Source organism: Dromiciops gliroides, chromosome 1 (genome assembly GCF_019393635.1).
Source record: "Dromiciops gliroides isolate mDroGli1 chromosome 1, mDroGli1.pri, whole genome shotgun sequence".
NCBI lineage: Eukaryota > Metazoa > Chordata > Mammalia > Microbiotheria > Microbiotheriidae > Dromiciops > Dromiciops gliroides.
This window is the reverse complement of record NC_057861.1, coordinates 63301032-63360326: the sequence shown is the minus strand read 5'-3', so window position 1 is coordinate 63360326 and position 59295 is coordinate 63301032. Positions and strand designations below refer to the sequence as shown.

Below are 59295 nucleotides of genomic sequence, written 5' to 3'. Positions count from 1 at the left end.
AAGGTTCTGTTCTGGACCATCTTTTTTTTCCCTCTTCTTTCTCTGGTCTCTTCCATTCTGTTTTGTTTTATTCTATTCTCTTTTTCTCTTTCTCAATCATTCAAATCTGAACATTTCAGTCCCCTACTTAATCAACTTCAAATGCTCTTTATTACCACTAGGATAGACAGCCTCCTTTGTTTTGCTTTTTGTTGTTGTTGTTGTTTTTAGTGAGTGTTAAGTGACTTGCCCAGGGTCACACAGCTAGTAAGTGTTAAGTGTCTGAGGTCGCATTTGAACTCAGGACCTCCTGAATCCAGGGCCGGTGCTCTATCCACTGTGCCATCTAGCTGCCCCTTTGTTTTGCTTTTAAAGGCCTTCATAATCTGGTCCCAATCTGTTTTTCTAATCTCATTACATAATTACTTTCTTACCCATTGGATATTGCTTTGATGTCCTCCCATGCCTAGAATGCAATCATCTATGCCTCACTTGCTTCAAAATTCAGCTCAAGCATCATATTCATGAGGAAACTTTTCCTGATCTCTCCAACTTTTAGTATCCTTCTCTCTCTCTCTTTTTTTTTTTTTTTTGGTGAGGCAATTGGGGTTAAGTGACTTGCCTAGGGTCACACAGCTAGTAAGTGTTAAATGTCTGAGACCAGATTTGAACTCAGGTTCTCCTGAATCCAGGGCTGGTGCTCTATCCACTGTACCACCTAGCTGCCCCAATATCCTTTGCTCTTACTGTTTTGTATTTTTTTAGGGGGGTTTTGTTTTTTGTTTTTTGGTTTTTTTTGGGGGGGGGTTGGTGAGGCAATTGGGGTTAAGTGACTTGCCCAGGGTCACACAGCTAGTAATTGTTAAGTGTCTGAGGCTGGATTTGAACTCAGGTCCTCCTGAATCCAGGGCCAGTGCTCTAACCACTGCGCCACCTAGCTGCCCCCTTTTGTAATTATTTTAAATATTTTCTTGACTATACTTAGTAGAAGCAGACAAAGCTCTCCATCTTTTCCCCTTTAGAAATTAAGAAAGCATTATTAAATTAAACTGAAATTAGTCTGAAGCCTCCTGACTAATCTGAAAAAGAAACTTGTCTTTCTTCCTCATGCCCTTTTTTTTTAAGTGAGGCAATTGGAGTTAAGTGACTTGCCCAGGGTCACACAGCTAGTAAGTGTTAAGCGTTAAGTGTCTGAGGCTGGATTTGAACTCAGGTACTCCTGACTCCAGGGCCGGTGCTCTATTCACTTCACCATCTAGCTGCCCCCCTATGTGTCAGTTCTAAAACAGTGGCCCACTTCTAAAGGGTAATTATGGTAGAGACCTCATTAGGTAAAGGGCCTTTTATTGATCCACCTTGATTAGGGTCATGATCTCATCAACTCCTTCCATTTCAATTATCATCTCTTTTTAGATGATTTTCAGATCCACCTGTCCTGATTTAATCTCTCCCAACTTCCAATCTCAATTTTCTTCTGCTTTTTAGACATCTCAAACATGATGTCCTGTAGACAACTATTGGAAAATTCCTTTAGAAGTAAATGCCTTTTGAGCAGACTGTCTCCTTTTATCTTTGTATGCCTAGCAACTAAAACAGTGAATAGCAAATAGTGCTTAATAAAGGCTTTTTGATTGATTGATTAATTGATTGCAAATAACTATAGTAGTGATGTAGGAGGCAAAAAGGAGTCAGATCCCAGTTAATGGATAACTTATGTTAGGTTCTTGTACCCATAGTGATCAACATCCATAACAGACCAGAGCAGATCAGGTCAAAATAACAATAAAGGAAAAAGATAACCGATAGAAATTCTAATGAAAAATGATTATATTTTGAAACTAGCCAAAGGAATCAGAAAGAGACACGAAGAAAAGGCCAAATTTGTCCCCAGATTCACCTTATGATGTGTAAACCCCCAAAACACACCTCCACTGAAAAAGGTACCTGCCTCAGGGGTTGGCTTAGGACCCCAGGAACTCCAAATTAGAACAAACCCTCCCCTGTAACACCCCTAGGTGGAGAATAGTATAATGAGAAGGATAGGCTCTTCCCTGTACCTCCCCAAGGAGGTGATTATTATAATGAGACTGATAATCAAGTTATAAATATAACTGTCTTTTCTTTCACTATTTGAGAGATACCTTTCCACTATTCTGGTTCTGTGGTCATCCACAGTATTGCAATAAAACTTGGGAAACTGAGTCACTGGGTCTTGTAATTCTTTTGGGATGACTCACAATCATTTTGACCCCAAATTCCATCTCAAATCATTAGCAGAGGTGGAGAAGTGAGATATCAAACAGTAAAGTGGGTTGTTGTTGCTGGAAGTGTTCACCAGTGGGGGCACTGGGTTTGATAATTTCCCAGGTCATTTCCAAATCTGCAAGTGAATGCAGATTCATGATGAGAGAGAGAGAGAGAGAGAGAGAGAGAGAGAGAGAGAGAGAGAGAGAGAGAGAGAGAGAGAGAGAGAGAGAGAGAGATTGTGATTGGTTGCTGAGGCAGAGGAGCTGGACTAGAGTGAGAAGCAGTACTGGTCTGACAGCAGTTGGTCCTATTCCCTTACCCTGCCATGTGGTTGTGAGGCTTTGTATGATCAAAACCCATTGAGTTAAGATAAGAAGAAAACTTTTGTTAGATTGAATGATCACTTCTCAAGCCTCATTCTTGTCCTTTGCACTATCTTTACACTATTGACCACCCTCTCCTTGATATAGTTTCCTCTTTGGGTTTTCTGAATCTGAGCAAGGAAAACCACTTCATTCTGCCTGTTTTGACCTTCATGCCACAAATTCCAATAGAAGGAGGCAAGGACATTAGGAGCTACTTTGGAAACTGGTCTAGGTCAAGCTGGCTTTGTTTACAGGATAAGATCCCAGGGTGGGACTTAGGGTGTGGTTCAATTAAACCTAATCAAAAATAAATATCTTAAAGTAGGAATGTAAGGACATTACTCAAATACTGACTTTACTAGAATCATTTAAGGGACTTGGGTAATAATGCATTTGGCATTAACAATTTTTGTTCTTTATATTAACAATTTTTCTGTCAATACTCAGTTCCTCACTCTTAGCCCACACTTCCAAGTAGTTTTCAAATTTTCTCATTTCTTCACTACATCTCTGGGATATGTCCCATTCTCCTCACACAACCCTAGTTGAAGCAATTACCACCTCTGCCCTGAACTGTTGTAATAGCTTTATAATTGGTCTTTTTCCTTTAAAACTTTTCCCACTCCAATCCATTCTCCACATAGCTACTATTGAGAGAATTTTCAGGATCTTTACTAGTTACTGCCCAAAATAAAGCATCACAGGATAAAAAGAGACAGGTAATTCACTCACGAGTGTGACACACCCCATCAGTAGGTGATGGACATGTATGTCTGATAACTCAACAGATGACATATATAATATAAACATACATATATATGTATACACATATACATATATGCACACAGACACATGCATGTGTTAAAGTAGCAACAACAAAAATAGACTTCTTATAAAGCAATTGGGTTCTAGTTCAGTCTGAATAGGTAAAGCAGGTTAGAGGTGGTAAAGCAGTTTATATTAGACCAAAGGAAATTATGTAGGAGGCAAAAAAGGGGTTAACAGAAAAACCTAAGATCCAAGCTCTAATTCTGATATTAGCTCTAAAAGGATTCAGACCACACTTAATGGATAACTTAAGACTTGAGTCTTCATTAATATGTCAAGGCTTAGGTTTTCCTGTACCCACATTAATCAGTACCCATAACAAGAACATTAAGAGAGACCAGAGAGACTGTAACAATAACAATGATAACAGGTTATAGAAATTCAGACTAGAAATAAATGAAAAATGAAGATATTTTGAAATTAGTCATGGAAATCAGAAAGAGACATGCACAGAAAAGGCCAAATTTGTCCCCAGATTCACCTTATGATGTGTAACCCCCCAAAACAAACCTCCATGGAAAAAGGTGCCCCCCTCAGGGGTTGGTTTAAGCCCCCAGGAAATCCAAATTAGGATAAGCCCTCCCCTGTATCTCCCTAAGGTGGAGATTATTATAATGAGACTGATAATCAATTTATCCATACTATAAATATAACTTTCTATCTTTCCTTATTTGAGAGATACCTTTGTATATTTCCTTTGATTCTCTCCCTGTGGTCAACAGTCTTATCTTTCAATAAGACTGAGTCTTGTAATTCTTTTGGGATGCCTCATGATCAATTTGATGACTCTAAATCCAGGCCACATCAGAAATAGTACCTTCTTTTGAGAGATACCTTTGTATATTTCCTTTGATTCTCTCCCTGTGGTCAACAGTCTTTCAATAAGACTGAGTCTTGTAATTCTTTTGGGATGCCTCATGATCAATTTGATGACTCTAAATCCAGGCCACATCAGAAATAGTACCTTCTTTAACAGTCAGTCAATAAGCATTTTTTTTCGGGGCAATGGGGGTTAAGTGACTTGGCCCGGGTCACAAAACTATAAAGTGTCAAGTATCTGAGGCCGGATTTGAACTCAGGAACTCCTGAATCCAGGGCCAGTGCTTTATCCACTGTACCACTTAGCCACCCCCCTTCAATAAGCATTTTTAAGGGCCTTCTACTGTGCGCTTTATTAGCCAAGATAAAGGGAAGGGGACAAATGGAGTCAGTTCTGTCCCATCTGATTTTCTATCACCCCAGTTTGGAGATTTTCTTGGCAAAGTTACTGGAGTGGTTTGCCATTTCCTTCTGAGGAAAACAGGGTTAAGTGACTTACCCAGGATCCATCTGAGTCTGGATTTGAATTAATGACGATATATGTTCCTTATTCCAAGTCCAATTGAGCCACCTAGCTACTCACATCTACTCTTACATGGCTTTTTTGGGGGGGAGGGGGCCAGGGCAATGAAGGTTAAGTGACTTGCCCAGGGTCATACAGCTAGTAAGTGTCAAGTGTCTGAGGTCGGATTTGAACTCAGGTCCTCCTGAATCCATGGCCAGCCCATTATTTATTGCACCACCTAACTGCCCCACATCTACTCTTTAAAAAAAAAAAAGTTATGTCTACTCTTAAAAGACCATTTTTAGCTCTTTAAAAAATCTTCTTTCAATACTACCAAAGTGATTTTCCTAAAATGTTGCTCTGACCGCATCCCTTGTCTACTCAATAGATTTCAGTGGTGTCAACTGAACCAAACTGGCTTCTAACCTGTGGATGGCCAGAGCCAAATAGAGCAAGCTAGAGACAGGAAAGTCAGGAATCAAACTGTGAGAAATAATTCACTGGGACCCTACTCTTGTCCAATCAGTATTAATCAATTTGATATGGTTCCATAGGGGTAGTGATTTAGGCCCCAGAGCTATGAACTGCAGATTGTAAGCTCACTTGCTTAATCATAGGAAGGTAATTAGACACCCCCACACCCCCACACCTCTTGTTTTTCTTTGTCATGGTGGCCAAACCTACTGTGTTGGAGGTGATTAGATTACATGAAAAATCCTCCAACTTATTTTTGTATCTCTTTTGTGACCATTTTAGGATGACTTAGTGGAGATGCCCCAACACAACAGCAATAATGAGGCAAGGTTTTCTAGTGACAAAAAGTCCAATCATAGCAGGGCTTCATGTCTGGGCCTATTGGTATTTGCCCAAGTTCAGGGACCATCAGTTCTGTGTTTTAGTTGCAGCAATGTTCATCCAGAGGGTGAGCACAAAGGATTGTTGTAATGCCAAGCTCAGGGCACAGCCTGCTTGCTGGGCCTTAGCTCTGGAAAACAAAACAGGATGTCTCCTAATAATATCTTTTTTTTTTTGGCAAAGGGTTAAATTTTATTTTTGTGCTTCAGCATTAGTATTGGATAATCCTAATAATATCTTGACAGTGGCTACCTATTACTTCTCGTATCAAATAAAACTCCCCTGCTGGGCAATTAAAACTTTTTACAGCCTGATCCTATTCTATAGTTAGAGCCTTTTAATACATTTCTGCACATTTCACAATTCAGACAAACTAGCTTCATTGCTGCTCCTCACCGCTGATTTTCTATCTCCCTTCTCCATAACTTTGCAGTGCCTGGAATGCCTGCCTCTTCCACCTCTGCCTCTTGAAATCCCTGGTCTCCTTCAAGACACGGTTTGAGTGCTTGCTTCCTTCTGCATCAGATTCTCCCAGGAGCTACTACCATGTCCCTAATCCCAAAGCTACCTACCTTGTGTCTGTGTGTGTGTGTGGTGTTTATGTGTTTAAAATGTAACATCTTTGAGAGTAGAGGCTGTTTTGATTTTGTCTTTGTATCTTCCATTCCTAGCAGTGTCTGACACATAGTAGACATTCGTTTATTGCTGATTGATCTGGGTGGCTAATCTGTGTTGACATGCAATCTAGGATTATCTCAGCAAGTTAGAACCATTGGAGAAATCCTATTTCAATGGATTTGTATGATTTTATGTATCCCCCCCCACCACAATCATTGAACTTTGACCTAGAATATGACAATTAGGCCTATATGTCAAGGAAATCAAAGGAAAAGAAAAAGAAAAAACCACGGGCACAAAAATAGTCATTCTTTTTGTTGAAGCAAAAACTAGGGAAAAAATCATTTGCGGAATGACTGACAAACTATGGTATGTTAGTGTAATGATTATTATTTCACAGTAAAATATATTGTATAGTAAAATATAATGAGAGTTTCAGAGAAGCCTGGGAAGACTTGTATGAAATGCTACAGAGTGAAGTGAAAAGAATCAGGAGAACAATTTATACAGTAAAGAACATTATTAAGAAGAATTGAGAACTCCGTTCAATGCAATGCAATGACTAACCATGACTCCAGAGGACTAATGATGAAGTGTGCTTCAACCTCCTGGTAGGAAGGTTATATCATGCACTCAAGGTGCAGAATGAAAATACACTGCTGGACATAACAAATGTGTGGACTTGTCTTTGCTTTACTATACACATATTTATTTATCTATTCATTTAATCTAACCAAAATCTTTTATCCCTACCACCTCTCACCCTTCCATTAAAATAAAAAAAGAAAACTCTTGTAACCAATATGCATTTGATTATGTTTATTGGTTACATGGACTGTGCTTTCCATTTGCTTTTTTATTGGAGGAAGGGTGGGAAGGAAAGGGGGAGCTAGCAATAGTGTTGGCAACAAAGAATAAATGAAAAGAGTGTCACTGAAACATTTTTTTTAATCCACAGAACAGAAAAGAAGGAAGCTTAAAAAGTAACTCAGGTTAGCAGGACTGTTTCAAAGTAACCTGCTAAATTTATTATATACACTTTATTTTTTAAAATGTATACAATAGGGGGCAGCTAGGTGGCTCAGTGGATAAAATGCTGGTCCTGGATTCAGGAGGACCTGAGTTCAAATCTGACCTCAGACACTTAACATTTACTAGCTGTGTGACCCTGGGCAAGTCACTTAACACCAACTGCCTCACCAAAAAAAATGTATGTAATAGAGATTCATAATTTCGTGTGTAATGTTTTTCTATTATACTTTGGATATGTAGATTTTGGGATACTTATTAAATGGGGGGAGACCCTTATTTTGGTGTTTCTGACTTTGTATTCCCAGAACTTAGCATAGTGACAGCATGTAATAAATATATATCGATTGATTAATTTCCTGAAGGAGGAGAAATGCTATCCGATGGCCTCCAAGTTTCCTTGTGTCTCTTTTTCTATGACCTAAGGCATTGTGAGGCTGGAGTAATTTGCCCAGAGTCACACACCAGTATCTTTACCCCTGAGATGGGGACCCAGGTCTTGCTGGTCTGCTCACTATTCAAAACTGTTCTCCTGAATAAAGAGTTATGAATTTTTTAAAAGTTGTAGGAGAGTTAAAAAAAAAAACCCACCACCACAACTCACCCCAAACAATCAGTAGCCCTATGGCAAAAGTTCTTATCTTTTTTTGGGGTGGGGGGGCGGGGTGTCCTGGTTCCTTTGGTAGTGTGGTGATCCCTTCTGGGAATCACGTGTGTAAATGCACAAAAACAAACAAGCAAACAACAACAACAAAACACCATAGAACTGCAAAGGAAATCAATTATATTGAAATAGTTATCAAAATACTTAAAAAAAAAGTTTACAGACCTCAGGTTTAAGTTAAGAACCTCGTGTTTCTAGGGTCTCTGATCCGGAACAACATTCCGAAATGTATGTGTGGATGTGTATATATGTAATATATAGTAGTTTTTAATAAAACTCAGTTTTGAAATTACAAAAAAAAAGCTTGTGAATCGAGGCTCAAAGGCAGCTGGACTGTGGCCATACTGTTAGAGAAAGGAAAAAGCCTCGGAAACAGGGTTTTCTCATCTACTCCAGGATCCTAAAATTGAACGAGTATGCTTCTCTTTTAGTGATTTACCGTACTCTCTAAAGAACTAGGTGCCTAAGTGCCCCCGCCCCGCCCGGCCCGATATTATGCAACATGTAATGCGTCACGAGTTCCTTATTAATTATGCAAATGAAATCGTGAGGCTTGCTGGGAGAATACTGTTTGGGGGGTATGAGCGAAGTGAAATTAGTCGTTTCATTTCCTTAAGGGGAAGAAACGGACAAAACATACTTTTTTAGGGATAGTTGGACTAAAGTAATGGAAGAGAAAGCAAAAGGCAATTCGTCATAAGCTTAATAAGAATTGAAATTTCTTGGGCTTGGCTATCAGAAAGCATTTGTTATCGTCAGTACGGTACATCCTTACCTGTTACTCCTTTTTTGGAGAACAGTAAATGATGATTGGAGCTTGCATGACACGTGATTAGTGTCTCTGCAGCGACTTGGAGATGGCGACAAACTCCTCGTTGCTCCTTTCTGATTCGTACTGACGATATTTGTTCATCATTTTTGTGATTGTGGTAAACAAAAGTAGATTTGTCTTCTTTTAAAAGAAGCAAGTGCATTTGTAAAGAACGAGAAATGAAAAAACAAAAAAGAAGCAGGCGATGAGTCTGCGTTTGGGTAATCCGAGTTTTTTTCTCTTTAAATTAATCACAGAGGAAGATGTAGGAAATGGAGTTTCGAGACAACAGGGGAGTGTTGTTTTGTTTTTACCGTATTATGTTCAATAGACTGTTACCTAAGGGTTTCAGAGGAGATTCTGGAAGGAATGCTCGGTCCACTTCCTCCTGGGTTTGGGTTTATTTCTTTCTTTTCTTCTCTTTCCTTTCTTATTTTTCCTGCCCCATCTTTTTCTCCAATTCATATAACGCGAGAAAAGTGTACACATTGTTAAATTCTTGCATTAAAAAAGATTAAAGAGAAAATAAGCCAAACCAATAGGAAAAAAAGCAGACCCGAAGGCAAATCGAAAGTGAGAGGTATTATGGTACCAGTCAAGCTCTGAGCTATAGTAGCAGAGTGGCGCAGCGGAAGCGTGCTGGGCCCATAACCCAGAGGTCGATGGATCGAAACCATCCTCTGCTAGGAATATGTGTTTTTTTGTTTTTTTATCTTTAACCGCAGGGAAGAGGATGCGAATAAACGCTAACCCCGAAACACAAAGGAGGGTTTTCGGGTATTGTAGCTTTTGGTCTGCGTCCCGATTTTGCTAATATCCTGAAGTTTTTCCTTTTTTGCACAGTGTAGGTTACTGTTTACAAAAGTAAAGCTGAGCTTCGAGGGAGGAAAAACCCCCAAACCAGTATTTTTTTAAACCCAGAAGGGTTAAATAAAGTCTGTAACTTTCAAATTTTTTCAAGTTTCTTTCTTTAAAAAAAACCAAAACAACTTTATTTATTCTTTATTCTAGCCTTTCCTTCCTACAACCGTTAAAAATAACAAGGTGTAGGTATATGTAACAAGCATCAGAATAGAAGATGAAAAACGTAAAAAATAGATCAAAATTCAAAGAGGCAATTGAAAAGATAGCTTGAAAAAGAGAGTAAGATATATTAGAAGGACATCTTACTTTGTTACACTGCGTAGCAGAGTGGCGCAGCGGAAGCGTGCTGGGCCCATAACCCAGAGGTCGATGGATCGAAACCATCCTCTGCTAGTAAGTTGTGTTTTATAACTTAGCAACATTAATGAAGAAGATATCGTGTTGAATAAGGTATTGTATGTTGTTGTAAAACGGAGAAAGGGCGGAGGGAAAAAAAAGGAGGGCGCGGAGAGTAACGAAGGTAGACAGGTTGTGCTCTGTTCTGTGACTTGGGATTCTAGCTGGGAGAGAAAGCCATAGATCAGGACGAAAAGAGAAGCATATGACATTTTCTTTGTAAGCCAAGAGGTAGGGGGGAAGCAGGAGGACTGCGGGCCCTCATTTCGCTTTGAGAAACGTTTTTTGAGCTCCTCCTACTATTTGCAAGGCACAGGAGCTAGGCAGTGGGTTCCCACCTCCCATCCTGAGAAGAGGGAAGAGACAGAACATTTTTTAAAGGATAAAAATAATTCTGTTCCTCATACCCACCCAGTCTTTACCTCTCTAAGGTCGAATGCTTAATTAAACAAGCTGCACGTCCATTCCATTGTCAGTAGGGGAATCTTCGCTCCCATTAAACAACTTAAGACAACAAAGTTTCGGATGAAGATGAACTTCAGAATCTGAAAATTCCCCAACATGGGACATAGTTGAAGGAAAGCGATTGATTCTCCGCAAAACGGACTGACTGGTTTTAGAGAATAAATAACCTGAAGAGAAGGCAGCAAAATTCCCTTCTCAACCTCTTGTCCTATGGTCCCACTCCCATCACTGGACTTAAACTGGATGAGCCCAGGGCATCTATAATGTACTGCTAAATGGCCTTTTTTCAGTCCTTCTTCTTCCTGCCCTCTCTGCAGAATTTAACACTCTCCTTGGAATTTTGTCCCCTCTGGGTTTTCATGCCATTGCTTTTCTATGGTTTTCACCTTGTCAGTTCCTTCTTAGTCACTTAGTCATATTAAGTTCCCCAGATGCCCTTCAAGTCTCTGCCCTGGATCCTCTCCTCTATGTACACTCTCTTGGTGACCTTACCAGTTCCCATATATTTAACTATCTCGTGGATGATTCCCCAAACTACATATTACAGTCCACCCTCCTCCCAGCTCCAGTCTTTGATCTCCAACTGTCTCCTTATCTCTACCTGGATGTCCCATAAGCTTCCCAGACTCAAATCTGTTCAAAACAGAGCTCATTATCTCACTCCCTAAACACATCCCTCTTGCCGGCATCCATATTTCTGCTTAGAGCCCTCCACTTTTTACAATCGCCCAAGTGTGCAATGTAGGAGCCACACTTGATTTTTAAAAAATTAAATTAAAAATTCAGCCTTGATTTTCCATTCTCTCTCATCCCTTCCATATCCAATCAGTTGTCAAGTCTTGCCCATTTCACTTCATCAACATCTCTCACTTCCATCCCCCCCTCTCTCTTCACATACATCTCTCACTTCCATCCCCCCTCTCTCTTCACATACATTCAGGCCTGTATCATCTTTCATCTGGACTATTACAAATACTTCTTATTTAATGTTAATCGTAATAATAGGAACAGTTAGCACTTATGTAGTACTTAAAGGTTTGCAACACATTTTACAAATATCTCATTTGATATTTAGTATTCCTGAAGTTATTCTCTCCTCTTTCTGATTCACACAGCTGCCAAAGTGACAGGCCTAAATCAAAGGTCTGCCCTTTGGATTTGATGACTTCCCTCTTCAAGATTTTTCAATCCCCATCCCTTCCCCCTGGCAAACTCTTCAACACCCCCCCCCCCATTTAGAACAAAATACAAACTCCTGTTTTGTATTCTAAACATTTTACAATTTGACTTCAGCTTAACTTTCTAGAATAATGACATATTACTCTGCCTCACACAAAGGACCTTTCCTCATTAGCTCAGTTGTCAGTGCCACCTTCTCCCACCCCATCATTGTGGATTTGTTTTGTATACATCCAAATGTACTTATACATGAATAAAGTATAGTCCCTCCCCCCCCCCCAGTAGACTATAAATTCCTTCCATCAGTCAACAGTTAAATATTTCTTGTATTTATATTTATTAAGAGCCTACTTTCCTGAGCACTGGGGATATAAGCACAAAACAACACAAAACAAAAAGACAGTCCTAGCTCTCAAGGAGCTTATGATTGAATGGTGGAAGATCAGACACAAAAGAAAGCTTAAAACAGGGTGAGGAGGAAGGGAGGACACATTGGAAAAAGTCAAGGAGAGTATTAGGGTGGGAAATGAAGAGATGGCTGTTCTGGGCTCCCACCTTAAATGGAAGTTTTGAAGCTCCAGTCAGAGGGGCAGAGGGTACTGCTGAATTGGGTACTAAGGCAGAGTTGATCTTGTAGGATGGTGAAGTTTCCCGATGATGGGCTTCCTATATGCATGATAGAGAAGTCAAAGGACTGCAGCCACTTGGGAAATGCCATTCCTTGAGGGCAGGAACTATATTACTTTTGTATTGGTATCCTTAGAATTCAGTCTACTAAGTCAAACTCCCTTCTAAATAGGCATGGTATGAGAGGGAGACATGGTGATTGGTCAAGAAGGGCAGGCTACTTTTATCTGTACTCTGTTTCCATATCCTCTGTATAGTTTCCATTCAAGGTTCCATTTTGGATCCTTCTGTGTCCAAGTTATTTGCCTAAATGTTGGAAGCTGCTTGAGCCTTGAGGGCTCTTTTTGGTCCCTTGCACTGATCCATCTGAATGGAATTTCTCCTTTTGCTGCTCATGACAGGGAAATCCCAAAGCCTTAGGCCTGGATCACCTGCTCTAGTTCCAGACAAAGAATGGAGGCCCATGTGCATAAAAGGAAACACTTGTTTGTAAAAATCCTACTGTCCAAACCAAGGGCTTTGCTCACTTGTCCAAGGAGACCTTATGGACTGAATTATTCATATTGTTAAATTGGTTGTTGAGGACTGGGGGGGGGGGGAAGAGAGGGGCAATCCCCACAACTTCCATCAGCCACTGATTCTGCCAAACTAAGTCTGCTGGGATCTCAGGCCTTCCAGAGATCTTTTGGCCTTCGTCTTAGCCTACATGCAAAGGAGACCACTTAAAATGCATGTCTACAGTTTTGCTCTAGAACAGGACTTTTTTAGTGAGTATTTTTATTTGTTTTCATAAAATTTTTCGTTCCAAATTTTTCTCCCTCCTTCCCTTCCCTCCCCCCTCCCCAAGACAGAAAGCAATCTAATATAGGTTATACATGTACAATCATATGAATGCATTTTTAAAAAGTGCTTTGATATCTGCAATTCACTATAATTGATTTATTTTGTTATAAGTATTTTAATTCTATGTATTTAAAAACATTTTTCTCTTAGGCTTTACCAGACTAACTACAATAAAAAAAAGATCATAAGAATCTTTGCTTTAGAGAGAGAGGTGTTTAATGGGAATTTGGAATGTGGGCTATAGGGGAATTCTTAGGTCAGGAATGTTAACCTAATATAAATTGAAATGTTGTATATGTGGGACCTTACTCATCCTATAAGAAAACAGAAAACTATCAATAATGGCATGTTATAATAGCAATATAGTCCTTTATTCTAGAAATAGACAGCACACAATTTTTTTTATTATCAAGCATTTGGCACAGAATTCTCTTGGTTGGGCTTGAGGAGAAGAAAGGAGATAGAGAGGAGACAAAAGGAGGGAAGGGGAGGGGTGGTCACCCATAGGCAAGAGATCTATATAGACAAACCTTCAAGGCCCTGCCTACTACTGGTGAAATGAAGTCCCATGCTCAGTCAAACATCCATTGTCTTGGAAATGATTCAATGTTCACTCAAGTGGACATTGTTAATGTAATACCTTCCTATATCTGAAAGCTCGGCCATCAGAAGTCAGTTGCAGGAGCAGCTAGGTGGTGCAATGGATAGAACACCAGTCCTGGATTCAGGAATACCTGAGTTCAAATCTGGCCTCAGACACTTAACACTTACTAGCTGCGTTACCCTGGGCAAGTCACTTAACCCCAATTGCCTCACAAAAAAAAAGGAAAAAAAAACAAAGTCAGAGTGAAGGGTGTCTGATATTCCTCTAGGATAGTTCTTCACTCCTCAGGAGTCATATAGCATCAAATCAGGATCAGACAAATAACTGTCTCTATGGGCCTGGAAACTTTGTGGGGAGATTCTGGGCTACTGATTGCATAAGGATGAAGGAACAGAAGCTCTCTTCTTTGATTACACCAAAGGTCAAAGAGGCCTGCTTCACCAGGAAGCTGAAGATCCTCATTCCCTACATGGGAGAGTCCTTTCAATTCAGTGGGTCACAGCAGAGGAGCAAGGCCCAGAGCTTTGTGTTGACATAACAAGAGAAAGGACAGTCCAGTCTCTAACCACAACAGTTTAAAATCTAGGAAAGGGATAAGATGTTTTTTATTTATTTTATTTATTTAGAATTTTTTCCCCCAAGTTACATGTAAAAACAAATTTTAACATCGATTTTTAAAAACTTTGTGTTATAAAAGGGATAAGAAATGAGCATAAGCAAACCAGAAGTATGAGTGTAATTCAGGGAATAGGAGAGGCCAGAGAAGGATGAAAGGTTCCCCTCTTTCTGGGAATGGGAATGCCCGAGAAAATATCTCTGCAAAGGTGGGGTTTGAACCTCGAAGAGAGAGAAGTATGCTCAGAGACTGAATCATAGGGAGAGTCATTGGAAGCATGGGCAATGTAATCTAGGTGGGGTAAGCTAGACTTTTTTTTCTTTTGCAATGAGGGTTAAGTGACTTGTCCAGGGTCACACAGCTAGGAAGTATCAAATTTCTGAGGTCGGATTTGAACTCATGTCCTCCTGAATCCAGGGCCGGCTTTATCCACTGCACCACCTAGCCGCCCCCAAGCTAGACTTTTGAGTGCAAGAAAAGGAAGTCCCAAGAGTGAAGGTTGGAAAGGTAGACGGGAGCTTGAATATATCCCTTTTATTTTTTTAACTTACAAAAAATTAACAAGAATTTATTTTCTTTCTCTTTTCCTTCTTCTCCCTTCCCCACAATAAAAGTTTAAAACCAACCAAATCAAACCAAACCAAACAAACATCGTAAGGAATATGAAGAGCCAAGCTAAAACAAATTTTCAAATTGGCGTGGGGTCTCTCTTTACTCTGTTCCCCAAATGATGATCTCCGGATTTCTGGTTAGAAGAGAAACTGAAGTCATTTTTTAAAATTCTATTTATTTATTTATTTATTTATTTATTTATTGCAGGCAATGGGGGTTAAGTGACTTGCCCAGGGTCACACAGCTAGTAAGTGTCAAGTGTCTGAGGCCCCATTTGAACTCAGGTCCTCCTGAATCCAGGACCGGTGCTTTATCCACTGCGCCACCTAGCTGCCCCCAAGAAACTTAAGTCATTTTAATGTAGGGGGTGGGGGGAAAGGGGTTAATAGAAAAACTTAAGACTCAAGCTCTAATTCAGATATTAGCTCTAAAAGGGATTCAGATCCTAGTTAATGGATAACTTACAAGTCAGGATGCTAGGTTCTCTTACTCACAGAAATCAGTACCCATTACGGACCGTAAAGGGTCAGGTCATATGATAGTAAGACATAAGACAAGGGTATGGAAATTCTAATGAAAAAGGGGAGACTAGTCATGGGAAACAGAAAAAGACATGCGCAGAAAAGGCCAAATTTGTCCCCAGATTCACCTTATAACGTGTAAACCCCCAAAACACACCTCCACAGTTAAAGGTACCTGCTTTGGGGGGGTTGTCTTAGGACCCCAGGAACTCCAAATTAGGATAATGCCTCCCCTGTACCACTCTAAGGTGGAGAATATTATAATAAGTAGGATAGGCCCTCCCCTGTACCTCCTAAAGGTGGACATTATTATATTGAGACTGATAATCAATTTATCCATACTATAAATATAACTGTCTTTTCTTTCACTACTCGAGAGATACCTTTCCACTTTTCTGGTTCTCTCCCTGAGTCACTGAATCTTGGAGTTCTTTTGGGACAACTCACGATCAATTTGACCTCTAATTCCAGCCCACATCAATTTCTTCAGCCATCCAGACACACTAAACTTGATTTCTTTTCCGAAATTTCATCCCAAAGCAGAATCAATAGAATGTGGGAGATAATCCAGAGATCTCTGGAAGAAAGAACAAAGAAAGACAGTCAATGTCTTTAATGTCTGTTAATTACAAAATACAACACGATGTAAAAATTGAGTTGAAAAGAGGACTGTCACTAAAATGCTTAGCATGTTAGCAAAGTTCCATGAGCCTTCTTAGCGCAGTAGGCAGCGCGTTAGTCTCATAATCTGAAGGTCCTGAGTTCGAGCCTCAGAGAGGGCAGAATGTTTTTTGCTTTAATCATGTCATAAACATTTCCTGTATAAAAGCGATTACGTTTAGCCTTTGCAAAAACGTGTCTTCTGAGTGAAATGCTCTCAAAGATGAAAAAAGAATCTTGGCCCTCCATTTCCTGTCTTTATGTGCAAAGGCACAGAGGGGTCTGCACACCGTTGGACAGATCCTTTCCCACGTCTGAAAAGTTCTACCTTCTCACCTATTATACGGCCTAGCTCCCTTTAAGGTTCAGATCGTCTCACACCTCCTAAGGGAAGCCTTTCCCTAATGCCCTTAATTGTTACTTCTCTTTCCTTTTCCTCACATTTTCACTTATATATTTAACTGTTAACATGCCGTGTTCCCCTTAAATAGAGGTCAAGAGCTATTTTGTCTTTATATCCCTAGATCACAGAACAGCAGGCCCTTGATAAGTTTTTGTTGTATTGGATTGGATTGGAAGGGGTGCCTCAACTAGGGTCAGGAAATGAGTGAGAGTCTTCCCACTCAGAGCAGGAGCGAACTGATACCGGAATGGGGTGGGGTGTGGACCAGGTGGCATCCTCCTCGCAACTATGGGAAAAGTTCATGTTTCCCCTCTAGGCCGGGGATTGGGAACCCTCTGGGACTGTAAGGTCAGTTTCCTGAGGAAGGGTGTCACCTTTTGGGGGTCTGTCTGAGAAAAGACCCCTCTATCATAAAACTTCAAAAGACACAATACCCCTTAACAAAGCCTTCGGCTTTGAAACACAAAAGTCCAGAAATTTCAGTTTCCCAAGTGCATAGATAACGAGGGTGGTGGCAGATTTCTTTCAGGACTGACATTTTTTTTTAGGAGCAAGAAGACTTTTGCAAATCCATAGTATGAACTTTATTTAAAGCACTTAGAGTATAGCCAGATTTTTTCAACTTTTCAAAATTCTACCTTTGCCGAAACCCGGGATCGAACCAGGGACCTTTAGATCTTCAGTCTAACGCTCTCCCAACTGAGCTATTTCGGCTCAGTTAAAGAATTACTTACTTCCCATTCTCTCTAAGCATTGTCACACTCTGCCAATTCTGCTTTTCATAATTTCAGGTATGAGAAAGGGAGGAATGGGAGGAAGCTCGGAGCTAAGCAGCCAAGTCCTAAATCCTAATCTACATTAACGTGAAAAAAAAGGAGAAATACTTCATTCTTGTCACAGTGGAGAGAATGTATGGTTTCATCAGTGATGTGTCGAATTCTGATTAGAAAGTATGAAGGATCTGGCATCTAGTAGCTGCTAGGACCCTGCTGTAACCCGTCCCAGCTTCAGTGACACTTGTATGCCTCAAGAGCCCTCGAAGACTAGGGCACTCACTGATCCTTTCTAGAAAGAAAGCAAAATTAATCATGAGACAACTTGACTAGAATCCAGCATTCCGTTTAATTTCCTCCAGACAAATTTCATTTTCCATATGCAGCTTGGCTTGGTTTCCACTCCAGGAAACATTATGCCCCCTTTCTGGGTACCCTGGTGGGCCCCTCTCCCTAGCGTTTTCACTTCCTTTTTTATGTCATCTTCACTGGTTAGATTTTAAATTCCTTGAAGGCAGGGCCTGATGTTCTTTTTCTTATTTGTATCCCCAGTGCTTAGCACAGTAGCTGGCGCATAGTGAGTGCTTAATAAATATTTATTAAATTATTATTAAAATGTTTATTAAATTCATGACAACTTCTCTAAGTCTCCATTTGTGTGTAAAGTAGGCCTCATATATAGAGGGTAGCTGAATTTCATCCATATACTCATCCTCCCATGGCCCCTCCAACATTGACCATTCCCATCTTTTTTTTTTATATGTGCAAACTCTCCTGATATGAGGGAAAACCTCGGTATTTTAAAAAATACACATTTTTCTATTACTGATTTAGAGCATGTTATTGCATAGATATTTTTCCTTTTCAATTTTTCTTTTATTTGATCACTTAATGGGAATGATAAACTCTTGCTGCTCCCAAGCAGTACACCGTTTTGCTGAGCAGACAGCTCATTTGGGCTTCCAGGGCCTTCTATGGTGCAATTAAGTTTGTTGCTTTCACATGACTGACTGCATTTAGTATTAGGCTGCCATTTTGTGATGAAGTGTTTTCATACTTTCTTTTTATAGAATTTTCCAATATTGAGATAAACATATGTTTGGTATAGGTTGGTAAATAATCTGTGTGTGTTCACTGAAGATTGGTAAACAAATAAGACAGATCAATGATGGGGACATTTGGTTAAACAATCTTGTCATTAGTTTATATCACGAGGCACCAATCAAATTAATCGGAAAGCAAATTAAATCATTCACTGCCAATTGGAATGTGAATGTAGTCAGTTAACACCCATTGCTCGAACTTCAAGAAATCCATCAGAGAACCTCAGCCTTGAGCATGACTTGTGTTCTGGATAACCACTGAGCCAGCACCTGTGTTCATCATCTGACTTCCATTGAGTGTGGTGCTGATTGTCTAAGATTTGCTGACTTAACAGGCAACCACTTTAGAAGACACATGGTCTTCAAGCCAAGAGGGAACCTTAGGCTGACTGGGGACTAGTATAAGACTTGTTTACTGTGAAGTCTTAGCAAATCAGGTTGGTGGTTTGTTCCTATTGAGATTAAAAAGTTTGTATTGCTCAATAGAAGATATGGACTTTTTTCATGCATTTGATCAATAACGCTTGATTGCCAGCATTGAAAAATGTTTGGTGCACGTACCTATGTTAAACCTGCTCAACTCTGTGGGCCATTTGGTTACATGTAGGAAAATATTTCCACCTCAAGGGGAGAGAAATTTCCTGATCCTCCGCTTTCATTTCTCCCCCTGCCCTTCTCCCACCATCAGAAGAGGCTCCTAGGAAAAAGTGAAGGAACAGTTCTCTCACCAGGGCTTCCTTCTCTTGCCCTCTTCTAGATTACCAAGGCTGATTCCCTAACTGGACTGACCTTTTCCTGTCTTAACAGATTAGGGAGCTGGCAAGCTTGCTTTTTTTTAAGGAAATCATCCAATGACTACCTGCCCTATAATTACATCGCATTTGATAGAGGAACTACTTCATAATTCTTTTTTTTTTTTTAAGCAGCGAGGCAATTGGGGTTAAGTGACTTGCCCAGGGTCACACAGCTAGTAAGTGTTGGAGGCTGAATTTGAACTCAGGTACTCCTGACTCCAGGGCCAGTGCTCTATTCACTTCGCCACCTAGCCACCCCTACTTCACAATTCTTAACAGTAAAGAAATGTACTTCCCTATCACAGAGATGACAATTTCCTATATACTTTGGGTGCTAAGGCATGTAAGTGAAAGAATCACTTGACTCCCATTACAAGCCTTTTCTCTCCCTCCAGTTCTCATCCTTCCTTCCTTCCTTGTTTTGTTTGTTTGTTTGTTTGCTTGCTTGCTTGCTTTTTTTTGAGGAGTCTCAAGGCCACACAGCTAGTAAGTGTCTGAGGCCTATTTTGAACTCGGGTCCTCCTGACTCCAGAACCGATGCTCTCTCTATCCATACACTTTCTGATAGTATGAACAGTTCACATTTTTGTAGATTTTAAAGTTTTGCAAAGCATGTCCCTCATAACACTCTGCCTGCAGATATGGAGTATAAGTATGAATTATAACCATTATACAGATTGTATAGCATAGATTTCCAGGTGGAAGGGACCCTAGAGTTCATCTAATTCAATTCCTTCATTTTACAGACTCGGAAAGTGATTTGTCAGCCGTGGTCCTCCAGCTAAATGTATGAAATGTGATTTGAACCCAAGTAAACTAACTCCAAGCTCAGTATGTAAAACAAAGGGTATGTGTGGGATAGCGCAATGGAGAGAAGAAGGCTGTTTTCTAGCTTGGTCACCTGTGGTGGAAATCTTTCTGTCTTATGGAGAGGGGCATTGGAGATAAAGAGGGGTTAGTGGCGGAGAACCTATGCAGAGAACACAAGAGGGCCAGACTGAGTAAGATAAAACATAACCGGTCTCAATCAAAATGCATTGAACAAACTCCTAGTATCTGTCAAGCAGTGTGCTTAGCTTGCATACAAATACCACATCCTCTATAGTTTTACACCTTTGCCAACTCACTAAACAGTGAGAGGTTATGACCAGAAATGGCTCTCGAGTTTTTTGTAACCTGTTCTTTTCCAGAGGTAAAATACGTCCCTGGGTGGGCTCGAACCACCAACCTTTCGGTTAACAGCCGAACGCGCTAACCGATTGCGCCACAGAGACAACTGCAGTAAGACTCTCAAGATTACAGTTTCCTGTATACCGAAAAGGAACGTTGTACCTATCGGATTTCAAAACAAGTGTTCAGGTAAGCCTGAGCAGCCAGGTAAGCGTTACTTCGCATAAGATAGAGGCAGAAGAAGGAATCGATGTATCAGCCTGCCTGGAGGACCTGGGAATAAACGAACCGGGAGCTTCGCTTCTCCGCTTTATTCTTCAAACCAGATAAAGCCCAGCCTAGATGGCAACTTTGGGCCCTATCACAAAATGAAACTTTAAGGGTTTTATGGAAACCGATTTTGATCTTTTTTTTCTTTATGTGCATTTATTCAAATATATTAAAATTGTCCATTTCTTTACAGAGGTGGAGGGCCATGGGCGTGTGATACTACAAACTTTCAGACTTTTTCGCTGTTGGCTAGATTTACTGAATCACCCCTCTCTCCTCCCTTTTTTATATTGTGTTTATCTATCTATCTATCTATCTATCTATCTATCTATCTATCTATCTATCTATCTATCTATCTATCTATCTATCTATCTATCTATCTACATACCTACCTACCTACCTACCTACCTACCTACCTACCTACCTACCTATCTCTCTAGGATGGCTTTCTGCTCTGGACATGGGGTGGAGGACAGAACAACCCCAAAATGTAGATGATGTCATTTAGTCAATAAACATTTATTAAGAACCTACTATAGGCTAGGCCCTATGCTAAAACTCTGGAGATAAAAAAGAAGCAAAGGACAGTCCCTGCCCTCAACCAGTTCGAAATCTAATGGGGGAGACAATAAGCAAACAAATATGTACAAACAAGTTCTATACAGGATAAATAGGCAATAACTAAAAGAGGAAAGGCACTAGAATTAGGAGGAGTTAAGAAAGGCAAGGAAGACAGGGAAGCCAATAGGTGGATATGAGGAGGGAGAGAATTCCAGGCCCAGGGGACAGCCAGAGAAGATGCCTAGAGATGAGAGGAGTGTCTTATTCATGGAACAGAAAAGAGGTCAGTGTCATTGGACTGAAGAGCCACTGGAATTTATCAAGTGGAAGGTGGGTGACAAGATCAGATCCATGCTTTGGGAAATTGACTTTGGTGGCTGAATGGTGGATGGATTGGAGTGGGGAAAGACTTGAGGTAGGCAGCGCCGCCCCCCCCCCCCAGCAGGCTATTGAAATAGTCCAGGAATGAACTGATGATGGCTTGCACCAAAGTAGTGTCATTGTCAAAGGAAAGAAAGGCTTACACAAGTGAAACCTACAGGCATTTGACAACATATTGGATCATGAGGGGTAAGAGAGAGGAGTTGAGGATGATGCCTAGGTTGCAAACCTGAGGGATTGGGAGAATGATGTTACTCTCTGCGTAAGGAAAAGGGAAGGTAGGAGGGTAGAGTGGGATTAGGGGGAAAGATAAATTGAGTTCAGTTTTGTGTTGAGGTTTAAGACGTCTATTGGACATCCAGTTTGAGATGTCTGAAAGGTAGTTAGAAATTCAGGATTGGAGGTCAGCATGAAGGTTAGGGCAGGATCAATAGATTAGCACTAAATCCATGGGAGCTGATGAAATTCCAAGCAGTAGTGCCCGTTGAAGGAATCTCCTCCCTCACCCTTAATGTGATCGTGCCATTTATTCTGAATCAGTGACCAGGGACTTCCTAGTTAACAGGGACGACTAGCTTTGAGTGATGTCCAGCTTTCCCACCTCTGCTCCTAAGTTTGTTTTATTTTTTGTTTTGTTTTGTTTTAACTTTCTGTTGCCTCTTGGAAAGTCTAGCAGAAAGCCCCCTGGGGGGTTGTGTTATTTAGTTTCTCCTCAGCCCTCTACAATACGAGTTGAAGAAGTCTTTACCTCAATCAGTGTCACTCAGATATAGATCTGCCCCCGGCTCACTTGGATCAGTGCACGATCCTCTCTGAGGAGCGCCGGCTTTCCACCAGATGGCGCTGCTTCCCCCCTTGGAATTAGACGCAAGTAGCTCTTTCTATATCTCCTGGGAAATTAAATCACCTATTTTAGGGGTCCAGAAATATGAAGGCTTGACACTTTAATTTTCTCGTTATTTTTTCTAACGTTCCTGTCTAAATCTCTAATCGAGGTGGGGAGGGGAAGCGAGAGAAGAGGCCCCATCTGGAACCCCAAACCGCAGCGCAGTCTCTATGCAAACTGAGGTGTTAGTTATTTGTCTAAAGGTTTACACATGGTTTTTCTGAGGATTTGAGGGGGGAAAAGCTTGGGAAACGAAGGTCTCCAGATTCCGACGTCTACAGGTATATTGCAAACCTACTCAATTGTCCTTGCTTCCATAGGTGTTTATTGTGCTAATCTTTTGCTCACGGGTTCATGAAAACATTTTGCCCTCTCTGAGGCTCGAACTCAGGACCTTCAGATTATGAGACTGACGCGCTGCCTACTGCGCTAAGAAGGCAGATATGTAGAAGCTTCACCTCTTAATTCTGGAGGGTAAAAATCCCAGCTTTCTGCTATCAAATGGATTTTTAAAAAATACATTCTCAGGTGTTTTATAACCTGCTTTGAATTTGTAATTTTTTTTTGTATACTAAGGAAGAGTACTTTGGGCCCTCACCCCAAAGTACTAATTATTCTCGCTTACGTTGTGGGGTGCCGATCGAGAGTTCCTGGGAGGCTTCAGGCGGGCGGACACCTCTCAGAACGCTCTAGCCCTGTGGCATCACTTTAGGTAGAACTAGCTGAAGGCAAATAGACATCGCAATGTGGCTCCAACCGACCTTTACAAACTTCTCTCCCAACCGCCTTCCCGCAGGCTCAGGTCCAGCCGAGATATTCCTCACACCAGCCTGTCTACTCGAAACTAGGCACTATCTATCCTCCAGCCATACAAAGCATTCTCCCCACAGCTCAGTCCGTTGGGAATACAGCTCTCTTCCTCCAGGTTCCAAAGCCACCTTCCCAGCCCCTTTTCCTTGACACTCCTAGCCCTCGACAATTAGCTAGAAGTCAAACGTCCTTGTCTAGTCTCTGATCTCTCCCAGCTTAGCCTCTCTTTTTCAATTAAGTAAATTTGCGTTATACTTATTCATTCACATGCCTTGGCTGCCAATAGACTAAGTTGCTGCGGGCAGGGACAGGCGTTTCTTTTCTTCCTTGAATCCCCAAGGCCTCTCACTACCTCCCTCCTCTTCCACTTCCACACTGCACCGAAGGGGCTCTCCAATGTCAGCAAGAAAGCTCTTCTAAGCCCGGGAGGAGCACAGGTTTGTTTGTGGTTTAATCAACTCTTAGAGCTACAGTCTTCCCCTTAAAAAAATGTCTTCATCGCTCTTTGCCCCTTCTCTGTTCTCTGGAGTGTGCTTCTGACCAGCCCTCAGCTCAGTGTCCCCAGATCCCTCTATCTGTCTTCCAAGCTATTCTAGTCTGAAAATATGACTCACAACGACTTTTTCTTGGCATTCTTTTTTTTTTGTTTTGTTTTAGTGAGGCAATTGGGGTTAAGTGACTTGCCCAGGGTCACACAGCTAGTAAGTTTTAAGTGTCTGAGGCCGGATTTGAACTCAGGTACTCCTGACTTCAGGGCCGGTGCTCTATCCACTTTTCTTGGCATTCTTGATCAGAATTTGGTCAAGTACATCTTTTAGGTCGTTGTGGAGGAGAAATGATGAGTGAACTAGGCAAAAATGCTTCCTTTCACTTCAACATCTGGGCTTGACCCCTAAACGGTTCTTTTTCAGTAGCTTTTTTGGAAGAGCTAATTTTATTTCACCATCATTGTTTTCACCTTTATCTCTTTGATATCAAGAACTTAAATTTTTTTGGTGTTAGTCTGTTTCATTGGATGTTTTTCTATTAAAAAAATTTGAATGCTCTATTCATATCCTTTCTCATTTTCGTGGATGGAAACTTTTTGTGATACTAGTAAGTATCAAGTATCTGAGATTGAATTTGAACTCAGGTCCTCCCGAATGGAGGGCTGGTGCTTTATCCACTGCACCACCTACCTACCCCCTGTTATTTTCTTTACTGAAATTTTCTTATTTAGGAAGTTTTGTTTTGTTTTGTTTTAATTAATGGCTTACCATGTTCAAAGCACTGGGCTAAGAGCTTGGGAACAAATAGAAAACTAATCCAGTTTTTGCTCTCAAGGACTTCAGATTTTAAAGAGGGAGGCACTACATAGGAAGCTTTCAGTTGAAGCTAAGATGAAAAAAGTCCCATGGCCCTTAGGGTATGACAGCATAGGGAAGTCCCTTTGCTTGTCAGAACCTCTTCCTTCATCTATCTACTGGCAGGAATATTTACTCCATGTGATTTCTCCACTTCAATATCCCTCTTCACCACAGACTGAATTTGATTTGACACTGAATTCAATGGCTCAACTCCACTGGGAACTCTTCAGTGACTGGGGCTCAATCCTGTACTCATCCTCCAGGGGCAGAAATGGTGGATCAGACCTAACAAGATTGGACACATCTTTCTTATCTACTTCACTGGGCTTCTGGTCACCCTGACCAAGTGAAACAGGAATTGTGTTACACAAATACAAGTTATTCTTCCATTACCACCTTCTTCCCCCCTTTTCCCACATTGAAAAGGACTAACATACACACAGAGACATATGCACACTATATATATATATATATGTGTGTGTGTGTTTATATTTATATGTGTGTGTATCTATGCATGTGTATATGTTTGTACTGACTGAAATGATTGCATTTTTTACCCTAGTCTTAAGATTTTTGCTGTAACCCCAAAAGAAAAAGTGTAATGGAGATATATCAGGTGACTACGGTGTCCAAGTAAGAGGACATCCTCTACTGATTCACATCTGAAAAAAATGCCAAATGAAACTGTTACCTATACCCATAATTCAGAATGACTGAGTGCCTCATTTTGTCATAATTAAAATTTTAAATGTTATTCAAAATTCACAAAGCTTTCTAAATAAGTGTAAAAGAAATATAAATAATTAAATTTTCAAATGATTTTTATAGGTTTGTACCATTTATACTTCTTGAGTTATTACCCCAATAGCCCTGTTATTTGTTAACACATCTTGAATACCAAAAACTTAAGAGAGACATTTGGTACAAAGATTTTTCCCCCAATTTAACTGCTTCCTTTCTTATCCTAGTTGTACTAATTTTGTTTGTGCAGAAGCTTTTCAATTTCATGTATCATAATCAAAAGTTATCCATTTTATTTTTTGAAATTGCTTCTTTCCCTTTTTTGGTTAAAATTGTATTTCCTACCTATTGCTGTGAAAAAATATATTAAATCCTTCTCTTTGAATTTTATGCAATAATATTTAATGTTAAGATCACATATACATTTTGAATTTATTTTAGAATATGGTATTAAGTAGTAATTGCACCCTAATTTCTGTCAGATTGTTCTATAGTTCTTTCCTAAGTAATTTATATTTTTAAGTTTATCAAAGACTGGGTTATTGGGTTTCATTGTTTCTGATTCTCCTATTTTAGACTATTTCATTGATGTACCTTTCTATTTTAAACAAGTGTCAGTTTTGGTGACTGCTGCTTTATAATATTATTAAAGGCCAGAAGTGCTATTTCCCTCTTGTCTATGCCTCTTTTCATTATTTTTCTTGACATTCTCAATAATTTATTTCTTCAAATTATTTTATTAAGTTTTTTAAAGCGTCCCTTTTATAATTTTATTATTATGGCATCAAAACTATAAATTAACTATTAAAAACAATTTTTGGGCAGCAAGGCCCAGTCAAAAGCACTAAATATACTTTGAGCTATTTGTCTTTTTTATTTCTTCAAGGAACACTTTGTAATTGAGTCTATCCAAGTATTTTGTGTGCTTTGGTAGATGGTTCCCCAAATATTTTGTGTGTTTTGTAGTTATATGGAATATAATTTCCCTTTCTATTACTACCTCTTGTATTTTATCAACATATAGAAATGTTGGGTTTTGAGGATTTACTTTATAGCTTGCAACTTTGCTGAAGAGACTAATTATCTCAATTAATATCTCTGCTTATTTCCCAGGAGTTTCTAAATCAGTGACCATGTAATTAGCAAATAAGGATGGTTTTATTTCTTTTTTACTTGTCTTTCTAATTTAACCCTTTAATTTGTTCCTCTTCTCTTGTTGTTGTTGTTGTTAGCATTTCCAGAATTATTTCAAATATGGTGAGGAGAGTAGGAATTGTCGCTTTACTCTTGTATTTATTGGGAAAACTTCGGGTATATCTCTATTCTATATGCTGGTTTCCATTCATTTAAAAACTGTTTTTGGCCAATTTTATGGATAGGAAGTTCTATTTAATAGTTGTTTTAAATTGAATTTCTTAACTTATGGGGAGTGTGATTGCTTTTTACAGGTAATCATCTACACATTTGTGTTTGTTTATGTCACTTTTCTGTTCATATATTTTCACCATTTGTCTATTGGAGACTATCTTATAGTTTTTAGATGTCAGGCTTTCATATCATATAATTATCCTGAATATTTCTTCCTTAACTTTTTTTGTACTACATTTTGAAAATTTTATGTAAACAAATCCAACTACTTTGTGGTCAAGAATTTATTCTGTTTTTCTGACCACTAAGAATTTAGCACTCATCCATAATGGAGATCACTATAATGTTCTAATTTCTGTTAACCCTTATTCTTTTTTCCTTCTGTTTAGCTAAATATTTCATCTGGCTTCTGTCTGTCTGTCTTTGTATGTGTTTGCGTGTTATATACTGTTGGAACTATGGGCTTTACCTCACCTCCTAATATTGCTTTGCTTTCCAGTTTTCCTAGCAGCATAATTCATTTCCCCAATAAGCATTTCTTTAGTACCTACTATGTGTCAATCAGGCAGCTAGGTAGCACAGTGGTATATAGACCACTGGGCCTGCAGTCAGGAGGAGCTCAGTTCAATTTGAACCTCATATACTTACTAACTGTATGACCCTGAGCAAGTCACTTAACCCTATTTGCCTCAGTTTCTCATCTGTAAAATGAGCAAACTACTTTAGTGGCAAATCACTCCAGTATCATTGCTAAGAAAACCTCAAATGGGGTCATAAAGAGTAGGCCATAACTGAACGACAACAAAAAATGTGTCAGTCACCATGTTAAGTCCTGGGAATACAAAGAAAGGCAAAAGACCATCCAAGCTTTTAAGGAACTTGGAATTTAATGAGGGAAACAACATGAAGCTATAGATTGGAGTTAATCAGTGCAGACAAGGCCTTACCATTAAGGAAGATCAGGAAAGACTTCTCATAGAAGATAAAATTTTGTCTGGGACTTTGAGGTAGCCAGGAGAGCTGGGAGGTAGAGATGAGGAAGGAGGGTCTTCCAGGCCTGTGGAACAGCCGAAGAAAATGTCTGGAGTCCAGAGATGTAACATTTCTTGTGAGGAGGGGAGGGGGTCGGAGACACTGGATCACAGAATAAGTTGAGGGTGGGATAGAGTGGGGTGTGAGGAATACCAATACTGGAAATGTAGGAGGAGGCCACGTTGTGAAGGGCTTTGAATGCCAACAGAGGATTTTATATTTGAACTTGGAAGTGATAGGGAACCCCTGGAGTTGATTGAAGAGGGGATTTAGATGGTCAGATTTATGCTTTAGGGAGATTCTTTTTTTTTTTTTGGTGAGGCAATTGGGGTTAAGTGACTTGCCCAGGGTCACACAGCTAGTAAGTGTTAAGTGTCTGAGGCCGGATTTGAACTCAGGTACTCCTGACTCCAGGGCCGGTGCTCTATCCACTGCGCCACCTAGCTGCCCCAGGGAAATTCATTTGACAGCTGAGTGGAGGATCAATTCGGAGACCGAACAGTATGCCACTTTAATAGACAAGGTGGGATGTGACGAGGGCCTGTACCCATGTGCTGGCAGTGGTAAAGGAGAGAAGTGTTGGATGAAAGGATTGGAGGGAGAGATATTAGGAAGGCAAAATCAACAGGACTTAGCAACAGATTGGGAGGGGGGGGGGTTGTGGTGTGACTCCACTGAATTTATTGTGATTCAGTCAGTATGGTTTTGTGCTTTTCTAAGGTTTTGTTCAACAGCATGTTTGTAGGAGCAAATATAGCAGTTGGGAGATGATTCAAGGTTGAGGCTTGGCAGCTTAAAATAGCAATAGGATCAGGGGACAAAGGACTCGAGAAGAAAGCAAAGTAGAATTGACTGGGTTCACCAAGGGATCATGATGGGGAAGGGATGGGAGTGTAACTAGTATAGGGGGGACGGTTTGGGAATGAACTGAGAGGTCCAAAGATTTGAGGTCACAGTGTGGACAAAGAACAAGGTTTTTGGTTGCAAAGCAAAAGGACTGGCGGAATGCCAATAGACTGCTAAGATAAGGGAACTTCAGAGATTGTGAACATGGAATATGTACATTTGTGGTGATGGCAAGATCTAAGGTATGAGGATCTTTGCATGTAGTTGAAGTGGGGTAGAGTAGATCAGGAGAAATGAATGAACTGAGGAACTGGGAAGGTAGGGTGTTTGAGGGAGTATCAATGTTTGTTGAAGTGACTCAGGATATTGAGAAGGAGGGAAAGACTGTGAGCTAGTTACTAAACTTATTGAGGAAAGACAGAAAGTGGCCTGGAAGTCGATAGACTAAGTACTAACCTTTCATGGACATTTGGTTCTATTTCTAGGAACTCTGTCCTTTCACATTGAACAATTTTGTTCTTTTTTGGTGTTCAGTATAGATACGCTGGTAACTAACACTATATAATATGGTTCAGTGCCTGACAAGAGCAAGGATATTTTCATGCCACCTTGGTCAACTCTCCAAAAGAGATGAGGGGAGAAATGGACACAGTGAAGCTCAAGAGTTGGGTTCTTCCAACATGGTCCACTGTCTTGTCCACTGATTAGAGCTGACTCTATTCTCCATTGACTCTACAACTGCATTTGTGTTTTTAAAATTTCCTGCAGCAATCTGCAACCAGAAACAAGTCTGTTGTCTCTGCCAACCCTCTGAGTGATTTCCTGGTACTTTCATGTGAAAATAGAATGATCAAAGTGAGAAAAGTCAAGGCTTTTTAGTAGTTATCAAGCAGCCTAGTTTCAGGACCCTTATTTGTTGAGAGTCTGGGTCCCTAAAATTCTTTTTTATCTTCACTTTCCATCCTATAATTTCATCAAGAAAATTAACTCCCCCCCATTGACATAAATGTATATATGTAATATATATGGTTCAATATCTTTAGATCTTGGTCTATAAATGTACAATTTCTATCTATGATCCTAAACAATGAATTACGATATATTGAGATTTTTGCTGTATGTATCGTCTTCTTGATGTGCAATAGAGGTTTATTCTCACTGTTAGGTTCTTCATTTTTATTTGCTCTCTTTTGGGATTTTCTTTATGCAAGTCTCCAAAATGTCTAGGGGACCCAAGGGAACCAGGAGTTATGTCATCTTCACTCCTAACCTCTGGAAAATCACTCCTTCTGGGCCTCCTCACACATTGTAAGTCAATTTCAAGGCAATCTCATTTTTCCAGGCCCATAGAAACCCTAATAACCCACGTTTAAAGAGTCTGTCATCTTGAATGGCAACTAATTTTTTAAACCACTTTTTCCATCGTTCTTATTCTGCTTCAGTACTAGATCTGGAGGGACTTTTCTGAGAGGTGGAGAGGAAAATAAGGGAACAGAGAAGATACAAAGACCAAAGGGGGGATATGAGGAAGAGACTGTAGTTCTAAGAGGTGACTCTACAAACCTGTGGTCCTGTGGGGCTGAAGAGAAGAGCTTTCTTACTGACGTAGGAGAGTCTCTTCTGCGTGGAAGTGGAAGAGGGGCGAGGAACAGGGATCGGCCGTGGGGATTCTAGGGGGAAAAGAAATGACTGTCCCTGCCCTTAACAACTTACATTCTATTGACAGCTAAGGCATGCAAATTAATACAAGGATGCAGATTTACTTAGATGAAAAGGAGAGGTTAGGAAGTGGGAAATCAGAGACTAGATAAGGACATTTGACTTCTTATCTAGGAAAAAGTGCTAGGAAAGTGGCTTTGCAGCCTGGAAGAAAAGGGGTGTATTCTAACGGACCGAGCTATGGAGAGAATGCTTTGTATGGCTGGAGATAGTGGAGATTGGCTGGACCAGATAGTGCCCGATTTTTGGTTTTTTTTTTGTGAGGCAATTGGGGTTAAGTGACTTGCCCAAGGTCACACAGCTAGTATGTCAAGTGTCTGAGGCTGGATTTGAACCCAGGTCCTCCTGACTCCAGGGCCAGTGCTTTATCCACCGCGCCACCTAGCTGCCCCGATAGTGCCCTGTTTTGAGTGGGCAGGCTGGTGTGAGGAACGTTTTGGCTGGACCTGAGCCTCCGCGAAGGGTGGTTGTGAAAGAAATGTGTAAGAGTCGGTTGGAGCCACATTGTGATGTCTACTTACCTTCAGCTAGTTCTACCTAAAATGATGCTAATGCACCGTCCTGTTCCAAGAGGTGTCCTCCCCCTCGGGGCGCTTCTCCCCTGCATTATCTAAGTATCCTCAGCACCCCAAAGTGGAAACTAGAGCAAAAGTCTAGGATTCTTTTTCGGAATATCTAAAAACCACATTATATTCAATTAGAAATGAACAGTAAAACCAAAAACATACAAAGATCTCAGCAGTTGAAAATGACACTTTTTTCCCTGAGGTACTTAGAGACTCCTCTCTCTACGTCTGCCTTCTTAGCGCAGTAGGCAGCGCGTCAGTCTCATAATCTGAAGGTCCTGAGTTCGAGCCTCAGAGAAGGCAGGTAAATTTTTGAGCTTTCTGGGACCAAGACAAATACTATGTAAACTTAGTTCCCTACTCATCTGTAACAGAATGGCAAGGAAAGAGCAAGAGATCTGTAGATACGTCTGCTGACTTTTTCTTAGAAGTTGGAATCTGGAGAGACCAATTATCCATAGATCTAGACGCACTATTTTACATCAGCTCCTCAAAGGGAAAACTATGTGTGGACTTTTCAGGAAATGGCTAAAACCCGAGTTCCCCATAGAAAGAAAAAATGCGAGGTATCTTCTCTCCTTTACCTTCCCCCTTTTCACTTGAGCTTGAAATTTAGGCAAGAAAGATGGAGAGAAAAACGGTATAATGAGAGTGACGACCCCTCCGATTTCTGGATCTTTACAAGATCAGAATTTACTTTCCTTAGAAAGAGATAAAACTACTGCTTCCTTTGCCCTCTACATAAACCAGTCGGTGAAATCCAGGATACAGTCGTCTCTGGGGAACACTAGGAAGCAATCGCTGCCAAAATCTGTGATATAAACTTTTTATCTATCTGCTACCCACAGTGTGTGGGTGCTGGTGGGGGTGGGGAAGAGGGGTATGGAGGGGTGAACTACCATGGTTCTTTCCCGGCTTCTAGGGGAATTCTGGGTTCTACTGGGCATACAGATTCAATTATTGTTTCTTCTGTCATTTTTGGTTGGCCTTGTGCAAAGCTTTGGATGAATTCGAAAGCACCTTCTATACTATTAAACCAAAACAAAAAATTCTGATAGGAACAACATTGCTTTGTCTTACATATGAAGGGAACTCCATCGAGCCTCTCAGAAGAGGACGTCTCTGTGGCGCAATCGGTTAGCGCGTTCGGCTGTTAACCGAAAGGTTGGTGGTTCAAGCCCACCCAGGGACGTTTTCAATCTTAAACTTTACAAAATATGAATTTCAAATCTTCAAGAATCTTAAAATGTATGCAATTTACCAAACTGGCGGATTTGCGTAGATGAAGCTTTGCGTGCGCAGTAGTGCTAATTATCTATATACTTGGCTGATTAAGCTTTTAATCCAGATCTCCGAGTTTTTCCTCCTCTCTTTGTTCCCCTCTACTGTGCCCTCCCCCCTTTCCCTTGTGTTCCTTTCCCAAAGCCATCAGGGTTCCCACAACAGGTGACCAAGCTAGTGAACAACCTGTCTCTCGCCACAATTATGATCGAGATGGAGAATTAACAGGTTTTCCGGAGATCCCAAATGATTTTCTTCCTGATGAGTCAGACACATTATTGTGTTCTCCCTTTGACACGAGGTTGGAGCGTTTCTCCTTTCTTTCAAAATTAGAGCAAAATAGGATATTTGGCCGCTAGGTCCCATTTTTTCCCCCACCAAAATTCTACACGTATTTTGAAACTGAAACTTTGACAACCTATAGGAAAGGAAAGGAGGGGGGAAACCTTTTCAGTTGGGCCGAAATAGCTCAGTTGGGAGAGCGTTAGACTGAAGATCTAAAGGTCCCTGGTTCGATCCCGGGTTTCGGCAAAGGAAAAACTTTCTTTTAAAGAACTTCTTAGGTATTTGAATAAGGGATTTCTAAATCCTTTAAGGAGATACTGTTGTGTTATCAGTTAAGTCTCTAAACCAATGGCTGACCTTTTTTTTTTAATTTTTTTTTTTTTTAGTGAGGCAATTGGGGTTAAGTGACTAGCTCAGGGTCACACAGCTAGTAAGTGTTAAGTGTCTGAGGCCGAATTTGAACTCAGGTACTCCTGACTTCAGGGCCGGTGCTCTATCCACTGTGCCACCTAGCTGCCCCAGTGGATGACCTTTTATATCATTATTCCCCCCCTTTCCAGGGTGACATTCCCCTCATACCATCCTTTGTATGGAAGGGAAACGTGATTTTTTCTCAAGGAAATGTGTAGGTTGAGAGAGATCTATATCTCTATCTCTATCTCTATCTGTCTTTTTTTTTTTTTTGCGGGGGAGAGGGACGTACAGGGGGGTGGGTCGGTATGGGGAGAATGTCATACTTGAGGTTCTCGAATTCATCAGGGAGAGGAAAGCAGGGCATTCTGGGATCACTCTGGACGTTTCTTTTCAATTTCCATTGGGGCAGGAGGACAAGGACAGATTCCTCATTGTCACCCCCATTCTAGTCTCAGTCCATCTCTTACTCCGAGTATCTGACTACACTCGGGCGGTATTTAAGGAGGTCACCCTACAATACTGTCCAGTACAATCCCATCCAGTCCAAACAATCCATTCCAATCCTACCCAATAACTATTTATCCTGCTGTGCAGGATTCTAGGGATATAAGGACAAAACAAAAAACAACCTCTGCCCTCAAGGCGGTTCCATTCTGTAGGAGGAATGGAGGGTGGGGGATATAGTATGTAAACAGATAAATATATCCATTATTTTTTTCTTTTTTAAAACTTTTTTTCAATTAACATCAATTTATTTTCTCTCCCATCCACCTCCCTCTAGGATGGGGGTGGGGGTGGGGGAGAGAAGAGGAGCATAAACAAAACTCTTGCAACAAATTTGCATAACCAAGCAAAAGAAATTCCCACACTGACTGCATATATTAACAAAATGTCATTCTATATCTTGAGTCCCTACATGTCTCTATCAGGAGGTGGGGAACGTACTTGATCATTGGTTATCTGGTATCATGGTTGGTCATTGTGTTGATCAGTGTTCTTATGCTTTTCAAAGAAATGCCTTTTGCTTGGGTAGAACTCCTCTGGGGAATTTATGAGAGGAACGGCAAGCTTCACACAGTATGAGAATGTCATGGTTGATTATGATGTACACTATAAGAGAAAATATTACATGAGTGAGCTCACATATCTACTGAAGTCAGATTTGGATCTTAGCTCTAGCTTGTTAAGATATTTCTGGATTTGAATTGTCACACAGAGTGTTAGCTCAGAGGTGTCTGTCATCTGCAATTTTGCTAACCCAACCACCTCAACTTACATCTAGAATAATTGATAAAAGTATTGATTAGCCTAAGATATAGACAATTCCCTTCTCAACTTCTGGAGCATTTGGTTTCTCACACACAATGTGAAATTTGGTCCTCAACAAAATAGTTCATAGTGTAACGATTGAAATGACACCACCTGCTGGAGAGTTACCATAGGAAAGCTCCGCCAAGAGGAGAAGGTGTCTGAGGGCAAGCCATGCGGTTTTCTTTGGTGTTAGGAAGTTGTTTGCTCATGGGTACTGTCTATCAAAGCTACCAGCCAATGAGCTTGGAGCTGTGGGGGTGTGTGTGGCAGCAGCGGGGGATGTTCCCAGTTTCACAGGAGGCTTCTGGGAGGAAGGAGGAAGTGAAGTATTGGGTCCTTTTTGTTCCTGACCTCTCCATGGTGGGTCAGATGATGGGATCTCTTAGAAATAGTTAGATTTTTACCTTTCTCTCTGATGCTCTTTAATAAATACTTAAACACTTAAATACTTTTGCTAAAGCTTATAATTTCTTGGCGACCACTCATTAGATATTTTAGACAGACTACCTAGAATCTTAGCCCCTTACAATAGTAAACATCAATGGCAATAATTGTGGAATGAAATTTGGCTTGAAGAATTAGGGAAGGGGGCAGCTAGGTGGTGCAGAGGATAAAGCAAAGGCCCTGGATTCAGGAGCACCTGAGTTCAAATTCACCCTCAGACATTTGACACTTACTAACTGTGTGACCTTGGGCAAGTCACTTAACCCTCATTACCCTGCAAAAAGAAAAAGGGAAAACCCCTCTAAAAGTAATACCTCAGATTTTCTCAAGAAAAAAATGGTCTCTACAAATCTGAAGCACCAATTTTGTGATTTACAGATAAATGAGGGGGGCAGCTAGATGGCACAGTGGATGGAGCACTGGCCCTGGAGTCAGGAGTACCTGAGTTCAAATCCAGCTTCAGACACTTAACAATTACTAGCTGTGTGACCCTGGGCAAGTCACGTAACCCCACTTGCCTCACTAAAAAACAAACAGATAAATGAGGGACACAATGTTGCTCAATACCAATGATTAAAACAGACACTTTAGAAGATTTCCCTGCAGTGGCACAAGATAGGAACACTGTTTCCTGGGAGAGAAAAAGAAGTAATTTGGTTTTACTGTAGTTCAGACTGAGACCTTTAAAAAATTGATAAAGTAAGCCATCAATCAACATGCATTTATTAATTGACTACTATATGCCAGGCCTGGAAGTAAGAGAAATGCAAGATCTACTTTAATTTGGAAATACTGGTTCAGGCCCCCTTTGCTGTTACAATATTGTTATGGGTAGGTCTAATTTTGTTGAGGAACTTTCATCATTAATCATATAAATGATCTTCCAACACACTGTCTGATAAAGGAATCCTCTCAACAGAGTCCCTGACAATGCTCATCTAGCTTCTTTTGTTTTTTGTTTTTTGGGGGTTTTTTTGCAAGAAATAGTAAACAAAGTTTAATATGGTCTCATGCACCCTGAGGGAGGTGGTGCCTGATTTGGGGGAGTAATTGTTATATCCAAATAATCTCCTATCTGGAACTTCTGAGACTGTACGGTCATGGAGTCATCAGTTCCCTTTCTGCCAGACATTGTACTGCCAATCTCTTTCACTCTATAACCAGGTCTTTTAAGATCCGTAAAAACAATAGCAAAATTGAAGTGTGTAGCCTTCTTTTGAGCTTCTGGGTAGACTTCTTTTACTAAACTAGTCAATTCTTTAAAGGTTGCATCCATCCAGGTGTAGATCTGCAGCTGGCTCAAAGGCACGTTTCCTCGGGAGAACTCTTCCACTCGGTGGTGTCGGCTGTTATTGGTGGTGAAGACCCGCAGGATCAGAGGGCACGTCTTCTCCCGGTCAATGGGCTTCTCCGGTTCCTTCTTAATTTCCTCCTGAGTGATGAGGAACTCCACTGCCATCTTCCTCCTTCGGCCTCCTAGACGCTCATTGTGACCTCCGACCCCGGCCCCGAACATGAATGAAGTCTCTCTCGAGGAGAATCTCAACAGCCATCTAGCTTCTTTTGAACATTTATAGTGACAGGGAACTCAGTACATTAGAGTCAGCCCATATTGTATGATATTTGGCTTCTCTATCTCTGTTCAGGATTGGTTTTCCTCTCCTGAGTAAACTTGAAATTCTAGTTTTGTTTGTGTCTTTCTAAACTACTCCAGTGGTCCAGGTTTTCAAGTGCTACTGGATAAAGCAGATGCTTCTAGGGGCCCCATTTCTTTTTCTTTTTTAAATTAAAGTATTTTATTATTTTCCAGTTACATATAAGGATAGTTTTCAACATTTGTATTCACAGGATTTTTAGTTCCAAATTTTTTTCTCCTATCCTCCCTTCCCTCCCTCCTCCCCAAGATGGAAAGCAGTCTGATATAGGTTGTATATATACAAGCACATTAAACATATTTCTACATTAGTCATCTTGTGAAAGAAGAATCAGCAAAAGGGAAAAACCTCAAAAAAGAAGGAAAAAACAGTCCAAAAGTAGAAACAGTATGGTTCAATCTGCATTCATAATTCACAGTTCTTTTTTCTGAATGTTGAAAATATTTTCTATCATGAGTTCTTCAAAACTTTTTTGGATTGTTGCAAAGCTGAGAAGAGCCAAGTCTATCTAGGGACCCCATTTCAATCTATAAAGCTTGTTTGTTTGGTTTTTAACAGCACTGTGTTATGTTCCTCTCAGATTGTGGGATCTTCCTTTTACCTACGCACCGTTCCTTTGTCAAAAGAAGAAAGAAAGAAAGAAAGAAAGAAAGAAAGAAAGAAAGAAAGAAAGAAAGAAAGAAAGAAAGAAAGAAAGAAAGAAAGAAAGGAAGGAAGGAAGGAAGGAAGGAAGGAAGGAAGGAAGGAAGGAAGGAAGGAAGGAAGGAAGGAAAGAAAGAAAAGAAAAGAAGAGAAAAGAAAAGAAAAGAAAAGAAATGATTATATTGTGCAGTTCAATTTGCGGTCTCTCATATTTATTTTCTCTTCGAGGTAAATCTGCCAAACCTCTTTAAAATTAAAGAAAAAGAAAAAAGGAGACTCTGGGATTGATTACTCCTACCCCAGATCTTCCGGGAAGAAGTCATGGTTCTCTTCTTACTGCTTTATTGTTATTCAGATTGGGGGAATCAGAGTTTTGTTATTTCTCTTATGGTTGTGTCTTCATCGGGAGCCAAATACAGTCTGTATGCAAATTCAAGACTCTGCAAAGAGCCCAACATAAAAGCTACAAGATAGCTAAAGGAAGATCTTGAGAACTCTATTAAAGAGATTTTCAGGAGCTGTAAATTACCTCTTTCCTACATGTGCTTTCCAATCTTGAGCCCATTTTTTCTTTGATTCTGTACATATGGATGGGAGACTGTATCACAGACTTTTGGAAGGATGTTTTATACCAACTATAAAACCCTTCTGCAGTGTTTGACAGGACATCCTTGTCCCTTCCTCCCTTTCTGGATACTCTTCTTCTTAGGTTCTTTAGACTCTCCTCACTTAGTTCTCCTATAGGATAGAATGAACTTCGTTCTTAGTCTCCTACTCAGGAGTTCTCAAAAGCTCTAAGTTGAAGAGAAGGTGCTGACCGTCTCTTGATTCTACTGCGAGAGGGATTTACATCAATGGAGTTCTGTATATCGATGAAATAGCAGGTCCAGTTAATACAATCACCATCCCTCTCCCACATAGCAGAGACTGAAACCTTACTGGCCCACTGAAATGTCATTCCATCCATGCCTGAAGCAGGCTCAGAGTAAAGACTTGGGAGCTGCAATGTACCAGAATTGACTCAGAACTGGTTATTCAAGTCAACAATTTCCCCTTTAAAAACTTTTAGATTTGAAAAGGATGGAAAACTTTACAAAAGAATAGTAATAAAAACTATTGTCTAAGTAAGCCGAAATAGCTCAGTTGGGAGAGCGTTAGACTGAAGATCTAAAGGTCCCTGGTTCGATCCCGGGTTTCGGCAGTTGGGTTTTGCATTGACAGAATTACAAAAATTGCATCTGTCTGCTTCTCAGCAATGGTGACTTCTCTTAGTTCACTTACTACTCTGTTCTGACTTCCTTTCCCACTCCCTTTTGTTGTGGCATGATTCTTCGACTTTTGCCCTAGATCCTCCCCAGGGACCAACCGGAGTCACGAAGACCCTAGTTTAAATCCTGCCTTGCTACCTTACTATCTGTGACCCTGAACAAATCATTTTACTCCATTTACTCAGTGTTCTCATGATCTACCTCACAGGTTATTGTGGAGATCAAACAAGATAAAACATGTAAGGTACTTTGCAATTATAAAGCTCTATATAAATACTAGCTATTATTATTACTAATAAGAGTAATAAAGTACATGAAGGGATAAAAATGGAACACTTAGCTGCTTTTGATGGTTGCTTGTCATCTGGTCTAGATGAATTACATCTGAGGGTACTGAAACATTGTAAAAGAGTTATTAAGGAACCACTGTCTGATCATTTGAAAGATTGAAGAGGAATTCATGATGGAATTGATGAGGCATTCATGGAACTGATCAAGGCAAAAATCCCAACATTCAAGAAAAAAGAGAGAAGAGAACAAAGTGTGCAAATTATGACAGTGAGTTACTATTTTATTCTTGGAAGATTTCTGGAAAGTATCATACTCTTTGGCTCATTTTGTCCCTACCCCAGGATGGAACCAAAAGGGGAAAGTATCTCAAATAAAACATATATGTCTTATTCCCAGGGTATCCCCAAAAGTGAGAAATAAAGACCAGGATCATACACACACACACACACACACACACACACACACACACACACACACACACACACATGAAGATACTATACAAAGTAGTAATAATAAGGCATAGTAGAGTTTTTACTTTCTCCATTATAAAAGAAATGCTTACATAATGAGGGACCTGATCAATGAAGAGCCATTCCTTAGAATATACACAATATTCTCTGCTAATACATATGGAAGCTTAGTAAACTTGTTCTGGGAAATGTATCATAGAGCTCTTTTCTTCCATGCTTTGGAGGATGTGTAGATATTATTTGACTGTTTCTTGTTAGCCTTCTGCATGGTGATAACAAACCTTTTAATTGGCTGCTAAACTGGAATTAATTGTGGATGAAAAAGACTTTATCAAATGAACTCTCTCTTTACCCAGTGAGTGAACTAAGAAATACAGTGGGTCTGCAGGTAAGGGAAGGATCTCAGGTCCTCTATCCCCATCTGACCACCATGTGGTAAGAAGTGATACAAGAGCACTCCCAAGGTCTCCCTGAAGAACTTTGTTACCAACTGTGTGGCATGGGAAACACTGACAAAGGACTGCCCAGCATGGCAGGCCTGCTCTATGAGTGATGCAGAATTTCAGAAGCTCAGAGAAATGTGAGACATGCAGATTTAATGATATCTCCACTCCAAATGTTCATATGGACTATTTGTGCCCAACTTGTGTTAATTGCTCTGATCCAGCCACTGTCAGACACACTGTATCTTGACTCCAACATAGTGATGCCTTTTTTGGTCCTCTTCAAGAACAAAGTCTGGGAACCCATGGTGCCATTGTTTCTCTGGCCTGAGTATTTTTATTTTTATTTTTCCTGATCACAGGTGAATGAGTAACAGAGATGGGATTGAATTGACCAACTCAGTCTTTGCACTTCGAAAGGTTGGAGAGTCATCAGAGGTTCAACAAATGAAATCAGTAACAGAAGTAAGTCATTATTTAGGGGTAGCTCTTCACCATACCTGCAACTGCCAGGTATGGTGAAGAGCTATCCCTACATAATGACTTATTGACCCATCCTGCTTCTGCTCCTACTGTACATGTTACCCTAGTAGCTCTGAGAGAGTCTTCATTCAACACTATTTCTAATCAAATGGTTGTCCATCTGTCCATACCCTCCTATGCTGTACTTGGCTATGAGCATAAATAAACCATCTTTATCCATCTCAGTGTGCCATTTGTTCAAACTCTACTCTAAATTTGCACAACAGTCATGAAATTATGTAGGTTCCCATTGGGTTATTCTGTCAATATGTACTCACACTTTTGGGTTGAGTCTCCTTGTGGGATGTGACTTCAATTGGGGTTGAAAAGTTTCTACAGGGGGCAGCTAGGTGGCACAGTGGATAGAGCACCAGCCCTGGAGTCAGGAGTACCTGAGTTCAAATCCGACCTCATATACTTAACACTTACTAGCTGTGTGACCCTGGGCAAATCACTTAACCCCTACTGCCTCACTAAAAAAAAAGAAAAGGTTCTACAGCATTCTTAAACTTATCCATCCCTCTAACTATAACTAATGTTACCCTTTAAAATTCAGATGAAACTTTTTTACACTCTTCAAGAGAGCACAGGGCATTGTATTGTTAAGGATAATGTTCAGATTCGCTCCTACAAAAATGACACTCCAACAACAGGTGAAGAAAATTAAATTTCTTTCTTTTTTTAGAGGCAATGGGGGCTAAGTGACTTGCCCAGGGTCACACAGCTAGTAAGTGTCAAGTGTCTGAGGTCGGATTTGAACTCAGGTACTCCTGAATCCAGGGCCGGTACTTTAACCACTGCGCCATCTAGCTGCCCCATGAAAATTAAATTTAATGAGTATTATAGTACAGGAAAAGAGATATTAGTTTTGCAACAGCAATAAAGTAAGCAGCTTAACAATATAACTATTAAAGCAAAAGTGACCACTATGTAGAGTTTTAAAGAGAAATACATCACCAAATCGGGGACGAACCAACTCCTGGGTCCAAATGGGTCCCTGTACAGCCTCCCAGAGGCCCGATTGGGAACATCCCAGGCAGAGCGTCCTCTCCACGGGTGAAACTCCAAAAAGGTGGGGGCTTACTTTGATTTATATTGTACCTTAAACAAAAGTGGCTTGAAGCCACCAATAGCGGCTTGTATGATGAGCTAATTTTATGATTGACACCAAGTGAGTTCGCAAAGATCACTGCCAGAGAAGTTGGAATAAACTTTTAGTTTCTCAGGACATACTCCTAAGGAGGAGCCAACCCCCCAGGACTACTCCTGGAATTGTTTATAGTCCCTAGGAATGGCTAGTTCCTGGGAACCTTAGGCAGTTCATCAGTGAGATATGCCTAGAAGGGACCTGGCCAGGATCCCAGCAGGGTATCCTCCTTCACGTTCCCATTCTTGGTCAAAACAGGGGCAATTTGGGGCAGCTAGATGGCACAATGGTTAAAGCACCGGCCCTGGATTCAGGAGTACCTGAGTTCAAATCCGGCTTCAGACATTTGACACTTACTAGCTGTGTGACCCTGGGCAAGTCACTTAACCCCCATTGCCTGCAAAAAAACCAAAACCAAAACAACAACAAAACCAGCGGCAATTTCCCACGTTAAGCTATAGCTAGAGTTAGCAGAAAACATCTGGGAGTTCATAGAGGGGGCAAAGAAAGGTTTGTGAGCTAGGCCTATACCTGGATAATCTTCTAATATTCATTTACCTTTCAGGCATCTAACACCTCCTTATCTGTCCCATACTCTTTGTGACTATATCATCTAAAGAAGAAATCAATTAATCAGAGACTGATTACCCCCCTGTCCTAATATATAAGAATATATATATATATATATATACATATATATATATATATTTAGGACTTAAAAAAATTCAAATGGTAGTCTTCAGTTTAGTGAATGAATTGATATTTCTTGCTGGAAATGCATCTGAATGAAGTTGTAGCTCCTTAAAGCAAAAGCTCTATTATGCTTTTGCTAAAAGAACAAATTGTAAGGCCATTCACCTTGGCAGCACTTATTATTTGGAGCTTTAGTTCTTTTAAGAACTTTGTTAGGGGATATGTTCCTAATCAATCAACAAGCATTAGTAAGTTTCTTTTAAGTGCCAGACATTCCTCTTGGCTAGGGATACAAATAGAAAATATAAAACAGTCCTTACTGACAATGGTTTATTCTGCTTACTTATGCAGTCTGTTGCTCATTATTTTGCTTGATATTTCTTAAATGCTTAAATGCTTTCTCTCGATTTCCAAAATCATGAAACTACAAATCTCATCCTAAATATAGTAGATTGGGGTGGGGGTAGCACTCTGGTTAATCTCCATACCCTGAGAATTTTCTACTCTATTCATGCCATTTTATTTAGATAATGGCTGCTCTAGAATATTTTAGAAATATTTATAACAGCTCTTCTTATGGTGGAAAAAATTGGAAACTAAGAGCATATCTATCTATCAACGGGGGAATGGCCAAACAAGTTTTGTTCTATCAGTTTGGTGGATATACACGTTGTAAGCAATGATGAAGGGGAAGGTTTCAAATAAACCTGGGAAGACTTGTATGAATTGGAGCTAAGAGAAGTGAGCAGGAACAGGAGAGAAATACATACAGTGACAATATTGTAAAGACAAGCAACTTTGAAAGACTTGGGAATTCTGAACAACAAAATGACCAGCCACAATTCCAGAGTACTTATGTTGAAGCATGTTGTCTATTTCTAGATAGACTAGATGAATTCAAGAGTGAATATCTTTGAAGGTATTTACATACATACATACATACATATACACACACATAATGTGTGCGCATATACACATATATTATGTTGGATTTGGTCAGTGCAGGAGTTTGTTTTGCTTTACCACGCATGTTTGTGACAAGGGCATTTTTCTTATTTTCTTAAGGGGAGGGGAGGTAGGAGGGAGAGAAGGGAGATCTTTATTTGAAAATAAAATACAATTTGTAAGAATAACTCCTCTACTTCCAGATTAGCAGGCAGAGCAAAAGAGGAGGGCTTATACAGACAGCTTAGCACGCCCTTGGATTTATAAGTGAGTCACTTATAAATGTAAAAGAAGTGTGAATGAAATATGCAATTGAATTACACATCAGGGTAGATGCTCCAAGAACTTTTAGGCAGTGTTCAGCCGTAGTAAATTGTATCTGAATTGCCTCAATCAACCTGTCAAGCATTTATTAAAGTACCTACTATAGACAAGACAATGTGCTAAGGCTACAAATACAAAAAAAAAAAAAGAAACAATTTCTACTCCCCAGGTTCTAAAGGGGAAGGAGGCAAGTACATAGATAACATTCATATAAAGAGAACAAGTACGAATAAATCTGACGTTTAATACTACCTAATTTTCTAGAGAAGGCACTAGCAATTGGAAAGAGGAACAGGAAGTGCTTCAAGGGTTTCAGCTTCATCTTTGAGAGATTGGTTCAGTTCTGGATTGGTGGGGGGGGCAGGCAGTCTCCCTGCACCCCCTCCTCTTTCCCTTCCCCATCCCACTCCTCTGCCTTCACTCTCTTCCATGCCTTCCCCAACCCTCCCTACATATGACGGATCTCTGAGGATCCTGAGTGTTCGTGAGTGGGGATTGTGAGGGAGGAGGAAAAATCAGCCCAAATGATCGATGCACTTGGAAAACGTGTGCAGTGTCTAACACCTGGGAGCCAACTCAGTTCAGCAATAGAGCACTCAGAGGACAAGATACTTGTTACTATCATTTGTTTTAATAACACCTTAATTTATTTTTTCTGTCTTTCTGTCTTTCTTCTTTCCTTCTACACCGAAAGAAAATTATTAGCAGAGGATGGTTTTGATCCATCGACCTCTAGGTTATGGGCCCAGCACGCTTCCGCTGCGCCACTCTGCTACTCAAGATTATATTTGAACACCACTTTTAATCCCTTTTACTTCCTTACAGGGTGGGGGTTTTTGTTTGTTTCTTGCTTTGTTTTGTTTTTTTCTCCCTTAATGTCTGATCTCTTTAAGTTTCTCTGCCCTCTTAGTTTTCTAATAGGCATGCATTTTTTTCCCTAGTAAAACGATTTGGGGTGAAGGGACGCTAGTGATACTCGAATGGAGAAAGGAGCTCAAGAGGCAAGAGCTCGGAAAAAAAAATCTGAAAGCCACGGCGTTTGCCTTGTGATTGTTTTTAAAAGAAGCATTTTTATGATTAAAGCTTCTTTTTTCCATCTTTGAAAGTCTTTCTGTGACAGTAATATATACTGTGAAGATGAAGGATATGGAGGCAGCTGGGGAAACCATCGAAATCTCAGAAGGATTTTGAGTTTTTTTGCTTTATTTGTCCTCTTCTCTCTCCCACATACCATCTACGCACACACAAATCACTGCCGTTCTATGACTGCTTTTTTTTTTTCCTATCCAAAAATATGTAAAAATATGAAAAATCGAGGTAAGAATTGCGCCCAGGTGGAAAGTCTAGCTCTGAGAACTGACCGTGGTTCTGAAACTCGGAGGCTGAAGGAGGCTTATTGGGAACGAATTCTGCAAGAGCACTGAAGTTAGAGAAGAGGTAACAAAGATTCCAAGGAGATAAAGACCCTTCTTCAGGGGATCTCATATTTGGCATGTATAACCAGATTCGATGCCAGATGTCCCACTTTTTTTTTTCGTCAGATATTTCTATCCTGTGGAAATATTTCACTTATTTTCCTTTTCAGGACTGTGTCACTATCCTGAGGTGGGGAGGTCCAATATAAGGCTCCTTGGTCAAAGGAGAACTGAGACTGTGAGAGGTTAAGTGACTTGCCCAGAGTCACACAGGTAATTAATATGTCCAGTCAAGACTAAAACCCAGATATCCTTATTCCAGCACTCCTCCCAACATATTTCTGGATGTCTCTCCATTCTTTGGAAAATAAAAACAGAAATTAGCAAAGTGACAGAAGGAAGGAATTATAGAAGATAATTTTCTACCACTTCTCTAATATTTGCAAATTTCTCATCACAAAGTGATGTGGTTTCTTGATCAATATTCACAGGATCCCATTTCCTTCATTGTCTTGGCTTTGCCCAAAAAAAGAGAAGTTTGCCTGGCACTGACATTCTCCATTTTCTCCTCATCCTAGATCTCATGTATTGCTGCATGAGATTGCCACCTCTCCTATACTAAATCATTATTCCCAGAGGTAGGGCTGTAAAATCCTAGCAACCTGACCTCTAGGTGCCTCAGATGTTCAGGTAGCTATTGGGAGATCCAGGGCTTGGGCTCAATTTGACTATGTGTTCCTGAGTCTAAGAGTGGTTTCAGAGTTCTTCCAGATTTCAGGCCCAGATTCTGTAATGAGTTCAATGATGGGTGGACATCCCTTTCTGGTTACTCAAGTATAAAATAGCCATGAAGTGCTCCAAGTACTCTCTGATGCTTGGACTGGGATGGGCAACTAGGATAGGAGATTCATTCAATTATACCCACCCCCCACATCAAAGTGAAAAATATTGAATGATAAAACAAAACCCTACAATCTGTATAATCCATCCCCCACATCATTTCTGGCACCCAACATGAGGCACCAGAAATGATGGGGGGGGGCGTTAATTGATCAAATTGATCATGAGGCATCCCAAAGAACTACAAGACTCAGTGATTCAGTTTCCAAAGTTTTATTAAAATACTGTGATGACCACAGGGAGAGCACCAGGGAGGTATCTTGAATAATAGTTATATTTATAGTGAGAAAAAGTAGGTTATCTCCTCATTATCTCAATATCCTCCTTAAGGAGGTACATGGGAGGCCTTATCCTAACTTTTACTTCCCGGGGTCCTAAGATGACCCCTGAGGCAGGTACCTTTTTCCTTGGAGGTGTGTTTTGGGGGTTTACACATCATAAGGTGAACCTCAGGACATATTTGTCCTTCTCTGCACATGTTCCTAAAGATATGCTTAAACTTGTCAGACCCAGAGGGTTTCTGTGTTCATGGTATCTCTTTACTTAAGATCTAATTTCTAGGTGTCCTGTCATCTAGGAATATTAACGGTTATTAATGGTTAATGGTCCCTAGTTACTGTCTCTGTGGATGGTGTTGATAGGGACTTGAACCCTCTTGGTTACAGTACTGTAAGAACACAAACCCAAGTTTCTCTGTTACCTCCTCCATCAAAGCAACCTGGGATCCAGCGAGATTTGAGGCCAGGGCCAAGTCTGCAAGCTGTGCATAGAGACATAATCAAATCTCTTCTGAGTTCTGGGATTTACTTGGAGCATTAATTTTGAGGGACAGTTTTATATTAACCATCTGTACCCTTCTTCAAACATGAAAAAGACAATGGGATAGAAAGAATTAGGGTTTGGGAGTTTGGAAACCTGTATTCCAGGCTCAGTTAGTCTACTGTTGTCTCGGACAACTTTTTAGATCAACTTCTTCAGTTATAACATAACCAGCTTAGATATCAATTTTTAATTTTAACAACTCAGTTTCCTTATCTCAGCCATATAGGAAGTACGGGTACTATTCAATTCATTACACATTTATCAAACACCTACTATGTGCCAGACACTGTGCTAAACATTGTGGATACAAATAAGAAAAAAAAAAGAACAGCCACTGTCCTCAGGTTCCTAAATCACTGTTCCTAATGAGGGAAGACAACATGCAAAATGAAGCTGAAAAGCAGGGAAGTGGGGCATGATGTTCCATGGAATTAAACCAAGTAGAGCTGCTGATGGAAAATTAAGAGTTACCTGGAAAGTTCCTATCTCAGTCCTCTATAAAGGAAGGTTTTGGGAAAAGTGTAGTGCTCTACCATCTTGCCCCTCCACTCAAAGGGGAGAAGCAAAAACTGGGTTGAAGAAAAGTCGCGTCAATCAGCATAGTGATATTTTAGGCAATCAGCTTTTCCTGGGAAAGGAATGAGGTTCTGTGAAGTAGAAACCAACCAGAGCTGCTGATTCCACTCTGATCACTGTGGAAGTTTGGGCCCATTTTATTTTGACCTGGGCCAGTTCACTCTTCCTTAGGCCCCCATATAAGCCCCTGCTCCTGGGGCTCACCATTCTAATGCCAAAAGTAATGTTGACAACTGATTGGCTTAGTACTCTGCAGCTCAGAACTCCCAAACTCATGAAATCCACCAGCCTCACTCTCTAGTAGGCGGAATTATAGGGCTGCACCAACATTCTCAGCCAGTTTAGACTTCTATAAAGCCAACTCCTAGATCTAAATAGCTATATTCCATTACTCATTGAAAATTATACAGAAGATTTCAGGGGGCAGCTAGGTGGCACAGTGGATAAAGCACTGGCCCTGGATTCAGGAGTACCAGAGTTCAAATCCGGCCTCAGACACTTGATACTTACTAGCTGTGTGACCCTGGGCAAGTCACTTAACCCCCATTGCCCCACAAAAAAAAAAGAAGAAGAAGATTTCAGTTTTCTATCTGTCTCCAAACCCCAGCAGCACTTGGTCCATGCTTGACAGCCATAATAGCCACGAGTGTGGTATAGCAGAACAAACATTCAATTTGGAGTCGGAATACATGTGGGTTCTGATCTGTCCCCCCAGTTTTTTTTGGAAACTGACCAAAATCACTAATAAATGAATTTAGGGGTTTTAAAGGGTTTATTAAAAGATAGTAAAAGAAAGAGATAGATTGAGAACAGATTTCTTATAGCCTGGCAATTCTAGCCTTCCTAAACCTCCCACTTCTGAAGTCCTCTGCCACCACACCGATCTCTCGCACCAAAAGAGGAAGAACTCTCTCACCAGTGTCCACTTCTTCCTTCATGTTCCCCTCCCAGAAATCAGAGGTTCTTCAAGCGGATTGGCTAGTGTCATTCAAATTCATTGATTCACTGGACCTGAAGGTGTTCTCTACATAAAGTTCAAAGTTTTTAGCTTCTGAGAACAATACCTTCTTAAGTACCCTCTTAAATACCAGCCAGATGTGCTTATCATCTAGTTAACTGGAAGTAAGCCAGTTGAAGTCAGTCGCTCTCACCAATTCAATCAGTTTTGATCAATCTCCTGGTGGGCCCCTGAGTATCTGCTAAATCTCCTCATCTACCACATTCTATTATCTATTCTGGTTGGGAGAGGCAGAAATAGCCTTCTCTGATCTTGGTGAACAAATTGTAGAAGATATTATTGATGTTTCTGACCTGTTTTAATCTTGTAGGAGGATGGGTATGAAAACATTTAATATTCAACATACCTATGTGAAAAAATAATGAATTTCTTGGGGGGACCCAGATCAGTTTCAGTCCCTTTCTCTCCCCCTCCCCCACTCTAGAAAGTCCAATTTCTTGGGGAAGTTCTAATCTTGTTTAGGGCAAGCCCAAAGGAACAAAGGACATGGAAAGATTCTTTTGTCTAGCTCAAAGAAGGAATGGGATTAAACCATACCTAGATAATGGACTTTGCCTTGAGCAATTTAAGCAAGGGTCTTTTTTATTCTTTTCTCTGATGTCATCTGTAGAGTTCATTTTAATTTGGACCACCCTCAAGTCATATCAGTCAATGGAATTGAATGATGCTAACCAATTAGCTTTGATCAATGTATAGTGACCCACCTCTATCAAGAGAGGATAAAAGCCTTGACCACAGAGGGTCACCATCTTGGTTTGTGCTCTTTGCCCCAATCTTGGCTCTTGGTTTCCTGAATCCACTCTCTTGGTTCAGAATGCTGTTGCTTAGTGCTTGCTCTCTTAGGGGTATATAGGCTTGAGAGTAGTAGGGAAGTTAGGGAAACGCAAGGTCAATTCTTTACTGGTATATATGATATTAATTAATAATAAATGCTTACTGCCGAAATGGGTGCAATAGCGATTAACATACAAATAGCAATCAATAATTTTAGAAAGGATAGAGCACCGGCCCTGGATTCAGGAGGACCTGAGTTCAAATCCGGCCTCAGACACTTAACACTTACTAGCTGTGTGACCCTGGGCAAGTCACTTAACCCCAATTGCCTCACCAAAAAAAAATAATAATAATAATTTTAGAAAACAGTTTAGCGTAATAACTTTAAAAACACATCTGACATGCATTAAGACCAAAACAGTCCAACTGAAGTGAGCAAACCTTGTCATAAGGTCAAGGTGTTATATTTTATATGGGAGTTCTGCTGATCTCTACCCAAGGGTAGCCTTTCAATGCCTGTCTAGCAGCTTTCTTAAAGAATGCTATACTTCTCTTCCTCTCCCAGGAGATGGGTCCTGAACCTTCAAAAATGGAATACATAGCTTCAATACTATTACTATGACTTTCTATTATAGCTTACTCCAAACACAGATTGCTTGACCAATAATACCAGAGCATCTCAACCCAGGAATCAGTACCTACCTATGGAAATGCACAAGTGTTTCATTTCAGTGCCTTTAAAAAAGAAGATGAAGAAGCTTGATAAGCCAGTGTTCTTATATAATAAGCGAATAGTGTTAAGGTGATCATTACTGAAGTCATGTCATGGGACCAAAGGTCAAAGGAATGTTAAGAAAGAATGCATTTAAACTACTTATCAACCTATCTCCATTTCTCAGGCATCTACTGAGAGAAAAAATCCATATATTTCTCCCCTTCCACAAAAAAAGGGAAGAATAAGGTACTCAGATGGAAGACATAAAAGATTAAAAGAGAAATCCATGAGTTGATAAGTAACCAACTCTTTCTTTCTTTCTTTTTTTGCTGGGCAATGAGGGTCAAGTGTCTTGCCCAGGGTCACACAGCTAGTTAGTGTCAAGTGTCTGAAACCAGATTTGAACTCAGGTCCTCCTGAATCCAGGGTTGGTGCTTATCCACTGCACCACCTAGCTGCCCCAATTCTTTCTTTATAATTTCCAGAAATTTATGCAGCAGCACCCTCCTCCCACAACCCCCCCCCCAAAATGAGAGCCATACATTTATGCAATTCTGTTTATTTGCTATTGTGTCATTCACACCCCGAAGGCATCTCAAGGGCCAGATTTTGTTCAATAGATTGTTCTGCTAGCTCTAACCCAAGTCGAAGTAATAATATCCAGGCTCCAAGGACTTGTCATCAGTTGTCCCTAGCAGGAATACATTATTTTCTGTAGCTGGATTTCCTCAGTCCATATCCTATAAAGAATTGAATGTAAATCTTTAAAAACTGCTGCTTTTCCACCATATAAATGGTCTAAGAACAATGTGAAATTCATCCTTAGTTTCCATCCATTGTATAATTTAAAAACTTTTAAAAAATGGTTTTACAGTTCTAAGCTGAGATCTTGGTTTTGTGTATACTCATTTTCTTTCCTCCCTCTCTCACCCCTAACCCAGGGATTTTTCTCCCCTATATTAGTATAGACATTTGTCAACACGGGGCTTCCTCCTACAGTTGGGGTCAAGGCAAAAGATAAGACTCCCAATAGCCCAGCTTCTAATTGGACCTTGGAACATGTCTTCCACAGGAGGGAAAGATGCATCAGGTTCCTAGGCCTGCCAACCAAAAGCCTGTTAGCCTACAACTTTACAGGTCCTACAGAGGAAAAACCACATAAGTGTCAACTTCATGTTCAGGAACACAAGTTGGGTCCTATCTGTACACTTGCTTATTCCATTTAAGAGCCTTCCCACTGCCAGAATTCCTCACAAAACTTTAATTCCACAGCTTTTTTTTTTTTAAATAGAGATTGTATCTTAGCTGGGAGCTCAGAGTTAGAGGAACCCTAAGACCAAACTATTCTATCCCATCAGATTTAATATCGACACAAGCTATATCATTCACACCCACCTCTGTGTATGCTGTATTTCGGCACTGCCCACACTTCTACAGTTTCTGCTTCAGGTCTCATGTCCTTGTGCTTACGGAACATCTTCCTTTTCGGCCTGTTCAATTTAACTGAAGGAAAGAACCACGTATTAAACCTCTGCTGCTACATGTTTAGCTATGAAGATAGAACATTAGTACATTTGCAGGCTATTAGACAGCTAGGTGGCTCAGTGGGTAGAGCACTGGGCCTGAAGTTAGGAAAACCCGAGTTCATATCTGGCCCATGACACACTTAAAAGTTCTGTGACCCAGGGGCAGCTAGATGGTGCAGTGGATAGAGTACTGGCCCTGGAGTCAGGAGGACCTGAGTTCAAATCTGGCCTCAGACACTTAACACTTACTAGACCCTGGGCAAGTCACTTAACCCCAATTGCCTCACACACAAAAAAAAACCCCAAAGTTCTGTGACCCTGGACAAGTCACAACCTCCATTTTCCTCAGTTGCCTCAATTTTAAAAACAGGGATAATAAACACCTACCTCTTGGACTTGTAATAATTGTAAAAGCACTTAGCACAGTGTCCAGCACATAGTAGACACTATATAAATGCTTATTCCCTTCTTCCCTTTGTCCCTTTTGTCTTAAAGATCTTCTTTTTGCCTAGGCCAGCCCATTGCCTTTTTATATGCCCAGAACGCATTAAAGTAATTAAAAACAGTAAGTAAACAGCTACCTTGGAGCTTAGAAGAGCCTTCTTAAAAACCAAAGGAGAAGTTGCCCAAGTCAAAGAATTTGGTGAAGTGGCCAAGGTATTAAATTTAATCAGAGTCACTCGTATTTTCTTTCTTTCTTTTTTTAAAAATGGTGATATTTTATTGGGGTGGGGAAAAGCACCAATGACAGATTGAGAAATCCAAATGCAAAGCTGTCATTTTGCTAACTTTAAAAAGCAGCAAGAATAACTTGTATCAAAACTAGCAACTATTAAGTAGACTACATGTCAAGCACTGTGCTAAGCACTGGGGATACAAAGGAAAACAAAAACTGCTATTCAAGGAGCTTACAATCTAATGGTACAAAAGAGTTATTTTTTCAGGTCTCATTGAAAGAAAAATTAGGTTGGGTGGAAGATTTTCCCTTTGATACTTGATTCTTTCTCACATTACTCTACACGATTTATAAGGATGGGGTGGGGGGGGAAGGATGGAAGCAGTTCAACTAGAATATTCTCATCCCTTTCAACTTACCTGTCCAAAGGGAATTTGGGGAAAACTCAACCCAATCTAAATTCAACCAGTCCCAAAACGTTGCCTAGTCACAGCTCAATTTAGATGTATAACATTAGTCAAGTTATTTAATCTCTTAGCTTTACTTTCTTCATCTCTCAGGTGGGGTTGAAACCATTTTCTAACTAGTTCTTGTGGTTAAATGGAGAAACAAATGAGATTGTACCTAAATTGCATTGTAAGCAGCAAGTGCTATATCAATGTCATATCTGATATGGATCTATTCTATTGGAAACAAACATCTTTAATCAGTTGAGTTTCTAAAGCAAAAGTTAAAAGTTGTAATAAGAAACTACCAGAGATACTTTAATTTAAAAACCTGTGCAGATGAGAGGCAGGGAAATAGTATTCTGATGGTTTGTACTGTTAGTCTAGTGTTTAACTACAAGATAATCTGGAAACAAGAACATTTAAACACCAGACCCCACAAAACATTGTCAGTACTAGAAAAATACAGAAACATTCCCACACTACAATAATATATAGTTGTCACATCAACTAAAAGAGATAATAAACTTGTAGCTGGTAAGACCCCTAGGCATCATTTAATCACAACTTTAATTTTTAAGATGAACAAACCCAGGTTTCAGAAAAAAAGAAGGTAATTGTCCCAAATCACAAAGCTAGAAAGTGGTAAAGTTGGGATTTTAATTCAGGTCTCCCAACTTTAAATCCAGGGTCCTTTCTACTAGATCAGGGAAGGGCAAAAATTGCCCTCCTGTTTCTGTACAGCCTGTGAACTAAGAATGTTATCTACATTAAATATAAATATAAATACACACACACACACACATATATATATAAAATGTTTTTTTTAAATATCCTTAGCTTGCAGTACATAATTTTTTTAAAGGCCAAAGGCTAGATTTGGACAGTTTGTCCATTCCTACACTAGACTATATTACTGTCTACTTATTTCCACTCTTTAGTACATCTTTGCTGCATTTAAAAAGATTTGTCTTCCTTGGCTTGGGATACTGTTCTTTCCTGATGTTGCACACAATCTTCAGACTACCAACTATTGTGTATCCATTGCTTTTTCCCCTGTCACATTCTACTTTGTAGACATTTCAGCAGATAGAGCACTGGCCCTGAAATGAGGAAGACAAGTTCAAATATGGCACTTAAGAGTCTACAGAGAGAAAGTGGGTATATATGCTGACAGGAAGGGCAGTGAATAAACATTTGTTTAGCATGTACTATGTGCCAGGCACTGTAGGAAGTGTTTTTAAGATATCATTTGATCCTCACAACAATCCTGAGAGATAGGTGCTGTTATTATCTTCATTTTACAGTTGAGGAAACTGAGGCAAATAGAGGTTGATTCACCCAGGGTCACACAGCATCTGAAACCTGAGGCCGTATTTTAACTTAAGTCTTCCTGACTCCAGGACCAGTGCTCTATTTACTGAGATGTCTATAAAAAAAGAATGTGATGGAGGGGGTGGGGAGGAGCAATAGATACACAAGTTACTCTAGAAAAATGTTAGAGGGATTTTTTTTTTTTTGCAGGGCAATGGGGGTTAAGTGACTTGCCCAGGGTCACAAAGCTAGTAAGTGTCAAGTGTCTGAGGTTGGATTTGAACTCAGGTACACCTGAATCCAGGGTGTGTGCTTTATATACTGCGCCACCTAGCTGCCCCCTAGAGGGATTTTTTTTAAACTGGAAAGGGAATAATGAAAAGTTTTGTGCAAGAGGTGGTACTTTGAGCAAAATATAAAATAAGAGGATTTTAAGAAGCCATGATAAAGCAGGCATGTATCTAGGCATAGAAGTTGGCTTATGGGACTATATGGAGGTGGAATAAAACCAGTAACAATAATAATGGTTGGCCTTTATAAAATACCTAACATTTTGCCTGCGTACTGGTTTAGTCCTCACAACAACCCTGTGAGATAAATACTTATTATCTCCATTTTGCAGATGAAGAAACTGAGGTTGAGGTAGTTAAGTGACTTGCCCAGGGTTATCCTGCTAGTAAGTATCTGAGGCAGGATTTAAACTCAGGTCTTCCTGACTCCAAATTCAACACTCTCCTTTACATCAGGACTTCTTGAACTTTTTCCCCCACTCTTGATCCCTTTTTGCCCAAGAAAATTTTACTCGACCCTGGGTATATAGGTATATAAAGTAGGTATACATAGCCTTCCCCCCCCCCCTTTTTTTTTTTGGTGAGGCAATTGGGGTTAAGTGACTTGCCCAGAGTCACACAGCTAGTAGGTATCAAGTGTCTGAGGGCAGATTTAAACTCAGGTCTCCTGACTCTATCCACTGAGCCACCTAGCTACCCCTATACATAACCTTTTACTGTTACCAAATTTTTCTCAACCCACACATTCAGTCACATGACCCCACATGGGGTTGAGACCCAGAGTTTAAGAAGCTTTGTTCTACATCAACTAGCTGTCTCTAGGCAGAGAGTCCAGATCAGGATTAGAGGTAACTAGAGTTTGGTTGGAACTGAAGAGAACAATGCAAAAATAAAGCTAAAAAGGTACTTTTTCTATCATTAATATTACTGTTATTCTCTACCACCTGGGTTCCATCCTTCATTTTCTTTATATAAAAGAGATTTAGCAAGTCCTATCTATTCTTCTATTAAAACATCTCTAATACCTCCCCTTCATTTCCCATTAAGACCCTGGTTGTAACACCCTCATCATGGATCATCTAGAGGACTTCAACAGCATTTGGAGGTTGGAGAAAAGATAAGGGAAAAAGATTACATTCATCATTCTTTGGTACAGGGAATTCCCAAAGAGCCAAGAAAAATCCCTTAACTAATGCCAATTCCAAAGTCATCTTCATCACCTTAGCTCTAAGATGACAGTGGGGGGCGGGGTAGGGAGGGGGAGGATTTCCTTGGTTGGAAAGTTGAAAGCCTCAACACCGTTTTAATTGGTCTGCTTCCTTGCCTCTTCTCCTCCAGCCAGTCTGAGGATAGCAGCACATTAATTTCCCTAAAACACACGTGACGCAGCATGGTGTTGTATAATTTCAACCCAATTCTCATGGCTCTAGTCCATTGCCATTGGACTCCAGGTCTCAGCTTGGCTATTATCTGTGTGACCTTAAGTGAGTGCCTTTCCTTAATTTATAAGGATGGGAAAAATACATGCACTACTTGTCTCATAGGGTTGAGGAAAATTAAATGATAGCATACAGAAAACAAACACTGAAGGGCATTATTAGCATAGGCTCAATTCTTGCCTCTGACACATACTGACTGTGTGACTGGACAAATTCCTGGAGTTCTCCAGGTCTCAGACAACTCTAAGACCAAGTCACAAGAAAAGGTGCTAATCACAAAGTAAGGTAGGGTGAGGGTATGTAGAACAAGAAAGAAAACATCAAACTTAAAAGTGGCCATTTGTATAATCCTAGAATTCTCACTCCGGTAGATCACTTGTCCATAGGATAAAATCTGAACTTCCTCTCAACTTTAAAAAGCCTAACTTGGCTGCACTCTACTTTTCCCCTACACTGTACACCATTCTCCTCCTTCTCCTGTTCCCTCCTCCCCACCCTCACCAGCTCAGCTCAAGCTTAAATGTGTTTAATCATCATATTCCCTTCTTTTTGGTCTGGCATATCTAACTCACCCTACTCTTTCTAAAATTTAACTCATCTTTCAATTTTCATCTACCTCAACCTATCTTCTTTTACCAGGCAAAAACGCATTAATCTCCCAGGCATATGGTGAACTTATTATTATTTTTTTTTTTAGGCAGGGCAATGAGGGTTAAGTGACTTGCCCAGGGTCACACAGCCAGTGTCAAGTGTCTGAGGCTGGATTTGAACTCAGGGACTCCTGAATCCAAGGCCAGTGCTTTATCCACTGCTTCACCCAGCTGCCCTATATGGTGAACTTATAACCCAACTCTAAGCCCAACTGAACTAGGGACTCCTAAAGGACAGAGATACTCATCCTCTACCGGCTATCACACACTTTCTGGATGGCATGACAGAAAAAGTCAGTCAAATACACTTAAGTAGTCTTCTGGCTGCATACCTAGATTACAGGCAGAGGCATCACTAGCCCAGGGCCACTAGGACCTCAGCCCAGGATGAGGCAATTTAGAGGGTACCACAACACACACACACACACACACACACACACACGCACATATATATATATACACACATATACACACGCACTCTAGGAGAATAGGAAATAAGGGAAACAGGAATTCAGATGCTAGGAGGAGGAGAAAGGATGCTTATAGTCCTTATAGATGTCAAGGCAACAGATTACAGACTGTTCACTCCCTTTTTGTTTGAGGGTTTGGTTTTAATTTTTTTTTGCTTATACATAATTCCCCAAATTATTGGCCCTCTCTCTTGTCCCATTCCCAGTCCTTTTTCCTTATTTACTTCCAAGCAGACCAGCCTCTTTTCTGCCCTCTTTCCATAAACAGTAATGATTTCTCTGTAACAAGGTTCAGGAGTAAGTGGGAAAGGAACAAAAATGATAATACCTGATGCTACTTTTCTTCCCAGAAGCTGTGTGGGAAGGAACCCAAGGCTTCTCTCATGAAACATAGTATCTTGGAGTTAGAAGGGATCTTGGAGAGGCCATCTACTCTAGCCCCCTCATTTTAGAGATGAGAAAATGAATGTTCCAAAATGGTAAGTGACATGTACAAATCATAATAGAAATACATAGAGAAGTAAGAGCCAAGATTTGATCCCAAGTTTCCTGAATCTGGACCTGGAGTTCTTCCTACTGCACCCACCAGACCCTAAATATCATGGTTTTGATTAGATCTCTTCCAAATGACAATCTTTTCCCTATACTTCTAGAGCATCTCTTTTTTTTTCTCTCAATGAATTTGTGATTACTTCACAAATCAGTTTCATAGAATAAATTAGAAAGCTATTAGTTATGTATTTTGTCTTTCTACTCCCCACCCTACAGCACCACCACCATCATTAAAAAGTAATTCTAGGGGGGCAGCTAGGTGGCCCAGTGGATAGAGCACCGGCCCTGGAGTCAGGAGGACCTGAGTTCATATCTGACCTCAGACACTTGACACTAGTTGTGTGATCTTGGGCAAGTCACTTAACCCCAATTGCCTCACCTAAAAAAATAAAAAAATAAACAAACAAAACAAAAAATAATTCTGGGGGCAGCTAGGTGGCACAGTGGATAAAGCACCGGCCCTGGAGTCAGGAGGACCCGAGTTCATATCTGACCTCAGACACTTGACACTAGTTGTGTGATCTTGGGCAAGTCACTTAACCCCAATTGCCTCACCTAAAAAAATAAAAAAATAAACAAACAAAACAAAAAATAATTCTGGGGGCAGCTAGGTGGCACAGTGGATAAAGCACCGGCCCTGGAGTCAGGAGGACCTGAGTTCATATCTGACCTCAGACACTTGACACTAGTTGTGTGACCCTGGGCAAGTCACTTAACCCTCATTGCCTTGCAAAAACAAACAAAAAAGTAATTCTAGGCATTCCTAAAGCCAAACTCTCTGAAAATGTTTCAGAGATTCTGTGTGGCTCACCTTTTCTCTTGACCACCATTCGTCTTCTCAGCAGCTCACCACAAGCAGTTTCATAGTAGTCTCTGTCCTTATGCTTATGAAATAGGGCAGGACTTTCACAGGCACCACTTTTTGTCTTGCCCTTGGTTTTTACAGGCCAAACAATTAGCTGGGGAGATGTGGTAGTATGAGGTGCCTTCCAGATTACCCGACGACCAATCTCTTGGTAAAAACCCTCATTAGAAGGGGTCAGCTCTCCCTGTGGGTGAACTGGTTCAAAAATATATTCAACCTCATCTAAATCTTTGTCATAATCCACATCATATTCATCTTCTATTCCCCACAAGTCTTCAGAATCAGGATCCGAGAGACATTCCTTCTTTTTCTTGAAGGAGGCTTTCTGGGTGGGATACCTAGGTAGGGCTTCCTGCTCCTTTCCTCTTTTGATTGGTTCTTTAAGCTTTCCACTTGAGTTCTCCTTAGCATCACAGACAACTGCACCATCAGCTTCACCTACCATCATCACCCCCTCCTCCTCATTATAGCGATCATCTTGGATCTCGGCCTCTTGTTCAGTGTCCTCGGTGCTTTTGACATACATATTCTTTTCAAGTACAAAGTCAGTCATAGGCACATTGTCCAGGGAAGACTCTTCACCTATACAAGATGACTCCATTGAGCTAACGCTTGGGCTGTTTCTCCGGGGCAAGGAATGGATGCTTGCATCGATCTTCTCAAAGTGAGCCAGCCAGGCGGGAGAGGGAATAAGCTCACCCAATTCATTGCTCCAAAAACCATCTCTTAACTTACTCTGCCCATTGTGTCTATTTGGGCTGAGGGGCTCTTGACTCGGACCATTAATGGTCTCCATGCTAGAGCAAACTGAACCTGCTTGTTGGTTTAATTCTTGAGTAGACCTGTTTGGTGTCCTCAACACTGACAGACTTGGACTTGCCATCAAGTGGACCTTTTTACCTGATCTGTTCAGCTCCTCAGGTTGCCATTGGTTAGCTGTACCTAGCGGGTTTGAACATTTCTGAGTGGCTATACTCTCCTTATCTTTATCTAAACTTCCTTGAAGGTCAGATCCTGACATCTGGACTTCTTTATTTTCTACAGCTTCGAGATATTGTTTGGTCGGCCTAGCACCAGCTTTGTCTCCTTGTGAATATTCTACTGTTGGCACTTCTCCCTTATGAGGGGGATAGAGAACCCCCATCCTCTCACAGGAGCTCACTGAAAATAAATCACATTGTACTATGTTCTCTGGTGCCGTTTTTCCATGTGTCAAATCATAAATGGGGATGGTTTCTTTGAAGGATTTCCAGAGCTGTATTGCAGGAGAACTGCCTCCGTATTCTATTCTCACCTCTTCCTTTTCAAGGGCATAGCTTCCTGGAGGAATGCTTCTGTACACTGTCGATGCAGAAGGACTATTATTATGAAGCTCTCTCTCTTGCACAAGGGTAGACAAAACTGTAGCTTTTCTTTCAGAGGCAACATTAGCCATTGCACCTGTGCTGTTGCCCATATCACAGCCATTAGCATCTAACTTGAAGTCTTGTTGCTTTTTAGACTTGTTTTCAAGCTGTTGAGGATCAGTCTGGGTCTCTTTGGTTTCTGTTTTTTTCCCAGGGCTGCTGTAATGACAGAAACGTGTAGCATGCTGGAACATAGGAAATGAAGGCTGAGGATGAAAATAGGGTCTTCTATTAACTCTGCTGGGCACAGGAGCCTGTGGCAAGAGAAAGCCAGGGTACTCACGTAGAGCAACTGAATAATAGGGAATGTATGGGCCTCCATTTCTGAACCCTAGGAAAGAGACAAAAGACAAAAATATTTGCAGATGAATTTCTACAGTGGGTTCTTAGTCTTAACCTAAATTAAATCTGATCTATAATAGTCATTGTT

The 59295-nt window shown here is 40.4% G+C and overlaps 1 protein-coding gene and 11 non-coding genes across 12 annotated transcripts; 8 read left to right on the top strand and 4 right to left on the bottom strand.

The window, feature by feature from the left end:
- The first annotated feature begins 8661 nt into the window (after positions 1-8661).
- LOC122737754 lies at positions 8662-8799 on the top strand. Its single transcript, XR_006354533.1, has one exon. It is a non-coding gene; the product is annotated as a U8 small nucleolar RNA (small nucleolar RNA).
- A 535-nt stretch (positions 8800-9334) lies between these two features.
- Positions 9335-9406, top strand: TRNAM-CAU. The gene has a single exon. It is a non-coding gene; the product is annotated as a tRNA-Met (tRNA).
- A 499-nt stretch (positions 9407-9905) lies between these two features.
- TRNAM-CAU lies at positions 9906-9977 on the top strand. Its single transcript has one exon. It is a non-coding gene; the product is annotated as a tRNA-Met (tRNA).
- A 6179-nt stretch (positions 9978-16156) lies between these two features.
- On the top strand, positions 16157-16229 carry TRNAM-CAU. The gene has a single exon. It is a non-coding gene; the product is annotated as a tRNA-Met (tRNA).
- Positions 16230-17151: 922 nt separating this feature from the next.
- Positions 17152-17224, bottom strand: TRNAF-GAA. Its single transcript has one exon. It is a non-coding gene; the product is annotated as a tRNA-Phe (tRNA).
- A 3156-nt stretch (positions 17225-20380) lies between these two features.
- On the bottom strand, positions 20381-20454 carry TRNAN-GUU. The gene has a single exon. It is a non-coding gene; the product is annotated as a tRNA-Asn (tRNA).
- Positions 20455-22814: 2360 nt separating this feature from the next.
- On the bottom strand, positions 22815-22887 carry TRNAM-CAU. The gene has a single exon. It is a non-coding gene; the product is annotated as a tRNA-Met (tRNA).
- An 8219-nt stretch (positions 22888-31106) lies between these two features.
- Positions 31107-31179, top strand: TRNAM-CAU. Its single transcript has one exon. It is a non-coding gene; the product is annotated as a tRNA-Met (tRNA).
- An 815-nt stretch (positions 31180-31994) lies between these two features.
- On the top strand, positions 31995-32068 carry TRNAN-GUU. Its single transcript has one exon. It is a non-coding gene; the product is annotated as a tRNA-Asn (tRNA).
- Positions 32069-32615: 547 nt separating this feature from the next.
- On the top strand, positions 32616-32688 carry TRNAF-GAA. Its single transcript has one exon. It is a non-coding gene; the product is annotated as a tRNA-Phe (tRNA).
- A 2920-nt stretch (positions 32689-35608) lies between these two features.
- LOC122737270 (histone deacetylase complex subunit SAP18-like) lies at positions 35609-36127 on the bottom strand. The gene has a single exon (XM_043979749.1). The coding sequence runs from the start codon at positions 36125-36127 to the stop codon at positions 35609-35611; it is 519 nt and encodes a 172-aa protein (XP_043835684.1).
- Positions 36128-38036: 1909 nt separating this feature from the next.
- Positions 38037-38109, top strand: TRNAF-GAA. The gene has a single exon. It is a non-coding gene; the product is annotated as a tRNA-Phe (tRNA).
- Positions 38110-59295: the final 21186 nt, after the last annotated feature.

Bases quoted from the DNA above. Each gene is read 5' to 3' on its own strand.
- LOC122737270 (XM_043979749.1), bottom strand. From the start codon at position 36,127: ATGTTCGGGGCCGGGGTCGGAGGTCACAATGAGCGTCTAGGAGGCCGA.